A 72,089-nucleotide genomic window follows, 5' to 3' on the forward strand; every position below is an offset into this window, starting at 1 on the left:
TAATTTTTACAAAAGACAGTGTTTTAAAGAAATTGGAACGTGGTAGTGACATAAGAAAATGCAGGGAGTCGGTAGTTTTATATATATAGTTTTCTAAAAATTAAAAATCAAAAAATTATTTTAATTATTTTGTTTTTAAAAACATAAAGACATGTCTCAGATTTTTGTTGGCCTAGTGATTTCTGCTTTGATATACATAAAGGATTATCTGATTTTTTTTTTTTTGACAGCAAAAAGATTACAGACTCATATAGACCCTGTAAACCAAAGTGGTAACTCTGAATCCATGTGTACGACGAAAGACGGTTGTTGCCGAGCACTACGTGCCAAACTATCCGCCCTTGTATTCTCCGTCCTAGGTACATGAACAATATCTGAGTTGACGAAACTTCTTCTCAACAGCTTAATATCTTCCAGGTAGCTTTCAAATGCTGGCCATTCTTCTGGTTCTGAAACCATCTTCACCAATTGAGAACAATCCGTTGCAAACGTAACCTGAAACTGTCTTAAGTTTCTCATGCATTCCATTGCCCAAATTAATGCCTCCATCTCCGAATGAAGCGGTGAAAGACAAGCCCTTACATTCCTTGCTCCTAGTAAACCATCAAACCCTGATAATGTACTGAGCCAACCTTGTCCTGAAAATAGGTCGTTATCTTTCCAAGAACCATCTGTGAAACACCATCTTCCTGTGGTTCCTACGTTAGGCCTAACTTGTACTTCTTGTGCACACCTGTTGTTACTAACCTGTGCCTCAGCCCAAAGTGTTGATTCTAGTTCTGCTAATCGAAGTGTTTCCCTGGGATCAATATCAAGATTACTGAATACTTTATTGTTTCGACCCTTCCAAATGTACCATAGTATCCATGCAAACTGATGATCCTCCATCTTTGGATTAACTCTCCAAAATAGATGGTCCATATTAGCAAAAAGAGAGCCAATAGGAAAAATATTCGGATTTGATGGAATTTTAGATAGTGCCCAGACTTGACGAGCTGGGGGACATTCAAAAAACACATGGTTTATTGATTCTTCAGGATCACCACACCGTGCACAGCACGTATCTCCTTGTATTCCTCTTGCCCTTAGATTTTTCGTTACCGCCATACATCCTGATATCAACTGCCATAAAAAATGCTTTAACTTTGGAGGACACCTCACTTTCCAGCAGAAAGCTTTAAGTATATCAACATTGGGTCCATAAAATTCTGGTGGCTTTTCCTTATCAGGATAAATCCTTTCCACTTGGTACCCTGATTGTACTGTATATTTCCCATTCTTGGTGAAATGCCATCCATTCCTATCTTCCATCCGATTTCTACACAATGGTATACTTTCGATTATTTTTGCATCGTGTGGATCCACCAAATCCCTAATTGCCTGTAAATTCCATGTGCGGGATTCCGAATTAATGAGAGAATCCACTGTGAGCTCCGGGTAACTATTATGAAGGTTTTTGTTAGCTGGTCTCGGGCGAGTGGATGGGAGCCATGGATCATTCCATACTGAAATAGATGATCCTGTTCCCACCCTTTTAATTAGTCCTTTACAAACCAGAGATCTAGCAGAAGTAATACTCCTCCAGCCATATGACGGGGAATATGAGCGAATCGGATCCAGGGGTGAAGCATTCCTGTAATACCGTCCTTTAAAAACTCGAGAAAAAAGAGAATTTGGCTTCTCGAGCAGCCGCCACAGTTGCTTCCCAAGCATGGCCGTATTAAAATCAGTCAAGTCCTTAAAACCTAACCCACCATTATCTTTATGGACACACAATTTATCCCATGATTTCCAATGCATACCTCTTGTACTACCTCCTGGACTCCACCAAAACTGCGCAACAGCACCCGTTAGCTTCTTCACAGTCGTTTTCGGTAACCGATATACAGACATCACATGGTTTGGCAGAGCCGTAATCACCGATTTAATAATCACCTCCTTGCCGCCCTTAGTAAAAAATCTTAAACTCCATCCATTAACCCTATTATTTAACCGTTCTTGTACGAATCCAAACACTTGTACCTTAGAACCTCCTAGGCTTTCGGGCAGGCCTAAATAAGATCCCATTCCACCTAAATTCTGAATTCCTAAGATATCCCTCAATTCTTGACGACTATCTTCATCAATCTTATGTCCAAATTGAATTGAGGATTTCTGGAAATTAATTTGTTGTCCAGAGACGGTCTCATATTCCTTTAGAATCCTGAGTATAGTTTGACACTCTTCCTTGTTTGCCTTACAAAAGAACAAACTATCATCTGCGAATAACAAATGAGAGATTGCAGGGCAAGCTCTTGCCACTTTCATACCGGTTAATTGTTTCATCCGCTCCGCCTTTTTAATATTTGAAATTAACGCCTCCGTACACATAATAAATAAGTAAGGGGATAAAGGATCTCCTTGACGTAATCCACGCTGGGGAATAATTACACCTCGTGGCTGCCCATTGAGAAGCACCCTATATTGAACCGAAGAGACACACTCTCGCATTAATTTAATCCAATGAGGATCAAAACCCATTTTTTGAAGGAGAGCCGCAATAAAATTCCACTCTATCCGATCATATGCCTTACTCATATCTGTTTTTATTGCCATAAACTTATTTTGACAAGACTTATTGGCTCTCAAACCATGAAACATTTCCTGCGCGATAAGAATATTATCTGAAATTAACCTTCCTGTCACAAAAGCCGATTGTGTCTCTGAGATTAGTCTGGGAAGACAACTTTTCAGCCTTTGACACAAAACCTTCGAAATTATTTTATAGCCCACATTACAAAGACTTATTGGTCTCAGTTCCGTCATCCTTGTCGGTCTCTCCACTTTTGGTATCATACAAATATTAGTTATATTCAGCCTTGGATCCAAATCACCTGATCTCAAAAAATTATTCACCAGCTCGACCACATCCTTTTTAATAACATGCCAGGAATGCTGAAAAAAAAGAGCTGTCATTCCATCCGGACCTGGCGCTTTCTCCGGATGCATCATAAATAAAGCTTGTCTCACTTCTTCCTCTGTTGCTAACTTCAATAGCCTTTGATTCATCTGAGGAGAAATTGATGGTCCTATCTCCTCCAAGAAACTATCAAACTCCGTAGGATTAGTAGAATTAAACAAACCATCAAAATAATCTACCGCCACCTTCTCAACACCGTTCTCATCTGTGATCCAATTACCCGCATCATCATAGAGGCCCACTATTTTATTTCGGATCCGCCGTTGTTTTGTTAAAGCATGATAAAACTTAGTATTCAAATCCCCGGATGAGTACCACATATTTCGACTTTTCTGATGCCAATACTCCTCCTCATCCTTATAGGCCTCCTGTAATTTCCTGGAAATCTCAATAATATCCTCTTGGGATCTATTGTTATCTGTTTGTATTCAAGAAAAATCAGCCAGAAGATATTTTATGGGTTCTTACGTTGAATATTCCATTGATTTTTAATGCAGTTCATTGTTTGTGGAAGACAATTAGTCCGCGACGACTTGGATTTGATTATTATTCACCAAAGACAAAATGAACTTGTTTTCTTCTCAATTTTCCTGCCTTAATTGTGTCTAAGTGTCTTTCTAGTCAGATTCCAAAATTTTGTCTGAGTGAAACCTTTTCATAGTTATTTCTTATGTGCAATTCCATCTTCAGTTTTTCACGCTTAGCTAAATGTTTTTCTGCACCATGTCCAGAAATAAAAGTTTTAAAATTGAAATTATACTTTAAAATAAAATTTGTTAAATTTTAATTTTAGTTTAATTATAGAGAAATTCTCTAAGTTAGCACTTTTAAAATTTTTGTCACAAAAATAGTCATCAATGAGATAAACAACCAAAAGAAGTTTTATTAAAAAGTAAAAATACATTTATAGGATTAACTAATCTAGACTTAGGGTTTAGAGTTAAGGGGTGGGATTTTGAGGATAGAGTTTCAAATTTAAATTTTTTTAAAAACATTAAAATTTTCAAAATAAAAATTGGTTATTTTGGTCATTTTTCTTAATGAAATGTATTTTGTGAGAAAAACTTAAAATGAGCTATTTGAGAGAATTGCCCTTAATTATATGTAAAAATTAAGATAAAATAAATATTTTTATTTAAATTTTTATTTAATAATATATATGTAGATATTTAAAATTATAATCTTGGAAATATTTTTAACCTATTTACTTTGGTTAAAATATATTAAATATTTTTTGTTGTCAACAATATAAACAAACTCAACTAAAACTCTGCAAACTAAGATGGTAACTCTGCATCCATGTAAATGACAAATGACGTTTGTTTCCTGGCACTGGGTGCCAAACTATCAGCCTTTTTGTTATGCATCCGTTGTAGTTAAAACTTTCCTTCAGTGTCTGAATATCTTCCAAGTATGTTGCAAAGGTAGGTCATTCTTTTGATTCTGAAATCAGCTTCACCAATTGAGAACACTCTCTTGCGAATGTTACATGGAATTGTCTAAGATTCCTCATACTTTCCATTGCTCATATGAGTGCTTCTATTTCCGAATGGAGGGGAAAAAGGCTGGCTCTTGTATTTTTTGCCCCCATTAGTCCATTGAAACCTTCTAGTGTATTGTACCAACCTTATCTCAAAAATGTATTCTTTTCTTTCCAAGAGTCATTTGTGAAACACCATCTACCTAAAATTTGAGGTAAACTTTCCTGATTTGCCTCCCTACTATGATTAACCCTTCGAATATGTTCATCCTGAGTCTCATTCCAAATTGTGCATTCAGTTACCGCCACCTGCAGAGTATTTATGGGATAAATATTAATATTACTAAAAGCCATATTGTTCCTCATTTCCAGATACCATAATATCCTAGCGAACTGATGATTTTCTATATTTTATCTCCAAAATAGATAATCCATATTTCCAAAGATCCATTGCATAGAAGAATTGTTTGGATTGGATGGGATCTGTGAAAGGGTCCATACTTGAACTGCTGGCGGACATTAAAACAACCATGATTTGTTGATTCCTTCGCTACTCCACATCTTGCACACTAGGTATCACATTGAATACCTTTTGCACATAAATTTGTCTTCACCGCAATGTAACCTGAGACTATTTGCCATATAAAGTGCTTGATCTTAGGAAGGAATCTAATCTTCCATGAGAAAGCATTTAGAATGTTTGACATCTGGCCCGTACACCGGTGGTGTCCACCCTGAATCAGGATACATCCATTCCGCTTGATAATTATTATCAAAATATATTAAATAAAATTCTTTAAAATAAACAGACAATTTGTTTAGGTATATAACTACCAAAACGTAAAACAAATAATATTATTAAAATTTCTAGATATTAAAAAAGAAATTAATAGTATTAGGATTAGGAAACTATAATTAAAAAAAACTTCATAAAATTTGGAAGAATTGTTTTAATAATAAAATTATATAATTATAAAAAATATATTTAAATAATATTTCATAGTTTTTAAAATATAATCATATTTCTATTTCTACTATTTTATTATTTATTGTTATATTAATAATGATTTATGATTTATTACCATATTCTAAAAATTTACAAAAATTATAAATCAACATTACTTCTCAAGTACTAGGATAATAATCTTCTCATTTTTATTTTTATCATAAACTTGATAGTATGTTAATTTTATATTTGACAACAAAACAACATAAAAAGTAATTGGGTTATTATTGAAATAAAAAAAATCTCAATAACCATTTATTTATAAATATAAAATTTATTTTTCCGAAACAGAATATCTAATTTTAATTAACAATAAATAAGAATCAACAGATTCAAATAAAATGAATGGATTTGGTGTGGAATTGCGAGGAAATATAGTAGCAAAGGAGTTAGGATATTATTTCGGAAATGTTTTAACAAAAGTGAGAACATAAAATAACAATTAAATGTACCACATGATCCATTCATAAATTAGAGATGAACTCTAATCTAAAGTATCAAGTAAGTAAATGAAAGATGTTAAAGTATTTATTATTGATATTCCAAGTTGATATAATGAAGATAAACATAGAGTATGTGAGTACAAGTGAAATAAAATGTAAACTGAATATAATTTTAATGCATGAAGCTTAGATCCGATCCTTTTTTTTATTTATAATCTTATAGCTATTTGGAAGAAAACCATAACAGAAGCTTGACTATCAGCTTTCATCCCTAATAGGCTCATTACGGATAACATCCTCATTGCTCATGAACTCCTCCATTCACTAAATACAAAAAAAACTCGCTCAACCCTTTATGGCCCTTAAGCTAGACCTAAGTAAAGCCTTTGACAAGGTCAAATGGAATTATATTAACGCTATGATGAAAGGTCTACGCTTCAGTGAGAAATGGTGTAGATGGGTCATGAAGTGTATAAGCTCAGCATCCTATTCAATTCTAATAAACGGAAACCCTGTAGGAAGGATAATACCTAATAGGGGAATAAGATAAAGAGATCCCATATCTCCTTACATCTATTTGCTTTGCACTGAGGGATTGTCATCTATTATTCAAAATAGTATTAAAGCAGGAAAAATTCATGGCTTTAAAGCAAGTAGAACAGGACCTGCAATCTCTTACTTGCTTTTTGCAGATGATTCTCTTCTATTCTGTAAAGCTGAGGAGGAGGAATGCAGAGAGCTAATGCAGATACTGCAAATATATGAAAAAGCCTCAGGTCAGGCCATAAATCTCAATAAATCAGCTATAATGTTTGGTAAAGGCTTAGCTAAAGATGATAGACAAAAGCTATGTAAGCTAATAATATGGACCCAAAAGTAAATATACCTTGTGCAAAGGCACACTTTGCACGTGCATAGAACCAGTACTATTAGTGATATAGCCGAGGGATTAAGGCGATTTGCATCACCGAGGGAGACTCGGATTTGGGGTTTCTCTTCAGCAATGGATAGTGGCTACCGGAAATTACTAGTGATAACAAGGCTTCACACAAATCAAGGTGTTGGTGATGAATCGTATAAACCCTAAATTATGTTTTCTTCTTCTGAAAAAAAAATTGTTTTTCATTCGAGATGTATACGAGAAATAATTTTATTTTTAGAGAAATTAGGTCATATATACACAAATTGAAGAAATTAAGAAACTGCCATATCATTATGCAGAGGGCAGGAACGGGAGAGATGTTGGGGTCAAAAACGGTTACTACGAAGTTAACGTCCAAATCCCCGAAGAAGAAAAACGTAGAAAACTTCTTCGACAAATACTTTTTCGAAATAGATTCTTCTCTACGAGAAGCTTTACGGAGGAAATGCGAGTCATCGGATAAAAACCCGAAAAGGATCGTTACGCAGTGACCGAACACGAGCTACACTCGGTCGCTACGTAGCGTCCGAGTTCGAGCCAAGGCCCAGTCGCTACATAGCGACCGAACGTCCATTCCGCTCGGTCGCTACGTAGCGACCGAGCTCGAGCTCTTCCGAAACATCGGTACAACATTAGTCCATGCGTTCTCGTCTACCCTTCGATGCTATCTCCCGAAGACCGTAGCGAACCCATTTCACGATTCCCCGCCATTCTAAGTTATCGATCAAACTTTACCGTAAAAACCGCGGAAAGTTCGTTCTTTATCGAAAGAAGCCGTAACAAACGCTTCGAGTCGAAAGACGGCCCAAAGGGACCTAAGACATGACTCGAAGCCCAACTTACGATTTCTTAACCAACATCCCGTAAGCCGCATGATGGTTTACGCTTGGTTCACAAAGAAAGGTAAATGTCAAGTTTCCGCGGATAAATACGAAATTTTGAAGATAATTACGAAGATCGGAAAAAATGGAATATCTCCATTTTTATGCTATGACGGCTTAAGGGCAGAAGGAGAAAAGCGTAAACCGACCTTGGAGCCAGTATATAAGGAGTCCTAGGCGAGAGGCATGGAGGGGGAACTTTTTCAGAGAAAACTTAGCACTTAGAGCAATTAGGCAACTTTCCGTTTTTGTTATTTCGAGTTGCGACTCAATTAGGTTTAGCCGTCTTAGGGTTGCTAGAACTAGGAATCTCACCGACAGCTCTCGAGCCCAGGCTTATACCTTAGTGTAAACGCTCATACGCAAATTCGGAATAAGACTTCTCTTTGCTCTCTTCTTACGATTTTTATACTTTATCGTTGCCATTATTGTGTTCTGATTTGCTTGGCGTGTGGTATTAGCAGATATCCGGGGCCTCTGGGAAATTAGGGTTTTCCTAGTTTCCTTATTTAAACGGAAATCGACAGTGCGAATTTCGGTTCCCACAGTTTGGCCTAGAAGGAGGGGGGTACGGATCAATCTAACTCTCAACCACATCACGCTCAACCAGACATGTCAACTGACGATGCGGATAACGTGCAGACTCCTCTTAACGGAGGCAGCGGCACTGATCTCCACACTCCCGCAGCGGACGTATCCGCGGCCAACGCACCAGCCAACGACGCGGCGCTCGAGGAGTTTAAAAAGATGTTCGCCACCTACGAAAAAAGGTCGGAAGAACAGGATAAGCTCGTGAGCACCTTGACCAAACAAGTTGAAACTTTAACGGCAAGGACTCGAGCAATCCGCCCCCGCGGAACCACTAAAGTCTGCGGGAAAAGACTCGACTTCGCAACCCGACTCAACAGGCCTGGAGTCGCGCAGGAACGACCTTCGGGTCAAAACCCTAGCGAGAGATCTCCCGTCGAAAAGGGAAACTCCGAAAGCCCTCCGCCTCCCGCGAAGGTTTCGGAGGACAACGGAGTCAAGCAAGTCGACCTGGATCCTAGCGATGTCTCCAACAATACTGATGAGGACGTCGACAGACATCCAAGGAGGACCAGAAGCCGATTCACTCGGGAAAGCTCTCCGTTCGATAAACCAATGACAGAAGAGGAGGAAATCCTCTATTGGAACGAACAAGAAGTGCTGGCAGAAAAACAAACCGAGCTCACTCGCAGTAAACGCCGACAAGCGCGGAAATCAGCTAACGAGACGTCGGATATACGCGATCTTCGCGACTATATCACCAAGACTGCGGCAGAAGTAAGAGCCGTAAAATCCCTAATCCATCACGCTACTAGCGCGGCCCCCGAGATCGACAGGCTGCTGGAAGAGGCTCGGAAGACCCCTTTCACCGCTCGCATCTCAGATACGAGGGTATCCGATCCAGAAAAAATCAAAGTACCGAAGTATGATGGTACGACCGATCCGAGAACGCACCTTCAGGCTTTCCACATCACGATGGGAAGAGCGAGGCTGAAGGACGGCGAGAGAGACGCCGGCTACTGCCGCCTGTTCGTCGAGAATCTAGAAGGAGCAGCCCTCGAATGGTTTGCGCGCCTTAAGCGAAACTCTATCGGGAGTTTCCAACAGCTCGCATCGGAATTTCTCAAGCAATACTCTATGTTCATAGATAGAGAAACTTCCGATGTCGATCTCTGGAGTCTGTCACAGAGGGAAGAGGAACCCCTCCGCGAGTTCATCAGCCGATTCAAGTTGGTAATGTCCAGGGTGAGCGGGATAAGCGACAAAGTTGCCATCGATGCGCTCAGAAAGGCGCTCTAGTACAAGTCAAAATTCAGAAAATGGATATCCCTCGAAAAACCGCGGACGATTCAAGACGCTCTCCACAAGGCGACGGACTACATCATGATCGAGGAAGAAACGAAAATCTTATCGCAAAAACATAAGTCGGCGAGATCGTCCTCAAAAGATGTAGACCCAAAAACGAGGAAGAAGAACCCTCGTAACGACAAGTTTGTCCATCACGAGGGGGAAGAACTCCGAGTAGCACACAATTACGCGATCAGCTCAGACCAGGGCCGAACCACGAGGAATACGTGGACTCGCAGTCAAGGATATGATGAAAACACCTTCTGCGAGTTCCACCAGTCCCGAGGACACTCCACGACTAACTGCAAGATCTTGGGAGCAAGGCTGGCCGCGAAGCTACTAGCCGGAGAACTCTCGGAAGTGACCAGCGTGAAAGATCTCATCCTCGAGATCGATCGCCCCCCGAAGCCAGACAGAAATCTTCCCGCGGAGAGATCTCCCCAAAGAAATCAATCTGGGGATAGACGCGGCAGGAGGCCATATGACAAAGGAAACGATAACAATCGTCGTAGAGTCAACATGATCATCGGAGGATCGCAATTCTGCAACGATACGGTTTCCGCCATCAAGGCTTACCAGTGGAAGGCGGAGTCGAGCGCAAACTGGCCTACATGGTCTCCTACCAAAGATGATCAGAACTGCTCAATCACCTTCACAAAGGAGGAAGCCAGCGGGATTGATCAGCCTCACTGCGATCTGCTCGTCATAGACCTCGTCATACGAGATCTGGAAGTCGGAAGAGTACTCATTGACCCGGGAAGCACGGTCAATGTAATCTTCCGCGACACTCTCAATCGGATGAGCATCAAACTCGGAGAAGTAACTCCAATTCCGAAACCGCTCACAGGCTTTTCGGGTGAAGTATCGATGACCCTCAGATAGATTCAGCTACCAGTCATGGCCAAGGAGATCACAAAAATCGTCGAGTTCGCGGTAGTCGATCATCCTGCCATCTATAACGTGATCATGGGAACCCCATGGCTCAACGCTATGCAAGCCGTTCCGTCGACGTACCACCTGGGCGTCAAATTCCCGACCCCAAACGGAGTCGCAGCTATCTAGGGATGTCAGAAACAGTCGCGACTGTGCTTCCTCGCGGAACACAAGTTAAGACAGATGACGACCTCTGCAATGGCAAATCGCAAACGCATGAAGATTGATAAATCTTCGACCAACAACGTTCCAAGAAAAAACGATTTAATATCGTCTGCCGATGCAGGCGCTTCAGGTGTCGAAACTCAACTTGAATCCGAAGCCGACACTACAACTCAACCGGAACATCCGGAAGAGAACACTGACCCAGCCACGATCATTAAGATCAAGGCGGTCAGCACGGCAACAACCGCCGAGTGAAAACACTCGCGGCATAAAACAGAACTACAAGATGGCTTGATCCTCGAAAGGGGTACGTAGGCAGCTCGTCGAAGGACGAGTTCAGCTATCCCCCTCTCTAAAAAAGGGGGGGGAGTGGGTGCGTATACTCGTATACTCCCACATAGGAAAAGATGCGTTATTGTAATCGAATTCTATCGAGATTTCGAAAATTTTTACGAAATATGCGTCGCTCTTTTTAAGACAAAATCGCAAAACAATTTCACTTCAGCAATATACGTATAGTTTTCGAAATAACTGCGAGACGTCGCTAAGTTAAAAATCAAGATGATACGAACAAATTGTCCGAACGCGACCACTACAAATCTTACATTCCGTTCGTCGATTGGCCCCGACGAACACATCAGCTGTCTTAAACAAACGCAACTTGATCACTCTTTTGATCTTCAAACGTCCAACACAAGGACGAAAGCGCGCTACAAAAAAAATCCAAAATTTTGGTCTAGCACTTCCAGTTGGCTTAAAAAGTGTCTCTGGAAAGATGCTCGATTCGTACCATACAAGTCATATAAGCCGAGAACCTATCGCGGACTTTAAATCGGTACGAATCAGGTAGAAATTGCAACAGGAAAACCGATAGCCGGCTAGTCACCGCACAAACCTTAAAACTGAGAGTAAACCTAGGTCTTGCCCTAAACTCATTGCATTGGTCTCAGACATCTCAAAGACATGATATCTAAACGATACGAGATCCTAAAACATGTCTCTTCGTTCATATCTCATCGTTCCCGGAAGATCGTAAATAATTTTTACGAAAACTCACGTCTCGAACAAACTAACAGATTGAACGCCTCAACGAAGATAAATATGAGACGACAACTCATGTTTACTTCAAAACCCACTCTAAAACAAAGTAACTCAAACAAACATCCATTATAAACCGCATAGCGGTAGGGGTTCAAAGCCACCAACGGCCAGTCCCGGATAAAGCGGCCAAAAAACGCCCGTACAAAGTTCGAAGGCCACACTCGGCCAGACATATATGAACAAAGGCCACACTCGGCCGCTAAATACTAGATAAAGGGAAAAACTCCTTCCCGTCAAAACGCTCACAGATCAAAGTTAAAACTCTCGGACAAGGAAGCTCCGAATGCATCCGCGGGAAAGTTCACTTCCTCATCGTCACCGGCAAAATCAGTCGTAGTTTCTACGGTATCAGGGGAAACCGGGATGGGATCCCATAATCCCTGGATCTTCCCATCGATCGGAGGAATGGTCGCCTCAGCGTGAGCATGATCCTTCATGCCACCCTTCATTAACTCCATCTCCCTCTCGAAAACGTAGTCATCTTCCTGCGTCTTCCAAAGGCTCCCGACGTAGCCGCGACACTCACAGAAGTCGCCCAGCGAGTTGAAAGCACCCTTAATATTCCCGTACTCAACCTGGAATTGAGAAGCGCGAGTCTTCATCACCTCGACAATTTCCCTCTTGCCCTTCCGTTCCGCCCTGCGAACAGCCCTGGAATGATCACGAGCGAGTTGAGCGTCTCGCACCAACATCTCGTCTCGCATGCGAGCAAGATCCTTTTCCGCCTTCTCCGCTTTAAAGCGATAGATCATGGCCTCTCTATGGCTCGCCTCAATGGCCGATCCAAGCAAGTTTAAACCCTATAAAACCGATTGACACGTTATAAGCAAAAAATAATAATAACGATCGTCAGAATTCTTAAAATTTATACCCCGTTAATGATGCGAGATCCTTCCGCAACAACTTTCGGCCTCCCTGACTCGCTCGTGGCCTGAGGAACGTCAAAGCCCGATGGAAGACCAGCGAAGAAATCATCGAAGTCCGGAATAGGGACCTCGCTCGTACCATTTCCATCGCCAAAAGCAAGGTTTGGATCCCATCCTGGAAGCATGCAATCGTCCACCGAAAACTCCAGGTCGCCGAGATCAATATCTTTCCCCTTGAAGAATTCGGCCCCGTCACAATAGTGGGAGCCACGTTGGGACCGGCGTTGGGACCTTGGTCTTCAGGTTCGGAATCACTCCTTGTTTCTCCGCCCAAAGCAGGACCAGGATGCACAAACCTCAGCGCCTTTCGAACTCTCTACGGCGTAAAAGAAGTCCAGAAAAAAAGGACCATTCCTGAGCAGATCCCTCATCGCAATAATGTCCTCAGGAAACAGAGCAAGAGGGTTGATAAAGGGACGATCGTTCGGCAACCTCCGAAACAGTGGGATACAACTCTCCTCAACGGACGCTGCATCTACACGAACGAAGAAGAAAAACTTCCTCCACGAGTTGAAGTTAGAAGTGAACCCCTTTACCACTGACATGAAGTTCCGAGGAACCAGCCTGTACGTGTTCGTTTCCCTGATGATCTGTAATCGAAGAAGCGCTTCGAAGTGATCAACGGTGAGAGAAAGACCATACTCGTAGCTCAGGACCAGGATCTCTATGAGGTGTTGGATGCCAAGAGGATTCAGTTGGCTTATCGCCACCACAAAACGACCCAACACACGGACGATGATCTCGGGGATCGGAAACCATAAACGACAACGCACTACGAATGCCTCGTAACAAGTAAAGAAGCCCTCCGGGGGACTACTAGCGCATTCTCCTTGACGAGGAACCATGAATTCCACCGCGTCCGAAATATAGTAGAACGACCGCATGACCTCGAGGAATCCACTAGTACTCCTACTCGGCGCACCTGCCTCCACTGGGCGATGGTTCATGACCGGGAACGATTTTTCTATGGGAGGCGTGATCGAACCGTAACACGCCACCCACCATGCCTCGTTCTCGGCTGGGTCTACCGAATGAGGAACGAGTTCCATCTTCGGCACTCGAAGCTCTTCAGAAACGTTCGCGGGCAAGGACCCTTTCTTTGAACTCCTCTTCTTACTCGACATCTCGTGTTTTTTTTTTAAATCAAGAAGGAAATGACAGAGAGAAAGAGAAAGAACTTTTCAAGAAAAACTTCTCTCTGAGAATGAGTAAGTGTGAAGATTGTGAAGAAGTTACCTGCCTTCTTATAGGCATGAGAAATTACTATTTACTTGCGGATTTTTGGACACGAACTTCGCCCAAATACACCAATCTCGTCCAAACTCGCCATACCACGCATTGGGACCTTGCTAGAAATCCACATTCCCAACGAGCTGGGGGGCTCACTGTTGGGGTCAAAAACGGTTACGACGAAGTTAACGTCCAAATCCCCGAAGAAGAAAAACGTAGAAAACTTCTTCGACAAATACTTTTTTGAAATAGATTCTTCTCTACGAGAAGCTTTACGGAGGAAACGCGAGTCATCGGACAAAAACCCGAAAAGGATCGTTACGCAGTGACCGAACACGAGCTCCACTCGGTGACGTTCGAGCCAAGGCTCAGTCGCTACATAGCGACCGAACGTCCATTCTGCTCGGTCGCTATGTAGCGACCAAGCGCCGGCTCGAGCTCGGTCACTAGCTCGAGCCAAAGCTCGGTCGCTACGTAGCGAAGCCATTTCACGATTCCCCGCCATTCTAAGTTATCGATCAAACTTTACCGTAAAAACCACGGAAAGTTCGTTCTTTATCGAAAGAAGCCGTAACAAACGCTTCGAGTCGAAAGACGGCCCAAAGGGACCTAAGACATGACTCCAAGCCCAACTTATGATTTCTTAACCAACATCCCGTAAGCCGCATGACGGTTTACGCTTGGTTCACAAAGAAAGATAAATATCAAGTTTCCGCGGATAAATACGAAATTTTGAAGATAATTACGAAGATCGGAAAAAATGGAATATATCCATTTTCGGCTTAAGGGCAGAAGGGGAAAAGCGTAAACCGACCTTGGAGCCAGTATATAAGGAGTCCTAGGCGAGAGGCATGGAGGGGGAACTTTTTCAGAGAAAACTTAGCACTTAAAGCAATTAGACAATTTTTCGTTTTTGTTATTTAGAGCTGCGACTCAATTAGGTTTAGCCGTCTTAGGGTTGCTAGAACTAGGAATATCGCCGACAGCTCTCGAGCTCAGGCTTATACCTTGTTGTAAACGCTCATACGCAAATTCGGAATAAGACTTCTCTTTGCTCTCTTCTTACGATTTTTATACTTTATCGTTGTCATTATTGTGTTCTGATTTGCTTGGCGTGTGGTATTAGCAGATATCCGGGATCTCTGGGAAATTAAGGTTTTCCTAGTTTCCTTATTTAAACAGAAATCGACAGTGCGAATTTCGGTTCCCACAAGAGATGGTGACAATCAGAGAATGAGCAGGAGAGACGGAGACGTCAAGAGTAACAGTGGCAGTGGCAGTGGCGAAATCAAGATTGACATAAGCAAGACGATACGGAGAAAATGAGACAGAGAACCCGAGCAGAAGAGGCGAAACCATGAGACCAACGGATCGGTGCAACGCCGGAGAGCGGAAACGCCGCCGGCTTCAGGAAGATAAGTCATGCAGCTGTCTCGAAAGTCATGTCAGGGCCGGGAGAAAACACCCTAGGGCTAACTTTAAAACTTTCTACGCAACTAAAAAAATAATGCTGTTTTTTGAAAATGCTGGTCAAAATCTAGTATTTATTACAATTTATAATATGCATTTTAAGCATAATAAAAAGTCTAAAATGCTTGTAACATAATATATAAGAAATCCACAAAAACATATCATTCATAGTAGTTGGTACTTATTTGTATGATTAATTTGAAAAAAAAAACAACTATTAATCTTTTTTTTATTCATAAAGAATTACTACTTTTCTTAAGACAACCATTAATCTATAAGCAAATCGTCCGGTCCAATTTCGAGCTCTATGATTAAATAGAAAATTGTTATTTTTGAAGAGCTCTCCAATATCTGCCACAAGAGGATCATCTGGGTTTAGGTCTGCCAATAATGAAGTGATGGACAAAAGCACCTGTTTATTCATTTAATAACTCTAAATAACAAAGGTAGTATTTAAATACACAAAATAAATTATTTAATTTATAAATCAAATTTTAAACCTTTTAAATGTGAGAGGGGGATCCCACTTGTCTTTAAGAATGTCAAGGCATATTGATCTTTCAGAATTGATATTTGGATGATAAATCAGAGTTTTAAACGTAAACTAGAAAGGATAAAAAATGAAACAAAAAGTATTTGTTTTTAGTGCTTAACACATTACATATACAAGCTCTTAAATTTTAATTTATTTTATTTTAGTTTATATAACCTTGGGTGCTGAAAAAGGATAATTTTTATGAAATTTAATGTCGATGCTAAACATGCCACCGGCGTATGGAGTACCATCTAGACTATGAATCATCGCATTTCATTTGAACAAATCGTTCGAGTCTCTACCTAAATATGTGTCAACAAATAGCAATATTATAGTGGAGAAACATAAAATTGTAATTATCGTGGTTCTTAATATAGGAAAGACATATTAATGAAAGCGTATGCACTAGCAAAATAAATTATGCATATGTATTTGTAAGAAAAATATACAATTGTGGCGAACCTAATGTTAACTTCACGCGTATATTATGCAAATATCAAGATAGTGTATAATCCGATCGCAAACTATTTCACATGATCTATGCAGTTCAATTTTTATTATCTATTTATTTTCTCTGGCATGTGACATTTGTGAATCCCCTATATATTAATTGAGGATATTTTAAAAAGTTATAACCTGAATTTTGTAAAAATTAAAAAAAATTTATCTTATGTGGCACTTGTGTATGCTTTCTAAATCATATTTCAAAGAATTCTAGAGCACCTTATATAAACTATAGTCTAAAAATTATACTCTCTAACAAAATAATATTTCGCAGGGTATAGTTGGTCGCATATATCAAATCTTTATTGTTTCACAGGCTTTCCTTAAATAAAATCGACGGAATTATCTAATGTGATTAAAATATATATATATATATATATATATATAGCAATTAATGATTTTAAACAATAAAGATTTGATAACAATCTGTATAATTTTTTATCATTTTTTTATTTATTTATTATTAAAATAAATTACATAATTACATTAATCATATAATAAAAATCTAGATTTTTTTGTATATGTTGTATTTTGAATTTTTCAAAACGAGTATAAATTACTAAAACTGTTAAATGTCTCACATAAACTTTTACGATCAAGGTTTAAATTTTTTCTATATTAAGATACAATGATTATAAGACCATACGAAGAAATAATTTTATTTTAATAGGTTTTTATGTTAATATATGCACATATATATATATATATATATGTATATATATATAATTAAACTATACATCATATGAAAATGTATACTTATATTTTGATATTTGCATTGAACATATATTGAAAAGTTAATATTTTAATTTGAAAATATTCATTGTTTTTTAAATGATTATAAATTATTGAAATTATCCCAATTAAAAAAAAAAATCGTTGGTGTAAACTTTTGTTACATAAATATGCAAATAATCATAAAATCATATGAGTAGAAACTTCATTTAATAAACATTCATATTAAAAATGTACTATATATATATATATGTTAATATCATTTGAATTTAATTATATATCATATACGATAGATAAGATTAGTTATTTTGATTTATTTACCCTAAAATGATTGCGAATAAACAAGAGTGATAGTTTGATTTATATGCACACGCCAATTTATAACATAATAGTAACTGATTTCTTAGTTATTTAATATACATACTTATTATTTTGTTATTTCATAATATGCAGAAAAATATAAAATAAATAATAAATATAAAATATTTATTCTCCAAAAGGTGCAGATCTTAACCTTAGTATGTATCTATTTAATTATTTTAAATCATAAGCATTTTCTAAATCTCAGGTCAAAACAAACAAATGAAATGAGAATAAACTTCAAAATCAATATTTATATCAAACAATAACCAAAATGAAAAAGAGAAAAATATTGAAGATAGATAGGATTGGCACATGAACGTAAACTTCTCATAACCATAATTATTTTTTAAACTAGGAGTTAATCCGCGCTACGCGCGGGGCTATTTTGATTTTCAAATGTTAACTATATAGTTTTTTTTTTACATTTTATTACGAAGAACAACAAAATTCTGAATTGTATGTTTGTGTGAATATATATTTCCTTAGGAAAAAACTGAAAACTATACATTTTTCAGATAGATGTTTAATATAGTTTTTCATTTCTTATATTGTATATTTACTTATTATTTAGTTTTTCTTATATTGTAGGACATCTCTCTCAAATTTTCTTTTTAAGTTTTTGTCACAAAAATAACATTGAATAAGTAAAATGACCAAAATAGCCACTTTTTATTTTGAAAATTTTAATTTTAATTTTTTTTTTAATTTGAAATCCTATCCTCAAAACCCCACCCTTAACTCTAAACCCTAAATCTAGATTAGTTAACCCTACGGTATAAAAGTATTTTTACTCTTTAATAAAACTTCTTTTGGTCATTTTTCTTATTAAGGCTATTTTGTGACAAAAACTTAAACTGAACATCTTAAGGAATTTCTCTGTATTGTATATTTATTTATTCTAATTTTCTTGCTTTTATATCAAATGGTAAAATTACAATAGATATTTAATGTAAAATTTCTATGTCTTATATTGTATATTTGCTTATTATTTATTTAACTATACATTTTCCATTTAACTATACATTTTGAGATAGATGTATAATTTTTTTTATATTGTATATTTACTTACTATTTATCTTATATTATTTTGTATATTTACTTTTTCTAAATTTCTTGGTTTTATATCAATGATAATATTATGATATATATTTAATGTAATATTTTTATTTTTTATATACTATATTTAGTAATTATTTATTTTTTTCTTATATTTTTACTTATTATAATATGTAACATTTCTATCTCTTATATTGCATATTTACTTACTATTTATTTCTTCATATATTGTATATATATTTACTTATAAAAGTATTTGTAAATAATAAAAATGTAAAAAAATACATTTTCAGATAGATGTTTGATGTTAATTTTTATTTCTTATATTGTATATTTAGTTATTATTATTTTTTTTTATATTGTATACTTACTTTTTTTTTATTCTAATGTTATGATAGATGCTTAATGTAATATTTTTATTTCTTATACTTAATTATTTTTGTCAAAATACATATACTTAATTATTATTTATTTTACTATACATTTTTCAGATTGATTTTTAATTTAGTGTTTTCAGTTATAATAATGTATATTTACTTATTGTGTATTTTTTCTTATATTGTATATTTATTAATTCTAATATTACGATAGATGTTTAATATAATATTTCTATTTGTTAAATTGTATATTTACTTATTATTCATTTTACTAAACATTTTTTTCAGGGAGATGTTTAATTTAGTTTTTGAATTTCTTAATTGTATTTTACCTATTGTTTATTTTTTTATATTGTATATTTATTTATTTTAATTTTCTTCCTTTTATACCAAATAATAGTATTATGATAGAGGTTTAATGTGATATTTATATTTCTTATATTGTACGTTTCTTTTACATATATTGTATGCTTGTTTTACTCATATTGTATATTTACTTATAAAATATTTGGAAATAATAAAAATGTAAAACTATACATTTTTCAGATAGATGTTTAATGTAGTGTTTCTATTTCTTATATTGTATATTTACTTATCTAATTGTTTTTCTTTTATATCAAATTGTAATATTACGATAGATGTTTAAAGTAGTATTTCTATTTCTTATATTATATATTTACTTATTATTTATTTTATAATATATTTTTCAGATAGATGTTTAATGTATTTTTTGTATTTCTTATATAGTATATTTACTTATTATTTTTTTATGTTTTATATTTACTTATTGTAATATTATAATAAATGTTTAGTGTAATATTTTTATATTGTATATTCACTTATTATTTTTAACCATACATTTTCATATATATGTTTAATTTACTTTTTCCATTTTATATATTGTATATTTACTTATTCTAATTTTCTTGCTTTTATATCAAATGATAATATTATGATATATGTTTAATGTAATATTTTTATTTATTATATTGTATATTTACTTATTATTTATTTTTTCTTATATTGTATATTTAATTATTATTGTTTAATGTAATGTTTCTATTTTTTAAATGTAAAATGGTAATCTTACATATGTTTAATGTAGTATTTCCATTTTTATGTTGTATGTTTACATATTATTTATTATTTTCGAAATTATATATAATCTTTTTTTTTACAAAATAGTAATGTTACATTATGGAGATAAGCCGTCTTTTTTTTAGTGAAAAATGGTAATCTTACATATGTTTAATGTAGCTTTTTCATTTTTTATGTTGTATGTTTACATATTATTTTTTAAAATAAAACTGTAAAATAGTAATCTTACATATGTTTAATGTAGTATTTCCATTTTTTATGTTGTATGTTTACATATATTTATTATTTTCGAAATTATATATAATGTTTTTTGTTTTTTTTTATAAAATGGTAATGTTACATTATGGAGATAAACCGTCTTTTTTTTTAAGTGAAAAATGGTAATTTTACATATGTTTAATGTAGTTTTTCCATTTTTTAGGCTGTATGTTTACATATTATTTATAATTTTCAAAAATTAGTTATATTAAAATGTAAAACTATATTTTATGCCACGTGTCATTTTTCGGGAAAAGTTTTTTTGCTGATGTGGACGCTCTATGGAGCCTCAAAAGGTCCCTTTTATTAGTAAGGATTACTAAATCATGATATAATACCGAGCTGACATAGTTTCATTGTAATCAAATAGACCCGAGATTTTTCGACCTAAACGTTAGGTTCTTATGCGGTAAGTCATTTTTTGACCTAATTTTTTTTTTAATGAGATCAGCTCATCAGTAAACAAATTATGTAATCAACAAAAAGTTTAAAAAAATTGTTTAAAGACCAAAATATTAATTCAATCAAGAATATAAATTTATTTTTCCGTATAATATTTTTTAAATAATTTTTATATAAATTTATCCTGCGCAAGGCTCATGTCTTATTCTAGTTGTTATGAAAAAATACTAACCGATGATGTACAAGGAGTTTTTCAATGTCATATCCTTGAACTCCTCGATCCGCTGCGTCGCATTTTTCTCTATTGACATCGTTATGATTAATAACAAATGTATTTACTTTTTCATCAAATGAAAAAACAAAGACAATTGTTGTTAGTACTAGTAAATATTTTTTGTAATATATGTGAAGGACAATGTTCTAAAGATATTTGACAAAATTTGAACAAAAAATGGATTGATACCAATTGCTTACTTGGAAAATGTTAGTATGAATTAGGGGTGGGCGTTCGGGTACCCATTCGAGTTTGGTTCGGATCTATTCGGGTTTCGGGTTTTCGGGCTCAAAGATTTTAGCCCCATTCGGGTATTTCTAAATTTCGGTTTGGGTTCGGTTCGGGTCTTTGCGGGTTTGGTTCGGGTTCGGATAACCCATTTAAATGATTTTAAAAATTTTAAAATTCATTATATACTTTAAATTTCTCAAAATCTATTAATAAAATAGAATATCACATATAAATTTGAATGACATATGTTAAAATACCTAAACTTAACATATAAATTGGTTTGGTGTCAATATTTTAATAGAGAATCAATAGATATTTCAAGTATTTTTGGTGTTTTGAGTATATTTTAGCTATCTTACACATTTACTTTTGACTATTTGTATATATTTTCAAATATTTTAGACAACTTAAAAATATCTTATATATTTTGGATGTGTTTAGTATACATTAAATCTAAAAATAATTAATATATTTAGGTATATAAATCTATTTCGGATATATTCGGGTACCCGAAATACTTCGGTTCGGTTCGGGTTCGGATTCGATTCTTTAGATACCAAAATTTTGAACCCGTTCGGATATTTAATCAATTTTGGTTCGGGTTCTGTACTACTTTTTCGGATCGGGTTCGGTTCGGTTCTTCGGATACTATGAATAGTTTTGGATCAAATGAAGGAGCCTTGGGCTTTATAGTTGTTACTTTCAGCCTACGTTACATGGAATTGGAAACGGGTACGCGGAAGCAAAAGCGGAGAAGCGAGTTTTTAAAAATATTTAGGAAGCGGGTACGTGTTGGAAGCATATTACACATATATTATTGGGTTATTATATATTAAAATAATATTATATTAACTAAATATTTTATTAAGTAGTAAAAACAAGTCCACAATTCAAAAAAAAAAAATGTATAACTACAAAAATTAAAACAGTATCTATTTACGTTATATGCAGTACATATATAACTTAAGTATTAAAAAGAGAATAGAGCACCTCAATTAATCAATTCAGTCACAACCAAAACCAAACAGAATAATACAAAGAACATCAAATAAAAAGAACAAGTGAACAATAGAGTATAATTGGATTAATATTCACAAAACGGAATAAGATGAAGTTAACTTTGCTTTAAAGTTTAATATATAAGACTTTTGTTCTCAGCTATTGAATTTAAGTTTTACTTGTTAGGTTTATAGAAAAAAAATTGTTATGTTTGTGGAGGGACCAACGTAAAAGCAGCTGATGTTTATAGTATCATCTTCTTCAAACGCCATCTTTTGTACTCACCATTATGTTTACGATACGACCACACTAACGCTTCCGATCTACACCATCAACGCTTCCATCTTAGAGTCGTGAGATTCCATCACGCTTCCAGAAACTTTAATCTCGGAATCACGATTCCAAGTCGATTCCATGCGATTCTGAGTGCTTCCGTTTCCAACTCCGATTCCGGAGCGAGAAGCGCACCACCACTGACGATTCCATGCTTCCTAGCTTTCAGAAAATTGACCTAATAAATGCGTTCATAATTTATAAATCTCATGCCAACTTAAAAACTATTGATATCATTACTATTAATAAATTAGTCTAGTAATTACATAAGAAATAAGAGTTAATCTGAGTAATTTAGTTTAATCCTTACTTATCAATTTATTACTAGATTAACACTAATTTTATTTTAATTACTATTTTGTTTTTGATACCTATTTTGCTCTTACTTTATTTGTTACAAAACAGTATTTATGATTCTTCCTTTGAACAAACTTATTTTTTATATATTTTATGTAGTCACAAACTTATGTTTGACAGATCTATTTCTCTTTGGTCATGTATTTACTTCATTTCAACAGTTTTGCTTAAAACAATTTGTCACATTTTGAAAACAAAATTATTTAATAATAACAGATTTAGTGATGATTCGACTGATTTAATTTCTGGCCACATATTTATTTAATTTTGATAGATTTATTCATCATTCATCGATTTAATTTCTTTGTTCATATATTTTACTGCAGTTTGACATATTTAATTAAGTTTCTATAGATTTTTTTTGACACAGATATACGTCATGTTGACAGATTTAATTAAAACTTGATAGATTTATTTTTATTTTTGCCAAAAGTTTACTTTAGTTTAATAAATTTAATTAAGATCTGATAGATTTATTTGTACGTTGACCATAATTTTACATAATGTTGACAAATTGAATTTAGATTCAATAGATTAATTATTGAGCAATTGTGCTTGGTATGCAAGAAAAATAAAATAATTACCTAACTGGTATACGCTCCTTGTAGTCAATGTTCTATTTTCATAATTCCTCTGCTGCCCCTATATCCTAGCCACTCATAAAACCATTGTTTTTAAAATCGGACCGACCCGATGGTTGGACCAGGCTCGACCATGAAGCGGTTATATAGCCGATTGGTCTAGTAATTGGTTTGACCATGAACCGGCCACATAGCCGGATTATATTTCAAAATTATTAAACCAATAAAAACCACTAAAACTATAAAAAATCCATAAACCATCCATATAAACAAAAAAAACTAATTTATATTTATAATATTTTATGTTCAAAATTGATTTATATTTTAACTATGCATCATGTTTACTAATATTACTTTTATATTTACATACTAAAAAAATATTAAACCATATTATTGAATCAGATTTGATCCGGTCGAACCATATTGAACCGTGACCCAAAATATTTCTGGTTCAGCTTCCGGTCCGGTTTTAAAAACACTGCATAAAACCTATCACTATACCATAATTTATAGTACAATAATAGATCAAAAGAGAAAAAATAAAAATATATGACATTCTCTCTCTGTGTTCAACACGAAGATGTAGTTGCACTACCTCTCCCAAAATTTCATTTGCATAACCTATAGTTAGATATATAACATCATATTTTAAAAAAATAGATTTATTTTTCATGTTTCCTCTCTCTCTTCTTTGGGGTTAATTAAGTTGTTACAATGAAATGAATTATCTATATTATATAATTTAGTATTACATAATATTATATACTATTTTTAGATTTTGATATTTGGGTTCATAGTTTATATTTGGGTTTATGATTTAGTAATTAGGGTTTAAGGTTTAGTATTTTTAGATTTTGATATTTGGGTTCATGATTTATATTTGAGTTTATGATTTAGTAATTAGAGTTTAATATTTTTAGATTTTGATAGATTTAGAATTTATATTTAAGTTTACGATTTAATAATTGAGATTTAAGGTTTAGTATTTACAAAGTGTAGATGAGGTGGAAGTCAATATTAACTTCTTCCATACAATCATATACATTCGTAATTTCACCGATATGTATTATGTTTTCGTTCAAAAAAAGTACTATGCTATTTATTTTGTTGTATTCTATTTGGATTTTTGATTTATATTTGGGCTTTGGGTTTAGTGATTAATGTTTAGCGTTTAATAAGTGGGTTTAGAATTTAAAATTTTAGGTTTTAGGATTTAAAATTTAGGGTTTAGGTTTAAAATTTAAATAATGATTGAATCCAAGTAGTGTGCACCTTTAATCCCTTTATTTTGTTTTTTTGTTGCACTATTTGACAATCTCAGTCACTAACATGCAAAGTCTTAAAAATCTGTTTGTATATAACCCTAAGTTAGAGCTTTCAAATCATATAAATCTCTTATATATTAATTGAGAATCTTTTAAAAAGTTATACCTGAATTTTGTAAAAATTAAAAAATGACCACATCCTATGTGGCAGTTGTTTAAGCCTTCTAAAATCTGATGTGGCAGAATTATAGCACATTAAGAAATAGCATAGTTTATAAATTAACTCTCCAGTGAAATACAATTTTCTACAGTCACATATACATAGTCTAAAAATAAAATGTCATGTGCCCCTATGCTATGTCAAACCATAGTGTAATCAATCAGTATTATTTATTGTATATGTTTTTCTTATCATGTAAGCATAACTATTTAATAACGTCTACGAATCCCTTATATATTAATTGAGGAACATTTGAAAAGATGTAACCTCAATTTTGTATTAATTAAAAGAGACCCCAATGCATAGGTGGCACTCAATTAGGTAGTCAATTACATTCAATTGAAAAATAAGTAGGTCCACATTCGATTTTTATATGTTGTTAGATACATAAGTTGGTCAAACTATATGATATAATGATATGATATGATATTTTCTTTCCTTAAATAAAACCTACGGAATTACCATAAATGACTAATATATATATGACAATTAATGAGTTTAATAATAAAGATTTGATAACAATGTATATCTCCTCCATCATTTTTTGTTTAATTTTATATTATTAAAATAAATTAAACAATCAAATTAGCTATAAAAATAAAATTTAGATTTTTTCGTATATGTTATATTTTGAATTTTTAAAAACGACAATAAATGACTAAAACTATTAAAATTATTATGTTAAAAATTAATGATCAATTGGTTTAACATTTTTATTATAAGAAGATACACATGATTTTAAAACCATATGAGTAAAAAATATCATTTAATAATAAAATAAATAAATAAATATATATATATATATATATTAAACACTATATACCATAAGATTACATAAATATTTTAATATTAAAACTTTCAATGAATTTTCAAGAACATTTATAAATTATAAATTTATTAAAGATTTCAGATTGAAAATTGAAAATTTTGTTATCGATGATTTAAATATTTTGTTATAAAACGATATGAACGATCATAGAACTGTATGATTATAAATTCTTATTTAATAAATAACTATACAAAATATACTATTCCTAGAAAAATAGTTTGGTTCATCTTAACTTATATTACACTTTTTATTAAACTAACTATCGAATTAATAAATAACGTACTAAAAAATATTTTGCACTTTCCTTAAATAAAAGCTACGAAATTACCTAATATGATTAACGTATATGTGAAAATTAATTATAATGAATAATAAATATTTGATAACAATTTTTGTATCTTAGTTCTTTTTTTAATTTTATATTATTAAAATATATTTAAAAATCACATTAAATATATAATAAAAACATTTATAATTTTTCTTATATGTTATATTATGAATTTTTCAAAACGTCTATAAATTATTAGAAATTTGAATATCCCCACTCTGAAAATTTTGTGATCAATAGATTATTTTTTTGTCATAATAAGTTACAAATGATCATAAAATTGTATTAATATGAACTTTTATTTAATATTATAAGAAGATACACATTATTTTAAAACCATATGAGTAAAAAATATCATTTAATAATAAAACATATATATTTATATATATATATATATAGATTATACTATATACCATAAGATTACATAAATATTTTAATATTAAAACTTTCAATGAATTTTCAAAAACATTTATAAATTATAAACTTATTAAAGATTTCACATTGAAATTTTTGTTATCGATTATTTAAATATTCAGTTATAAAATGATATGAATGATCATAGAACTGTATGATTATAAATTCTCATTTAATAAATGACTATATAAAATATACTATTCTTAGAAAAATAGGTTGGTCCATCTTGACTTACATTATATTTTTTATTAAACTAACTATCTAATTGATAAATAATCTACCAAAATTTTTTTTGCACTTTCCTTAATTAGAAGCTACGAAATTACCTAATATGATTAACGTATATATGAAAATTAATTATTATGAATAATAAATATTTGATAACAATTTTTGTGTCTTAGTTCTTTTTTTTAATTTTATATTATTGAAAGATATTAAAAAATCACATTAAATATATAATAAAAACATTTATATTTTTTCTTATATGTTATATTTGAATTTTTCAAAATGTCTATATATTATTAGAAATTTGAATATTCCCACTCTGAAAATTTTGTGATCAATAGATTATTTTTTTGTTATAATAAGTTACAAATGATCATAAAATATAACGCATATGAATTTTTATTTAATAAATATTCAAACTAAATAATATATATATATAAACACTAATGATTTAAAGCAACAAGATTGGCTGATCAATTTAGTCGTCCAGTTGAAATCTTTAAAAAGTATGTGAAAGACTAAAGTCAAAGTAAATATTGATTTAGAATAGTAGTTATATTTTACTAACCTAATACCGAAAAAAACCGAACCGAACCGAAACTAACCCGATATCCGGGTTGAACACCCGTAATCCAAATGAAGCCAAACTATTGTTTCATTCTCCAAAATATAATAAAAATAATAACTTAATCCCGCGCAAGGCGCGGATCTTATCCTAGTACATTTTATAGGGGATAACTATCAAATGTTCTCATTTTACTTCAAGTTTGTAAAAAATAGAGCATGTAATTTTCTATGCATTATGTACGAAAATAAACAGGCCTACATCACTTACAAAAATTATTGACAGGAACATTATCGTCAGTTAATATTATCTACCTTGATTAATAAGAACATCCACCACTGTAATAGAACGATGCTACACAAGTTTCAGTTAATCTTCCTGATTTTCTCATATCAACTTTATTAATTATATTGTATATGTCGCAAACGTGGTTTAACTTGAAAAATTCAGTAACTTGATAAAAAAACTTTATAATTTGTACTATGATATTGTTTAAAGGGACATAACTATGTCTGTTTGCATGAGTGGTTGGGAGGTCCTTCTTCAGTTTGTTCTAGAGAATTTTTGTTCTAAAATCATGTAATTATTACTGTAAGTGAGAAGGGCCGTGCCTGACATTTGGCTGGCTAGAAGCGAGAAAAAAAAATTGACCCAGAACTGCACTACCCATATCTTGAACCCAGGCGCCCAATAAGAAAAACCAAATTAATAGCTTCTTGCACCATCTCTGCTACCTAATTTTTATGAAAATTGGCCCCAAAAATTATTTTATACCGATCGGCCCTCAAGCAAATGTTTGATGGGCTTGTATCCAGGCCCGACCCTGTAAGTGAGGTATATAAAAAAGACATATTACTTTCGAGTTTCATGTGTTTCAAAAAGTACCGCTTTACAATTTAACCGGTTCATATTACAAATTAATTTAGGGATATGTTAAATCAATCATTACCAGTTTTGGTATTTATGTTAAACGAATTTAATCAATTTTTTTATTTTTCATTTTTCTTGAAAGGAAAGCTGCCCATGGAAAGATTAATAATCGTGCGAGACAAGTCCATAAAAATATCTTTGTTAAGTCTTTGCGGCCAAGGCATTGTATTATTAATATATTTTATAAACTAACACATTAACCTATGGAAATTCATCGTAGTGGGAGACTTTGTAGCCAAGACTATTAATTAAGCCTAAGGAACTAATGGAAACTAAATAATATATAGAGCTTATATGCGAGGGCGTATCAATCGAGAATTTTCGGCCAAGGCTATTAAATATTGCTTATGCGAATCCCATCAAATATCTCCGTAGTTATATAACAAGCTCTTTTAGTTTCTCTGTATATTAATCGAAGATCATTTAAAAAGTTATAATTTTAAATTTGTACTAATTCAAAAAAGACCCTGATTGGATATCATTTAATTAGGATAATAATTTAACTTAAGTGGCAGGTTAAAAACCAATTGAAAAAATGTTAGTCCAAATCCAATTACGAGAAAACATTATATTAAACCAAAATATAAGAAGCGTATATTATTTTCTTAAATAAAAACCATGAAATTACCTAATATGATCAACATATATATGACAATTAATGACTATGAATAATAAAGATTTGATAACAATTTTTGCATCATTCTAAATTTTTGTTTAGTTTTATATTATTAAAAAACTATAAAAAGTTAGATTAACCATATAATAAAAAGTTAGATTTTTTTTCTCATATGTTATATTTTGAATTTTCTAAAATGACTTTAAATTACAAAAATGAGGAAACTTTATATGTTATATTTTAAATTCTTAAAACGACATTATATTACAAAAATGAGTTAACCTTATATGTTATACTTTTCTTATATGTTAGATTTTTTCTTATATGTTATATTTTGAATTTTTTAAAACGATTTTAAATTATAAAAATGTTAGTTTTCCTTAAGAATACGACTAAAAACATTAAAATGACATGTATCAATTCGATAGTTGATCTGAAACCTTTCAAAACAATATTTAAGATAAATTTCAAAATAATTCAACCGTAGAAACAATACTATTGAATTTTTTCAAGAATGTGTTCTGTGGAAAAAATAAAGTTTTTGTGTCATAATTTGTTTAATGTCCAGTTCGATCAACACATGATATATTAATTATAGTTTAGTTTCACAATTTTTAATAAAAATTGATCCGGTCATCAGAAAGAAATTATATAATAATAACAAAAAATATTATATATGTATAAATAAAATAATCAAATATATTAAAAAAATTATCGATAATATATACAAATAAATTAAACATGCGCGCATGTCTTATCCTAGTATTGAGTAAATCGTATCATGATAGCAACATATATATACATGTGTAACTCACGCGCACATCACTATGTCACATACACGAGAGGAAACGTAATTTACATTCTCTCTCCTTCTCTTTCTTTACCAGGTATGCAAAGCTAATAAGATAATACATTGTCACCTAATTAACTTATTTTCTATGAATATACAGCTAAATAGCCCATTATTATTCTTTTGAGAAAAAGATTACTATATTTGATCAAATTTCAATGGTTATACAAAACCGTAATAAACCATTTAAGTCCTAAATAATTGTAACCATAACCATCTAAACAAAAATCAATTTGTACCATGACCATCTAGATATACATAAATCGCGTAAACCAAAAAAATATTATACAAAAGTTACCTACATTCTCTTGGTTAGAACAATTCGAATATATCTGTCTAGTGTACTCTATAAGTGTTTGGTAGGGTGGCATCGCGTGGAAGCTCACATATATAGTTTTTTTATGTCTGTCATTACATATTTGATTGATCGATGATATTTTTCTCTAAATATGTTCAATTACTTATTTTTACGAACCAGCACTTACCATAAACACGTTTGAAAACTCAAACCACATCAGTTCAGTTATTAATAAGAAGCTTACATCAAATAAAAACATTAAAAGGAAAGAAAAAGCAATTACGCTAAGAAAGCTTCAAGTCCCAGCTCTCACATATCTCTTATGCAACTCTCTTAAGCGTATCGAGAATCCACTGCATCATCCTTTTAAGCCCATATAAGTAAATATAAGCTATATTGTTTTGAACCTAAAGTTCTCTTGATTGTCTTTTAAGTATTTCATGAACTCATCGTAACATATAAGGATATTCGTGTTGGCCATACCTAGGAAGATCCAAGCTAAGCCACCAAATCTGTAGATTGGGACTTTGAAGCAGAGACTCTGTTCTTTGAAACACTGCCACCCATATAGCACGAGGAATGTTATTGTTACTGCTAACCATCCTTTTCTCAACTAATCTCCATATCTGCCCTGTATTTAGGCCTAGGATTTTTATCCGAGATTCGATCCGGATCCGATCCGAAAATCCGGATATCCGGAGGGACCGAATCCGGATCCTGATAGTAAAATGTTGGATCCGTCAAAGCCGGATCCGGATCCGGATATCTTAATTTTTAAGTCCGGATATCCGGATCCGTAAGTTTTATTAATAAATATTTCAAAAATAGTAATATCTATATATAAAAATTAATTTTATTTAATATATTTTCATTTTTATAATAGTATATATAAATTTTATGTAAATTTTGTAATATTATACATAGAAATAATTAAAGACATTATATATATATTTTTTTAAATTATTGTTAATATTTTATATATATATATATATATATATATATATTAATATTATTTTTTATTTATTTTAAGGATCCAAATTTGGATCCGGATATCCGCCGGATATTACAATTTTTAGGAAGATATCCGACACCCGGATATCCGAGAACCCCGGATCCGGATAAAGATAGTAAAATAATGGATCCGCCGGATAAGGATCCGGATCCGGATACCTTAAAATTGCCCGGATACCCGATCCGTCTCAGGCCTACCTGTATTACCAGCCTTGCCAAGATATGGATGAAGCATACGCCAACCAATAGTAAACCTGATAAAAACAAATTTAAATTTAAATTAATACCTAATTAATACCATTGTCCATTATATAAATTAAACTTAAACCTAATAAAAACATGTATTTAAATTAAAATTTTGACATCAATTTTCTACATGTATGTACTGCTGGCACCAATACTCAATACACTTGAACTTATTTGCTCTTCAATGATCCGGCTAAACTAATAATCTGATTAACTTTCGACAATTGTTTATCAAAGTAACCAGGTGCATTTAATTAAGTCAATTTTTAAAAATGTACTCACTATATACTAATATTTTTGTTGCATAAAAGATTTACAACTAAAATTTTTTTTTTTTTAAAGCTGACAAAAAAAACTGGCATTCAGAGGAACACAATTAAGTCGAAGTAAAGACTGATGTTGAAGTACCTAATTGATAGGGTTTGAGAGCGGTTGATGACCGTCTATGAAGGTTCTAGGATTGCTGGAAGAAAAAGGTAATGTGTGATTCTCCATAAAAATTTCCTGGAAAAGAAGAGAAGGACCTTAAACTCCGGTAATTGAGAACTCCGCGGGAAAAGTAAGTTATGCCATATCCAACTCAGAGTCACTTCATGACAGTTCTAGACTCGATAATGTAAAGCGATAAAGGAGGAGATGGTTGCAAACCGTGGCATATAAAAGTAGAACCAAGAAATCTGGTTCTAAAGAACTTGTTGGGAAAAACAAAAGATGTCAAGTCCAGGACAATAAGGAGCCTCATCATGACAGTTCTAGACTGATAGGTCATGGTGTACCGCTGCATATTACACATATATTATTGGGTTATTATATATTAAAATAATATTATATTAACTAAATATTTTATCAAGTAGTAAAAACAAGTCCACAATTCAAAAAAAATAAATATGTATAACTACAAAAATTAAAACAGTATCTATTTACGTTATATGCAGTACATATAACGTGGATTAATATTCACAAAACTGAATAAGATGAAGTTAACTTTGCTTTAAAGTTTAATATATAAGACTTTTGTTCTCAGCTACTTTTTCTTGTTTCTTTATGAATTTAAGTTTTACTTGTTAGGTTTATAGAAAAAAATTTGTTATGTATGTGGAGGGACCACCGTAAAAGCAGCTGATGTTTATAGTATCATCTTCTTCAAACGCCATCTTTTGTAATCACCGTTGTGTTTACAATAAGACCACACTAACGCTTCCGATCTACACCATCAACGCTTCCATCTTAGAATCGTGAGATTCCATCACGCTTCCAGACACTTTAATCTCGGAATCACGATTCCAAGTCGATTCCATGCGATTCCGAGTGCTTCCGTTTCCAACTCTGCTTCTGGAGCGAGAAGTGCACCACCACTGACGATTCCATGCTTCCTAGCTTTCAGAAAATAGACCTAATAAATGCGTTCATAATTTATAAATCTCATACCAACTTAAAGACTATTGATATCATTACTATTAATAAATTAGTCTAGTAATTACATAAGAAATAAGAGTTAATCTGAGTAATTTAGTTTAATCCTTACTTATCAATTTATTACTAGATTAACACTAATTTTATTTTAATTACTATTTTGTTTTTGATACCTATTTTGCTCTTACTTTATTTGTTACAAAACAGTATTTATGATTCTTCCTTTGAACAAACTTATTTTTTATATATTTTATGTAGTCACAAACTTATGTTTGACAGATCTATTTCTCTTTGGTCATGTATTTACTTAATTTCAACAGTTTTGCTTAAAAAAATTTGTCACATTTTGAAAACAAAATTATTTAGTAATAACAGATTTAGTGATGATTCGACATATTTAATTTCTGGGCACATATTTATTTAATTTTGATAGATTTATTCATCATTCATCGATTTAATTTCTTTGTTCATATATTTTACTGCAGTTTGACATATTTAATTAAGTTTCTATAGATTTTTTTTGACACAGATATACGTCATGTTGACAGATTTAATTAAAACTTGATAGATTTATTTTTATTTTTGCCAAAAGTTTACTTTACTCTAATAGATTTAATTAAGATCTGATAGATTTATTTGTACGTTGACCATAATTTTACATAATGTTGACAAATTGAAGTTAGATTCAATAGATTAATTATTGAGCAATTGTGCTCGGTATGCAAGAAAAATAAAATAATTAGCTAACTGGTATACGCTTCTTGAAATATATGTTCTACTTTCATAATTCCTCTGATGCCCCTATATCCTAGCCACTCATAAAACCAGTGTTTTTAAAACCGGACTGACCCGATGGTTGGACCAGGTTCGACCATGAACCGGTTATATAGCCGATTGGTCTAGTAATTGGTTTGACCATGAACCGGCCACATTGCCGGATTATACTTCAAAATTATTAAACCAATAAAAACCATTAAAACTATCAAAAATCTATAAACCATCCATATAAACAAAAAAACTAATTTATATTTATAATATTTTATGTTCAAAATTGATTTATATTTTAACTATGAATCATGTTTACTAATATTACTTTTATATTTACATACTAAAAAAATATTAAACCATATTATTGAACCATGTTTGACCCGGTCGAACCATATTGAACTGTGACCCGAAATATTTCCGGTTCAGCTTCCGGTCCGGTTTTAAAAACACTGCATAAAACCTATCACTACACCATAATTTATAGTACAATAATAGATCAAAAGAGAAAAAATAAAAATATATGACATTCTCTCTCTGTGTTCAACACGAAGATGTAGTTGCACTACCTCTCCCAAAATTTCATTTGCATAACCTATAGTTAGATATATAACATCATATTTAAAAAAATAGATTTATTTTTCATGTTTCCTCTCTCTCTTCGTTGGGGTTAATTAAGATTGTTACAATGAAATGAATTATCTATATTATATAATTTAGTATTACATAATATTATATACTATTTTTAGATTTTGATATTTGGGTTCATAGTTTATATTTTATGATTTAGTAATTAGGGTTTAGAGTTTAGTATTTTTAGATTTTGATATTTGGGTTCATGATTTATATTTGAGTTTATGATTTAGTAATTAGAGTTTAATATTTTTAGATTTTGATATTTAGATTTAGAATTTATATTTAGGTTTACGATTTAATAATTGAGATTTAGGGTTTAGTATTTACAAAGTGTAGATGAGGTGGAAGTCAATATTAACTTCGTAATTTCACCAGTATGTATTATGTTTCCGTTCAAATAAAGTACTATGCTATTTATTTTGTTGTATTCTATTTGGATTTATGATTTATATTTGAGCTTTGGGTTTAGTGATTAATGTTTAGCGTTTAATAAGTGGGTTTAGAGTTTAAAATTTTAGGTTTTAGAATTTAAAATTTAGGGTTTAGGTTTAAAATTTAAATAATGATTGAATCCAAGTAGTGTGCACCTTTAATCCTTTTATTTTGTCTTTTTTGTTGCACTATTTGACAATCTCAGTCACTAACATGCAAAGTCTTAAAAATCTGTTTGTATATAACCCTAAGTTAGAGCTTTCAAATCATATAAATCCCTTATATATTAATTGAGAATTTTAAAAAAAATTATACCTGAATTTTGTAAAAATTAAAAAATGACCACATCCTATGTGGCAGTTGTTTAAGCCTTCTAAAATCTGATGTGGCAAAATTATAGCACATTAAGAAATAGCATAGTTTATAAATTAACTTCCTAGTGAAATACAATTTTCTACAGTCACATATACATAGTCTAAAAATAAAATGTCATGTGCGCCTATGCTATGTCAAACCATAGTGTAATCAATCAGTATTATTTATTGTATATGTTTTTCTTATCATGTAAGCATAACTATTTAATAACGTCTACGAATACATTTTATAGGGGATAACTATCAAATATTCTCATTTTACTTCAAGTTTGTAGAAAATAGAGCATGTAATTTTCTATGCATTATGTAAGAAAATAAACAGGCCTACATCACTTACAAAAATTATTGACAGAAACATTATCGTCAGTTAATATTATCTACCTTGATTAATAAGAACATTCACCACTGTAATAGAACGATGCTACACAAGTTTCAGTTAATCTTCCTGATTTTCTCATATCAACTTTATTAATTATATTGTATATGTAGCAAACGTGGTTTAACCAGAAAAATTCAGTCACTTGATAAAAAAACTTTATAATCTGTACTATGATATTGTTTAAAGGGACATAACTATGTCTGTTTGCTTGAGTGGTTGGGAGGTCCTTCTTCAGTTTGTTCTAGAGAATTTTTGTTCTAAAATCATGTAATTATTACTGTAAGTGAGGTATACAAAAAAGACGGATTACTTTCGAGTTTCATGTGTTTCAAAAAGTACCCCTTTACAATTTAACCCGTTCATATTAATTTGTGATATGTTAAATCAATCATTACCAGTTTTGGTATTTATGTTAAACGAATTTAATCAATTTTTTTATTTTTCATTTTTCTTGAAAGGAAAGCTGCCCATGGAAAGATTAATAATCGTGCGAGACAAGCCCATTCTTTGTGGCCAAGGCATTGTATTATTAATATATTTTATAAACTAACACATTAACCTATGGAAATTCATCGTAGTGGGAGACTTTGTAGCCAAGACTATTAATTAAGCCTAAGGAACTAATGGAAACTAAATAATATATAGAGCTTATATGTGAGGGCGTATCAATTGAGAATTTTCGGCCAAGGCTATTAAATATTGCTTATGCGAATCCGATCAAATATCTCCGTAGTTATATAACAAGCTCTTTTAGTTTCCCCTGTATATTAATCGAAGATCATTTAAAAAGTTATAATTTTAAGTTTGTACTAATTCAAAAAAGACCCTGATTGGATATCATTTAATTAGGATAATAATTTAACTTAAGTGGCAGGTTAAAAACCAATTGAAAAAATGTTAGTCCAAATTCAATTACGTGAAAACATTATATTAACCCAAAATATAAGAAGCGTATATTATTTCTTTAAATAAAAACCATGAAATTACCTAATATGATCAACATATATATGAAAATTAATGATTATGAATAATAAAGATTTGATAACAATTTTTGCATCCTTCTTAATTTTTGTTTAATTTTATATTATTAAAAAACTATAAAAAGTGACATTAACCATATAATAAAAAGTTAGATTTTTTTTCTCATATGTTATATTTTGAATTTTCTAAAATGACTTTAAATTACAAAAATGAGGAAACCTTATATGTTATATTTTAAATTCTTAAAACGACATTATATTACAAAAATGAGTTAACCTTATATGTTATATTTTAAATTCTTAAAACGACATTATATTACAAAAATGAGTTAACCTTATATGTTATACTTTTCTTATATGTTATTTTTTTTCTTATATGTTATATTTTGAATTTTTTAAAACGACTTTAAATTACAAAAATGTTAGTTTTCCTTAAGAATACGACTAAAAACATTAAAATGACATGTATCAATCGATAGTTGATCTGAAACCTTTCAAAACAATATGGAAGATAAATTTCAAAATAATTCAACTGTAGAAACAATACTGTTGAATTTTTTCAAGAATGTGTTCGGTGGAAAAAATAAAGTTTTTGTGTCATAATTTGTTTAATGTTTAATCCGATCAACACATGATATATTAATTATAGTTTAGTTTCACAATTTTTAATAAAAATTGATCCGGTCATCGGAAAGAAATTATATAATAGTAACAAAAAATATTATATATGTATAAATAAAATGATCAAATATATTAAAAAAATTATCGATAATATATACAAATAAACTCAACATGCGCACATGTATTATCCTAGTATTAGTAAATTGTATCATGATAGCAACATATATATACATGTGTAACTCACGCGCACATCACTATTTCTCAAACAGGCTGGACATACACGAGAGGAAACGTAATTTACATTCTTTCTCCTTCTCTTTCTTTACTATGCAAAGCTAATAAGATAATACATTGTCACCTAATCAACTTATTTTCTATGAATATACAGCTGAATAGCCCATTATTATTCTTTTGAGAAAAAGATTACTATATTTGATCAAATTTCAATGGTTATACAAAACCGTAATAAACCATTTAAGTCCAAAATAATTGTAACCATAACCATCTAAACAAAAATCAATTTGTACCATGACCATCTAGATATACATAAATCGCGTAAACCAAAAAAATATTATACAAAAGTTACCTACATTCTCTTGGTTAGAACAATTCGAATATATCTGTCTATTGTACTCTATAAGAGTTTGGTAGGGTGGCATCGCGTGGAAGCTCACATATATAGCTTTTTTATGTCTGTCATTACATATTTGATTGATCAATGATATTTTTCTCTAAATATGTTCAATTACTTATTTTTACGAACCAGCACTTACCATAAACACGTTTGAAAACTCAAACCACATCAGTTCAGTTATTAATAAGAAGCTTACATCAAATAAAAACATTAAAAGGAAAGAAAAAGCAATTACGCTAAGAAAGCTTCAAGTCCCAGCTCTCACATATCTCTTATGCAACTCTCTTAAGCGTATCGAGAATCCACTGCATCATCCTTTTAAGCCCATATAAGTAAATATAAGCTATATTGTTTTGAACCTAAAGTTCTCTTGATTGTCTTTTAAGTATTTCATGAACTCATCGTAACATATAAGGATATTCGTGTTGGCCATACCTAGGAAGATCCAAGCTAAGCCACCAAATCTGTAGATTGGGACTTTGAAGCAGAGACTCTGTTCTTTGAAACACTGCCACCGATATTGAAACACCCGCCCCTTCCCCATTTCCAACCGGGTTCCAGGGCGCGGGGTTTTAGGACACACATGTCTACTTTCCCGACATTTCTGTGTGTCCCGTTTCTGATCCCATGAATTTCAGGTGCATTTCCTCTCTTACCATTGACCTTTCCACTTATAGTTCTGCAAAAAGGAAAAGGGAAAAAGAGGGGTGAGTATGAATACTCAGTGAAGTGATTCTAGACCAGTCTCCCCCATGAGCTTTTATACTGCTCAATGCGAAACGAGAACCGACTAGTCACTACACTCATTTCTTAACTAGCTATTAAGGGTTCATTTCACGAGAAACAAGCAATGCAATGAACTCAGTCATCACTCAATTCACACAATTCAGTTTATTATTTAAGACTCCAGTCATCCTAGAACTCTAGGACCTACACAGCTCAAGCGGACCAACCCTCCCCTTTTCTTGCTGCGTTCCTGTGGAGCCGCCTGCCCTGGTACACTCGGCATCCGGTTCCCTTGGATGTAGTCTATACCCTTTGCAGTGTATTACGGCCCCTTCCCGCCAAGACTCGGCGTGACTCAATCTTACCGGCGCCTCTATTCTTAACCTGCCGTTTTTGAACGCTACGGCCGCCGCGTTTTCCCATACTCCCCACCAGTCCCTCGGTGGTTCGTATTCCATTTCTATTCATTTCCCATACTCCCCACCAGTTCCTCGGTGGTTCGTATTTCAATCATTTAACTTTTCCTTTTTCTTTTATTTCCTTTTTCCTTAAACCCTTAGACTCTTTCTTACTTTCCTTTTTAGACGCCACCCGTTCTCGGTGTCACACTCAATCCATTTAACAATCATTCATAGATATCCTATCATTCATCTAACCAGACCGGTTAACATTTCTCTTATGATCCTACGTTCATTTCTTTCTAACCATCCTAGCTCTCAATCACAAACCACAGATCTTCAACCAATCAAACAATCAGTCAATCATCAATCATCATTAAACCCGTTCGTGTAAAGTTCTTAATCAGTATGAGAGTCTTGATGCAATATGATCTATCATCCTAACAACAAACAAGATCTAATCAATCCTAGCAACCCATTCAACAATATAAAAGAGCATGAAAGAGATCTGGGTAGAACACCTCACCTTAGCCTATATCTGGATCTGGATCTGAAAATAGGGGGTAAGAGAAACGGGATCTGAGATCTACGACACCACGCGGCCACCACCACCACTCATGGCTGCTAACGGCAAGGAGAGAGAGAGAGTCGGTCGGGAGAGAGATCATGAGGAGAGAGAGGAGAGAGACGCGACGAGGAGGGAGAAAAGAAATAGAGGCAGCGCAGGGAGAGAGAAAGATCTTCGACGGCTAGGACTTCCGGTCTCCGGGATTTCTCTGCAGAGCTTCGCTTCAAAGTTTCTGATGGGAGACTAAGGGGTGGAGGCTTTGTATTTATAGGAGAAGGCAAGGAAACCCTAGGGTTTTAATCTTAATGGGCTGCAGAGCGGGCCTTTCTTTTTAAACCACAAAAACTTTTTGGGTTTGAGTTTTGGGGTGTTACAATTCTCCCCCTGTTAATCGGAATTCGCCCCAAATTCCAATCTTCAGGCTTTGAACACTAACATCCCAAAACCCGAGGTGAGTTCAAACACATTCAAGGGAAGCACACAATATTTTCTTAAGGATCTTCTTCCGAAAACTCCCAAGTAAATAAGGAAGAACATAATTCCTACTCGTACGGGATGTTCCCAAAATCTTATCTAATCTCTACAAAGTAGAGAGGCGTGTTTCTGCCTCGAGTAATAACCAAACACTCGGACACCTCTAGCTGACGGTTCCAGATAATCCTCCTATTGTTAATCTTCCGATGGATTCTCTTTCTGTTCAGTACTTGTGACATAAAAAACATGTTTAACAACCACGCCTTTGCTGCCAACGCCTTCCCTGCCATCCTCACCACTAAGGCAAATTCCATAGATTCCATGGCTCCATTCAGCTCTCCTCGAATGTCCCTACGGAGTCTCGCCTTATAACACCGGCACCACCCCTCCACAGGCTTCGACTTGCATTTCTCGGCCATGTCTAAGAACTCCTTAGTGTACTCTTGGACCAGGCGAGGCCTACACACTATCTCAACAAGGATCTCACACTTACACGGCTCGGTACATCCTCCAGAGGTTCTTTCATCCATAATCGATGTCTTCCGCAATCCTCTTCCACTTCCACTTATCCCTTAGATCTCTAGATAGCGACGACCTGACAGTAATTGCTCGCTCTGCCTCCATCGCTTGACCGACCATCCGGTTCTCCAGAGCGAATTCCCATGGTTCTAACACACCCATCACCTTGCCCTGAATTTTCCCACAGAGCCCTGCCTTATACCATTGGTACCAATCCTTCACTGCCTTTGGCTTGCATCTTTTGGCTGTCTTCCGGAATTCCTCAGTGTACTCCCGGACTGAGCGTGGTTCTTGCTTGGCATGCATCAGTGTCCCACACTGGCATACTCCGGTTATGCTCCTCAGACGGTCCGCATCAATGCTAGGAATTTTCCTTGGTCGTCCATGCTTCCTCGTTGGCACACTAACCTCCATCCTAAACAGTCCAAGACCTTCCCCGGTCAATCCTGACTTCCTTGGGTGCCCACGGCCCATCTTGGCTGGTGTCATTTCGATTTCAGGCGCGAACTGGATAGTCCCATGGCCTTGGTACATCTGCCTATACTCTGCCGCCCTCTGGAAATGGGGCATCAGCACCTGACGCCTCATGGTTGTCTCCCAGATGTGGGCGTTCGGCTGCTCCACGAATTCTATTTCCTTCTCATCCGGGAAGAGGGCATGTACCATGTTACTCACTGCGTCGTAGTGGGGTTTACGGCTTTGTCACCTTTAGTCCATAGCGCATGTGTCTTTCTCGAACTCGTGGTGCACTAGTGAAGACCTCCTTACGAAGATCCACTATCCTTATTAGTATCCTTCGTTGCCCAAAAATTGATCATCCATCGTCCTTATCTCCATCAAAGATTTTGCCATAAGACGATACTTAGTTTACTCCCTGTAAACCGGAGTTGGTCATCCTCGTTGCGACTTCGAGAAGCTCCTTCCTCTATCTACTTCGTCTTTAGTCCTTGTGTAGTTTATTACCCAACAAAGCTCTCACCATGCTTATCCTAAAGGACTTGAATCCTTGACATTGAGTTGAGACCTTTTGTTTCCCCTTATATTTTTCATCTGCTTAGCCAATTACTCTAGGGTAATTTTTCCAAATCGAAGTGCTACTCCTTGTCGTGTCCGCTCCTTTTTCCCAGCCTCCATGTCGCCTTTGGTTTCGACCTTGCTGATGTTGGAAGAGTCCGTGCTAGCATTTCCCCTTGCTCAGTGCTTGGCACCTTTTTCCTTTTTTTTTATATAAAGGAAACGAGCTTGACTGTAATATCAGAACGATGCATCGCTATTTCCTGTAGAGATGTCTCTTCCGTGAAGCGGCGCATGCCTCGACCTTGTGTCTGATCCTCGTCCCCTAACCTTCACGGGCCGGCGTGGGGTGGTGATATCGGCGAGACGTATCATCTCAAGCTAGTATGTCCGATCTTCCGTTTCTCCTTAGCCTGTCGTGCTAGGCAACTGATCCCTCTGTACACTTGTCTTAGAACTCCTTGTTAATCCCTTCCTGGGCCTCTAAAATTCCTCCACACCGCAGTTCGAGGACCTTTTGTTGTTCTGATCTCGGCCGAAGACTCTGAGCTGTTCGAATTCTCTTTCAACACTGACTACAACGGGTCCAACAGAACCATAAGGGAAGAATGAAAGATGGCGGAAACGCTGATCCCTTAAGTTAATATTAAGGGACCTTAACCTGGCTCTGATACCAATTGAAACACCCGCCCCTTCCCCATTTCCAACCGGGTTCCAGGGCGCGGGGTTTTAGGACACACATGTCTACTTTCCCGACATCTCTGTGTGTCCCGTTTCTGGTCCCATGAATTTCAAGTGCATTTCCTCTCTTACCATTGACCTTTCCACTTATAGTTCTGCAAAAAGGGAGAGGGAAAAAGAGGGGTGAGTATGAATACTCAGTGAAGTGATTATAGACCAGTCTCCCCCATGAGCTTTTATACTGCTCAATGCGAAACGAGAACCGACTAGTCACTACACCCATTTCTTAACTAGCTATTAAGGGTTCATTTCACGAGAAACAAGCAATGCAATGAACTCAGTCATCACTCAATTCACACAATTCGGTTTATTATTTAAGACTCTAGTCATCCTAAAACTCTAGGACCTACACAGCTCAAGCGGACCAACCCTCCCCTTTTCTTGCTGCGTTCCTGTGGAGCCGCCTGCCCTGGTACACTCGGCATCCGGTTCCCTTGGATGTAGTGTATACCCTTTGCAGTGTATTACAGCCCCTTCCCGCCAAGACTCGGCGTGACTCAATCTTACCGGCGCCTCTATTCTTAACCTGCCGTTTTTGAACGCTACGGCTGCCGCGTTTTCCCATACTCCCCACCAGTCCCTCGGTGGTTCGTATTCCATTTCTATTCATTTCCCATACTCCCCACCAGTTCCTCGGTGGTTCGTATTTCAATCATTTAACTTTTCTTTGTTCTTTTATTTTCTTTTTCCTTAAACCCTTAGACTCTTTCTTACTTTCCTTTTTAGACGCCACCCGTTCTCGGTGTCACACTCAATCCATTTAACAATCATTCATAGATATCCTATCATTCATCTAACCAGACCGGTTAACATTTCTCTTATGATCCTACGTTCATTTCTTTCTAACCATCCTAGCTCTCAATCACAAACCACAGATCTTCAACCAATCAAACAATCAGTCAATCATCAATCATCATTAAACCTGTTCGTGTAAAGTTCTTAATCAGTATGAGAGTCCTGATGCAATATGATCTATCATCCTAACAACAAACAGGATCTAATCAATCCTAGCAACCCATTCAACAATATAAAAGAGAATGAAAGAGATCTGGGTAGAACACCTCACCTTAGCGTAGATCTGGATCTGAAAATAGGGGGTAAGAGAAACGGGATCTGAGATCTACGACACCACGCGGCCACCACCACCACTCGTGGCTGCTAACGGCAAGGAGAGAGAGAGAGAGTCGGTCGGGAGAGAGATCATGAGGAGAGAGAGAGGAGAGAGACTCGACGAGGAGGGAGAAAAGAAATAGAGGCAGCGCAGGGAGAGAGAAAGATCTTCGACGGCTAGGGCTTCCGGTCTCCGGGATTTCTCTGCAGAGCTTCGCTTCAAAGTTTCTGATGGGAGACTAAGGGGTGGAGGCTTTGTATTTATAGGAGAAGGCAAGGAAACCCTAGGGTTTTAATCTTAATGGGCTGCAGAGCGGGCCTTTCCTTTTAAACCACAAAAACTTTTTGGGTTTGAGTTTTGGGGTGTTACACATATAGCACGAGGAATGTTATTGTTACTGCTAACCATCCTTTTCTCAACTAATCTCCATATCTGCCCTGTATTACCAGCCTTGCCAAGATATGGATGAAGCATACGCCAACCAATAGTAAACCTGATAAAAATAAATTTAAATTTAAATTAATACCTAATTAATACCATTGTCCGTTATATAAATTAAACTTAAACCTACTAAAAAACATGTATTTAAATTAAAATTTTGACATCAATTTTCTACATGTATGTACTGCTGGCATCAATACTCAATACACTTGAACTTATTTGGTCTTCAATGATCCGGCTAAACTAATAATCTGATTAATTTTCAACAATTGTTTATCAAAGTAACCAGGTGCATTTAATTAAGTCAATTTTTAAAAATGTACTCACTATATACTAATATTTTTTTTGCATAAAAGATTTACAACTAAAAATTAATTTTTTTTTTAAAGCTGACAAAAAAAAACTGGCATTCAGAGGAATGTTTGATCGGGAAACGGTAAGGAACGAGAGAACGTTCGGTTTTAGAGGTGGGTTTAAGCAAATACGTCTTATTAATGGTCGGAAGAGCGTTTCGTCGGTTACAAGGAAAGGAAATGCATGAAAGGAAAGGTACCAGAGCCTCGAAGGTTTTGCCGGAGAGATACAACAAGGCGAGATAACAAAGGAAAAACCCTAATCTAGCCGCCCAGTGAGTATCAGTGATTTTTTGGATCCCCTTTACGTTATCTTTCCTTCCCCTTTTATAGCTGACCTCACGCTATTCCGTGACCTAGTTTGCGTCGTCTCTGTGGGCTTTAACTCGCTGGGCCGAGAAGCCCACGTGGTCTCGTGAAGTCGTTTCCTCGGGGTATTTAGTTAGCTCGAAGAATTCGAAATCTTGTGTGAGATCTTTGACGAGGTTCATGTAAGCATCCATTCTATCGTTCCTGACGTCGTAGTCTCCGAGGAATTGACTTACCACGAGTTGGGAGTCACAGTATGCATTGACTCGTTTAGCTTTTACTGGTTTGGCGAGACGAAGGCCTGCGATGAGAGACTCGTATTCGGCTTCGTTGTTGGATGCCGGAAAATCAAAACTGAACGACTGTCGGATTAGTTCGCCTGTTGGTGACTGGAGTTGTACGCCTGCCCCTAAACCTTTGTTCGTAGATGAACCATCTACGTGCAGTATCCAGGTCAGACTTGGCAGCACAAGATCTTGTTCTAACTCCGGCGTTAGCTCGATCAGGAAATCAGCAAGAACTTGAGACTTAGCTGCTGTGCGGTTCTTGTACACGATGTCGTGTTCGCTAAGCTCGACTGCCCACTTTGTTAGCCTTCCTGATTGGTTGGTATTTTGCATTACCGTCCTAAGGGGCTGGTTGGAGAGCACCTCGATAGTGTGCGATTGGAAATAAGGTCTGAGTTTTCTTGCCGAAGTGATGATAGCGAGGGCCATCTTTTCCAAGGTTGGGTATCTCGTTTCCGGTTCCGTCATCCGCTTGCTGGTGTAGAAAATAGGTTTCTGTTCGCCACGGTCTTCTCGTATTAGGACGCTGCTAACGGCCGAGGAGGTGACGGCAATGTATAAGGATAGAGTGTCCCCGACTTCGGGCTTCGACAGAACGGGAGGTGTCGTTAGGTAATGCTTGAGTTGATTGAGGGCTTCCTCGCATTTTTCGTCCCAGATGAATCTCTTATTTCCTCGCACGAGTTCATAGAACGGGAGGCACTTGTCTGTGGATCTTGAGATGAATCTGTTTAGTGCCGCAATCCTTCCGGTTAAACGCTGAACCTCGCGGGTGTTCTTTGGGCTAGGGAGATCGAGGATTGCCGTTATTTGTTTTGGGTTTGCTTCGATGCCTCGCTGGGTGACAATGTAACCTAGGAACTCTCCAGACGTGACGCCGAAGGTGCATTTCGCCGGGTTGAGCTTCATCCCGTACTCGTTCAGCATTTTGAAGCAGTCTCGTAAATGGTTGAGATGGTCCTTGGCGCGAAGTGACTTGACCAGCATATCATCAATGTAAACTTCCATAGTGTTGTCGAGTTTGTCGGCAAACATTCTATTGACCAAACGCTAGTAAGTCGCTCCTGCGTTCTTTAGGCCGAAAGGCATGACCTTGTAGCAATACGTCCCTCTGTCTGTTATGAACGCCGTTTTCTTGCGATCGTCCGTATGCATCATGATTTGATTGTATCCAGAAAAAGCATCCATAAATGTTGGAGCTCGTTGCCGGCAATCGACTCCACCAAACGGTCGATATGCGGGAGAGGGTAACTGTCTTTTGGACATGCTTTGTTCAAATCCGTGAAGTCAACACAAATGCGCCATTTCCCGTTTTTCTTTTTAACGACGACGGGGTTTGCTAGCCACTCTGGGTAACGTACTTCGGCGATGAAACCTGCATCGGGCAACCTGTCAATTTCTTCATTTACTGATTTGGACCGTTCGGGTCCGAGCTTCTGTCTCTTCTGTCGAATAGGCTTGAACATCGGATCGACGTTTAATTCATGAGATGTTATTGCGGGGTCTATACCCTTCATATCAGAAGTTACCCATGCAAAGGATGAGGCATTCTTTTGAGGAAAGAAATGATTAATGACTGCAGATCGTCGGGGAGATAAGCGCCAATGCGCACGACCTTCGATGGGTCAGCTTCATCGATGGGAACCTCGTGGACTTCTTCCTTCTGAGGGTAGATCTTATGTATTGGTTTGGTGACTGCGTTGACGAGAGAAGGTGATTGTTGTAGCTTGACTGCGGCGATAAGTAGCTCTCTCGCGGCCCGTTGGTCCCCGCGAATGGTCTGCGTCGTTCCATCTTTCCCAGGGAACTTAACGCATTGGTGATAGGTGAAGGGATTGGCTTTCATGGAGTGTAACCATGGCGTTCCGAGGATTGCGTTGTAGGGCGCCCTAGCCCGGATAACAGAGAACTTAACAGTGCGGGTTACATCATCTGCGTAAACTGGGAGACGAATTGTCCCAATCATCTGTTCCGAGGAACCATTGAATCCCGTGAGAGTGCATGAGGAGGGCTTCATGTCTAGCAGGTCGACTCCCATCTTGTCGAGCGTGTCCCGAAAGGCGCGCCATGATAGTTTCTATTGAAGCGGGTTGGAGTTGTGTCGGAGTTACGGGGAAAGACGCCAGCGTTACTTCAGCGGCTTCACGATCTTCCCCAGAGGAAGAGCCGTCGTTACTCGTCGCCATCTTGTCGACGTTACTTTGCTAATGCCCCACGGTAGGCGCCAACTGTTTGATTGGGAAACGGTACGGAACGAGAGAACGTTCGGTTTTAGAGGTGGGTTTAAGCAAAGACGTCTTATTAATGGTCGGAAGAGCGTTTCGTCGGCTACAAGGAAAGGAAGTGTGTGAAAGGAAAGGTACCGGAGCCTCGAAGGTTTTTCCGGAGAGATACAACAAGGCGAGATAACAAAGGTAAAACCCTAATCTAGCCGCCCAGTGAGTATCAGTGATTTTTTGGATCCCCTTTACGTTGTCTTTCCTTCCCCTTTTATAGCTGACCACACGCTCTTCCGTGACCTAGTTTGCGTCGTCTCTGTGGGCTTTAACTCGCTGGGCCGAGAAGCCCATGTGGTCTCGTGAAGTCGTTTCCTCGGGGAATTTAGTCAAGAAGCCCATCGAAAGCTCTCTCGTATTACGCCGAGAGATCGACCCTTCAAGCCGCCGCGTCGAGCTGATGCTCCGCTTCATGTGGGCCGGGCCATCTGTTCTTCGGGCCTTGAGGGATGGTCGAATTTACCATCTACAAGGAACACAATTAAGTCGAAGTAAAGACTGATGTTGAAGTACCCAATTGATAGGGTTTGAGAGCGGTTGATGACCGTCTATGAAGGTTCTAGGATTGCTGGAGGAAAAAGGTAATGTGTGATTCTCCATAAAAATTCTCTGGAAAAGAAGAGAAGGACCTTAAACTCCGGTAATTGAGAACTCCGCGGGAAAAGTAAGTTATGCCATATCCAACTCAGAGTCACTTCATGACAGTTCTAGACTCGGTAATGTAAAGCGATAAAGGAGGAGATGGTTGCAAACCGTGGCATATAAAAGTAGAACCAAGAAATCTGGTTCTAAAGAACTTGTTAGGAAAAACAAAAGATGTCAAGTCCAGGACAATAAGGAGCCTCATCATGACAGTTCTAGACTGATAGGTCATGGTGTACCGCTGCGAAGAAGACAGTGAAACTGTAAGGTTTGGGGTTGGCAGAGCCGGGAGAGAATCAGAAGAGGGTGAACACAAATTTGGCTCTTTCAAAATAAAATTGATCTTAATGGGCCTTGATGTGTGTGCAAGATTTGATGCTGTGCCTTTCGAGACAAGATCAAAAGCAAGGCCCAACCACATCTGTACAGAAAATATTGGAGATGTGTCAGGACGGTAGGATGTGACTCTCTAAGGAAGAGAAGTATCACCGGTGGAGGAGTTACAGGATGGGGAGGGACATTGCAGAGGGGATGGAGACCCAAGAGGAGAGCCTGAGACGAGATTTCGGTGCTCGTACGGTAATGACGACACTGCAGTGAAAGGCGTGCCTCCATTGGAGGAGCCATTGAGATTTAGAAGTAGCAGCTAAAGGGATAGTTGATGTGAGAAGCTGTGACAGAGTGGAGGTAGGAAAAGAGGTGGAGAAGTACATGATGGGGTGAAAGCAGAACATCAATCTGCGATTCGTCTAATATACTCCGAGTAATGACTACACCAACGATTTTTTTTTTTGAACACAGATATATTAAGAAACCAAACTCATACCCATTCTATGGGATAGAGGAAGTAGCAGTACAAAGTGCAGATTTAGCCAGTTTATCTGCTGCAGAATTGAAATTTCTAGCTAGGAATTTGAAAGATACAGAAACAAAGAGTGAAGATAGATGGTCGATGTCCTGGATGATCCCGTAGAGATCCGCCGGAGGAACAGTCGAGGTGAGCGCTGTAATGAGCGTCTGGCAATCTGTTTTGAAACAGATTTTTGAAAAGTCTAGGGAGATGGCAGTGAGGAGGGCGCATCGTAGTGCCAAAGCTTCAGCTACCAATGGTGATGGCACGTTTTTTTCCACGCAGGAGGTCTCGGATACTGTCGATCCCCGCTTGTCCTTGAAAATACACCCGAAGGCAGCTATGTTGGACTCCTTTTTCCAGGCTGCATCTGAGTAACATACGATTAGATCATCCAGATCGGGAGTGATCATGCGGCTGTTAGTGCGCTGGGGTTGAGCTTTTGGTGGGGGCTGGGCCAAGTTCCATTCACGTGCGGCTCCTATGGCTTTGGCTAGTGATTCCTCTGGTTTGATGAATCTTTAATCAAAGATCAGTTGGTTTCTTGCTAGCCATATAAACCAGCATATCCATGGAAACACATCCGAAACCACCCCCACAGGTGGGAGACAAGTTGCTATCTTTCCAAGCTTGAGAGCTTCTAAGAATTCAGAGCAGGTAGAGGGGGTAACCTGGTCTTTAAACAAGGAGGCAGACCAATTTTTTTCCGCATACTCACAGTGGAGGAATAAATGGGACTCGGTTTCTACTTCTCCGCATCTCACGCATGTAGTATGTTGCAGAAGTCCCCGTCGCTGTAGATTGGCTCCTGTCGGGAGTGCTCCTTGAGTTATCTTCCACAGAAAGAGTTTAATCTTGGGTGACGTACGTCCCGTCCAAATGAGCTTCTTCCAGTCCGGAGTTTGCGCCGTTGTCGTATGCTGTTGTTCCAGTTCAGCTGCTGCAAAGTAGCCTGATCGTGTTGTATATATCCCTGCTCGTGAACCCAACCAAGCTACACCGTCTGATCTCCCAGTCATGCTTGGTTTTAGTAACGTAATGGTATCAACCAACAGAGGGAAAACCTCCTTTAGTGCCGCAATGTTCCATTGTTTAGTCTCCCGTGTCAAAAAATCGGACACAACCAAATCCTGGTGCTTTTCTAGGACCGGCCCATAAGGAGTCATAGGTGTAACCGTGCTCAGCCAGTGGTCTTTCCACACTTTAAGCGACTCTCCATTCCCGATGACTGCACTCAGTTTCAATGTAAGAAGGTCTCTTCCAGCCAGTATGCTCCTCCAACCATGGGAGCATTCTTTGGGGGGGCTGCACTGATAAGAAAGGGGAAGCCTTACAGTATTTCCCTAGGAGCACACGAGCCAGCAGACCTTCTGGTTTTGGAACTATGCGCCAAGCTTGCTTTGCTAGGAGTGCCGTGTTGAACAACTGGATATCTCGGATTCCTAACCCTCCCAAATCCTTGGGTTTAGTGATACGCTCCCACGAAACCCAACACATTTTTCTCTTCCCTTCGCATGAGTCCCACCAGAATCTCGTAAGGGCTGACTGTATTCGCTGACAAAGACTAACCGGAAGGAGGAAACAAGTCATTGCATAGGTGGGAATAGCCGAGAGAATCGATTTTAGCATGACTAACTTCCCTGCACTTGTTAACCGTCGAGTCGACCAACTGTTTGCTCGCTGCCAGATGCGTTCCACAATGCTAGTGAAGAGGTCACGCTTGCGTCGTCCAAAGTGCTCCGGTAAGCCTAGATATTTCCCCACTCCACCTTCTTTCTCGATCCCAAGGTAATTATGGACACGTTGACGTGTCTCCTGTGGGGTTTGCGAGGAAAAGGAGATGGAAGATTTGTCTGTGTTTATCATCTGGCCAGACGCAGTTTCATACTTGCGTAGGATGTTGCTACGTGTCGCGCAGCTGCCCACGTCGGTGTTTAGAAAAAACATCGTGTCGTCGGCAAAGAGAAGATGGTTGATTCAAGGTGCTTTCGTTGACACTCTCAGTCCTGTCATGTGTCCACTCGAATGTGCTTTCCGGCAAAGTCCCGACAGAACTTCTCCGGAAAGAATGAACAAGTAAGGAGAGAGCGGATCACCCTGTCGGATGCCTCGTGACGGTATAACAGACCCGTGAGCTGAGTCGTCTAGCAGATAGGAGTATGAGAGTGAGGACACACACGTCATGATCCAGCTAGTCCATATCGTATCGAAGCCTAGACGCTCTAGGACAATCCGAATGAAGTCCCATTCTAGTCGATCATACGCCTTACTCATATCCGTTTTAACCGCCATTGAGCAGTTAAACTTTGCTTCCGAGTTTTTGAGATAGTACAAGAGCTCGTGTGTGATGAGGACGTTGTCCGAGATAGCTCGATCTTTGACGAAGGCGGATTGATTCTCTTCAATGATGCTCTGGAGGATAGGTCGGAGTCGAAGTGAGAGTATCTTGGATATAAGCTTGTACGTCACATTGCATAAAGCTATCAGCCTGTAGTCGGATACAAGCTTTGGCCCTGATCCCTTCGGAATAAGTCTGACGAACGTACGGTTTGTGGTCTCCCTCATTATCCCTGAAGTGAAGAACCCTTGTACTTCCTTACATATAGCCTCCCCAATAATGACCCAGTTGGATTGGAAAAAGCAAGCCAAGAAACCATCCGGGCCGGGGGCCTTGTCAGGGTGGATAGAAAAGAGAGCTTCCCAGATCTCTTGGAAAGATGGAACACTCGTTAGAGATTGGTTCATTTCCGCTGTGATACAAGGAGAGATGGCTTCCGTAACAATCACTACTGTCTCTTCTCTAGATGAGGGGAGTGAGGAAGATTTGAAAAGTTTGTCATAGTACTCAGCTATCTGAGCTGCAATATGTTCCTTTTCATGGAAAATCTTCCCTTCTGCATCCTCTATGACAGAGATGCGGTTGCGCGCTTTCTTTCCTGTCGGAACTGCGTGAAAGAACTGAGTGTTTTTATCACCAGAAGCTAGCCAGATAATTCTGCTTCGTTGTCGCCAAAAATCCTCTTCTGCTTTGTATGCTGCGATCAGTTCATTATTCAACCTATAAATCAGGTCCTCATCCCCGACACGACTACTCAGAGCTTCATCTAGCTCTTTCTTAATTCGCTCGATTGTTTCTCGGCTATTAAGGTGCTTCTCTTTTCTCCATTGCACTAAGGCTTGCCTGACTTTAGCTAGTCGCACCTCCGAGTGTAAGTTCTCTGCAACGAGCCAGGTTGTGGTAATGAGGTCTTTAACCTCTTGATTATCTTTAAGCCGACGATCATATCTAAAGATGCGGTTGGACTTCCTTTTTGCTGAGTCGAAAATGGATACTAAAGGCCGATGGTCTGAGCCATTGAATTCCATGTAGTGACTCCTTGCCGTGGGAAACATGTCTGACCAGTGGCTATTGACCATAGCTCTGTCGACTCTGCAAAAAACTAGGTGTGTGCGTCTCTTACCTCGCCATGAGAGTGGGTTGCCGGAATATTTCAGATCAAAGAGATCGCATTGAGCCAGAAGGTTACGGAAGGCAGCAAAGAACCCTTCAGAACGTAAGGGTCCACCATCCTTCTCCGAGTTATTAATAATTTCGTTGAAATCTCCGGTAAGGAACCAGGGCTGATCTCTATTTGCTGAAATATATAGGATTTGGTCCCACACATATCCTCTTTTCGACACATCTGGTTCACCATAGATGAATGAACCAAAGAAGAAGTTGCCTTTATGAGTAACTTCAGTATCAATTACATTCTTATTAGAGCTGAGAACTGTGAGATTTAGATCATTCTTCCAAAAGAGAGCCAAGCCACCACTATTTGGTCTGTCGGGGGGAACACGAATGCGCTTATACTGGTCTAGGAAGTCTAATTCTTTCAGCACGAAATCATCTGGGTTCTTGGTTTCCATCAAGAAGAAAACATCAGGAGATATTTGTTTGTGAATCTCCCTGATGCGCTGGACTGTTTCGGTGTTCCCCAGTCCGAAACAGTTCCAGCTGAACGTCACTAAGGTAGATGGGGAGGTTCCTCGGGAAAATCCAACCGAGGACGTTTATTTGCATCCGCATTTGTATTGCTTGATGGCCCTGCAATTGACTTTCCGGTTTGCCTTTGTTGTGATTGTGCTCGCGACGCTTGCCCTGTAGTTCTTGGAGTGTTCCGAGCATGGGTACTAGGAGATGATCTTACAACATTCAGAGTCCGCCTCCTGGAAGATAGACTTGTAAATACTCGACGACTGTTCTGAATAGCTTGCGTGGATCGGGGTTTTGGTGGTCGTCCTCTCTTTTTTGGTACATTGGTTCTTTGTGTAGTCGGACCCTTGTCTTGATCCTCCGAGGGGGCTAGCACAGACGGAACAGATAGACTTGGCATGAGATTCACAGTATCCACTGAGTGTTTGATGATGCCAGCGACTGTAGCTTCAACTGATCCATCTATTTCACTTTGAAGGACGCGCTGTTGTCTTGCTGCTCTTTCAATAGGATCATCCACATTTAAGTAGCGTAGAGTTGCTTCATTTATGTCACCTAAAACCTCTGCAGCTGTAGGGACTTGTCTTACCGGAAAGTCCACGTCGTCAAGGTTGCACTCAAGAGGTCTTTGTGTAGGTGTTATCTGCGACGATGGGCCTATAACTTGGTCTTCCACCTGATTAACCATATTTTGTTCTTGTAGTTTTGAAGTAGCTTCGTCGTTTGCATACGGGTGGTCACTAATGCGGGAACCTCTACGGCCTGAATGGGGAGAGTTGGTGTTCTGTGGTAGAGTCATTTTTGGACGATATTCCATGTTCCCATACTTTACGTATTGGGGGTTCGAGTGTGCCGCAATCTTGTTCTTGGGACCTTGAGCTCTATTTGTGTGAGAAACTCTGTTACCGAAAGGATTGCCATATCTGTCCCTCCTGTCATTAAAGTTTGTTTGCTTTCCAGCGATATCCTCTCGGTCTCTTGTAGTTCTCATATCGTCGTGGCGGGTGGGGGGCGTGCCGTGGCGGGTGGGGGGCGTGCCGGCGCGGGTTATACTCCTAGCATTTTCTTCTTTTGGCTTCTCGGAACATTGAGACTGGAGGTGTGTCAGGCGATAGTAGTAGGAGCAGTGATTACCTAGCTTCTCATATTCTAGGGTTATCAAGCTCTCCTCGCCAGAGTCAAACTCAAGAATTGATTCCATTATCAGCGGTTTGAGACCATCGACAACACAACGTATACGTGCACTAGACTTTGTGACTTCATATGTCTCCAGTTCACCAAACTCGAGACCAATGTTGCTAACCACCTTTTCCTGCCAGTAGTGAAGGGGAATTCCTCTTAGGGAGATCCATAATGGTATTTGTGACGGAAATGATGCAGAGATTATCGGCTCCCATCTCTGGATGAGCACCATCCACCGTCCATAGTTGTATGGTCGATTGTGAAGTACCGTTTGGAGGTCACCTTCCTCCTGGAAACGGAAGTGGAAAACATCGTTTCCAAGGTCTGCACCGACTGTTTTTCCCACGAGGTTCCATACTTTAGGTAACGCCGTTAGAACTGCTGACATCCTATGTTCTTTGGGGTTCGTTAGTCGTCCTACCAATGTGAGCAGGTTATCTTTGATGAGCTCTGAGGGATCAAAGTCTGGGGCTCTTATGCGGATTCGGGGTTTGCTTGGGTCTCTAGTAGTCAATCCTTTCCCCTTTTCTTCGGCTGTAAATCTCCTCATCTGGAAGACTTGAGGGCGAAGTAATTGATAATAATAGATAGCGGGTAAACTTTTGAGTTGGAGAAGAGCACTTAGATCAAAAGTAACTGTTGCAGGCGTAACAAGCGTGTACCTAGAGGAGTACTGTCGACTCTAGGTTCTCTGTTCAGCGGAGGGTGTCTGATCTCAGACTACGGGGAAGGAGGAGGTGTATCTGAACCAAGGCAACGACACCCATGGTGGTATACCGACCGGAGTCGCAGAGGACCGACGATGCTCGCCAATCGAGGTAGTTTGAGATTTGAAAATTGACTAAAAAAGAAAAGTGAGACAAGGTTGGTGAGATGTTCAGAACGGGAGCAGAAGGTCAACCATCATAAAAACGGAAATAACCGATGGTTCAAAGGAAACCAGGGGCCACTACCGAAAAGATCAGAAAACTCTCTTGAGAAACGTGTCTGGGAGAGAATATCACACTGACTACACCAACGATTATATAACCCAAAAAGGGAAATAATATGATAAAGTCTTCACAACAAAAAATCAGTCCTAACAAACAAACGGTTAACAGAAAATACAAATTTATTGTCAATTGACCAAGTTCTATATTCTCCACAACTAACTTTAAGCCCACTACGTTTTACCCATGAAACACGGCATATGAGGAGACATTCACAAAAAAGCTCCTAGAGCTATACGAAAAATCCTCACTAAAAATACACGAAATAAATCTCGGAAGGACAACTCTTCACAAAGCACAGTGAAGGAAACCGCTTATTCCCAGGGACAAATTTACACTACCCCTTGGTCCTAGTTCATCGATCACGAATCAAACAATTTAATATCAAAATAGAAACAACAGTTTTGGCTGAGAAACACCCGCAAACAAACAAAAACGTTTCTTTGTCGCAAAGTTAAAACAAAACCCTTTGCCACTGCAAAACATCTCTGAGCCCGGAAACGTTTCAAACAAGAAACACGGCATACAAAAGAGATCTTCTAAAGAAGGATGCTTTCAATTAATTTGCTACACAAACAAACTTCGTCTGCGAAGCCTCCGCAAACAAACCAAAGTATTTCTTGGTTACAAGGTCAAACGAGACCTTCACGCCAAACGCGAAAAATTTCTCCAACATGTTCTCATAACTTACAATTTTACTCGAAATAAAAATTCAGTGTTTGGTGCCGCGAGACACTTGAAGAACTGTATTTCAACGTAAAATATCTTTCTAGATGGAAGTTCCATCTCGAAAACTCAAACATTCATATGCACTAACATCTTCTCAAACACACATCCTTAGCGAAGGCTCAAACTCAAACAGGAACACTTACCATTCAGTTTGTTGCTGAACAAAAAAGACAAACTCTAACGTACTAGACAAAGTAAGACATCCCCCCCCCCCCCCCACAAAGATAGGCTCTCAGACATTCGACACAAGGATAATAGCGCGCTATAAACGGAATCCGAAATTTTTGGTCAGTACTTCTAGACGACTTAGAAATTGTCTCTAGAGAGATACTCGGTTCCCGATCGATGCATATCACATAAGCCAAAAACTTTTCACAGACTTCTATATCGAGACAAAATCAGGTTGAAACCGCAACGGGTGATTTAAGTCGAAACAGTCATCGCAAACCCTAAACTGATAGTAAGCCTAGGTCTTGCCCTAAACCCAACACACTGGTCTTACACATCCCAAGGCATAGTATCAACAGACCGATACGAGATTCCAAAATTTTTCTCTCCGCTTATATTTGTTCGTTTTTGAGTCTCCATGAGCTAAAAAACCTTCAAGTATTCTCATCTTACACAACGACAAGTATAACAATCCGCTGAGCGTCAAAAATGAGATGACAACTCACACTCATTCTCTCATCTCCGCGTATGGATGCTCTATACGTTTTAAAAAAAGAGATAACCCATGATTTTATAAATCCAAAGAAAAACAGACTACAAGGCTAGTCTCAAGGCCGACAAAAGTCTAATATAAAATACCATCGGCAGCAACATGCTCAAATCTCCACACAATACATAACTAGACCGTAAAGATCCCACTAGAAAGAAAAGGTCGTAAGTATTTTATCTCCAGAACAAACTAAAAAATGCTTGATCCCTTCAAAAGGGTACGTAGGCATCTTTTATAAGGCGCAGCCCCAAACTTGCCATATCCCGTTATTATGAGGAAAGAAGAGCACGCCAACAACTTCAACTTTCGGGAAAGCTGGATTCGTCAATGGACCTTTTATCCATTGATTCCACCTAATACGCCAATCAAAACCTCGCAAGAATCACACGTAAAATCTTACAAGCTGGGGGGCTAACTGTTGGGGTCAAAATCGGTCATGGAAAAATCAACGGCTAAAATCTTCCGAGAAATATGCCATAGGTAGATATGAGCTGGAAATGTCGAAGAAACTACACTGCATAAGCCAAGCCTACTTATATAAGGATACGAGAACAAAACTCTGTGTATTTCATCCCGTACAAAAAATGAAAAAGTTTATATACAAACATGAAAAGATCGAAAAAACGTTCTTGCTGAAGGTTTTTGCGATAAAACAATGTTCCGCAAGAAAAAATTTGGAAAGTTTCCGTGGAAAACCTTATAGGAAAATTTGTAAGATAATCTTCCGCTATACAACTTCCGGAGATCTATACGGAAAAACTTACGTACACAAACCAAGTAGTTCCAAAAGTTCACGTAAGCAACCAACAGAGGCATTAGGAGCAAGAAAAAGGATCTAACAATCTTCAAATCTCCCACATAGCCTTCTAGCTTCTCCAAATCACCCACATAGCCTCTCTCTCCTCACTCCTTGGCTCCAAATCGCCCACATAGCCTCTCTCTCCTCAATCATTGGCTCAAATCGCCCTCATAGCCTCTCTTTCCTCAGTCCTTGGCTCAAATCGCCCTCATAGCCTCTCTATCCTCACTTCGTGACTTCTCAAATAGCCCACATAATTCACATGAGTTCTCAAATCACCCACACAGCTCACATAAGTTCTCAAATCACCCACATAGCTCGCATGTGTTCTCAAATCGCCCACATAGGTCACATGAGTTCTCAAATCGCCCACAAAGCTCTCATAGATCTCTATGGAGCTTATTGAGACTCTCATTGTGTTCTCCTTTGAATCTAGATCAAAATATTTCTCATTTTGTGTCAATCGGAGTTTCCGTTGAGATTTTACGATAAAAACAACAAGGACTTGTTTTCTCGTAAAAGTTCGAATCGATTGTATAAGGCAATAATGGTTAACTTAAACACCATTTCTGTCTCGATTAAATGATTGGTTTCCAACATTCCATAGGACCAATGATGTAGGAACCAACATCGTATAAGTCCATGATTTCTCCAATAATAATCGTAAAAACTTTTAGGTCGAAAACGGCCCGAGAAGGTCTAAAATGCGACGAAAGCCAACTTATGATTCCAGACAGGAATAGGCCCAGAGAATAATGGAAAAATTATTAGATTTTGAAGGTTTATTAGATTTTGGTAGGAAAAATTAATGGAAAAGAAGATAAATGCAAAACTTCCAAGATAAACATGAAGGCTGAGAAGATAAGGAAAACTCCCGCAAAAGAGATAAACTCGAATCAGGGGCAGAAAGGGAAATATGGTCGACTTTGAAGGCATATATAAAGAGAGGCAAGGCAAGGAGCACAAGGACGATTTTTAAGACTCTTAGAACTCTCTACACTTAGAACTCTTAGGCATTCTTTTCGACATGCTTAATATTCTATGTCTTGCACTTGATTACTAGACGAACTAGCAAAGGCAGTTCGATCGTTTGTTCAAACTTTGTAAACTGAACTATGTTCGGCTTGATCCTCGAAAGTAGGCAGCCTTTAATAAGGTCCATTCAAAAATCAGTAAAACCTTTTTCGCATCTCTTTCGTGTTTTGTTATCGAGTTGTGACTCAAAAAATGGTTAGGGTTTTAATGGCTAGAATTAAAGAGCTCGCTGACAGCTCTTGCGGCCGTAGCTCTTATAACCTATTATAAATTCGCTACGCTCTTACGCGGATTTGAAATAAAGATATATCTTTTCTAGATTCCTTTTATTGTCTTTATAAATTTTCCGTATTTATTTTATAATTTGTAGTTAGCCCTCGCAGAGAATTCGTATCCTCAAGGAAAATCAAGAATCTCTATTTTCCTTAATTTACTAAAATCGACATTTCGAATTTTGGTTCCCCCACCGAGAAAACGAGTAGACAACCAGAGAAGAAGAGGCAAACCATGAGAGCAACGGATTGGGGCAACGCCGGCAAGCGGAAACGCTGCCGGCGTCAATGAAGATAAGTCATGCAGCTGTCTCGCAAGTCGTGTCTTGGAGAGTCTTGGAGAAAACATGCTAGGGTGAACTCTAAAAGTTTCTACACAACTAAAAAAATAATCATACATTTTGAAAACATGGATCAAAATCTAGTTTTAATTAAAATTTATATTATGTACTTTGAGCATAATAAAAAATCTAAAATGCTTATAACTTTTGATAATATATAAGAAGTCCCCAATAACATATCATTCAAAGCTGTTGGTAACTATTTGTATGATTAATTTGAAAAAAGAAAACAGCTATTAGTCTTCTTATTTTTTATTCATAAAAACTACTACTTTTCTTAAAACAGCTATTAATATTTAAGCATGTCGTTCAGTCCATTCTCGAGCTCTCTGGTTAAATAGAAAGTTGTTACTTTTGAAGAGCTCTCCAATTTCTCCCACCAGAGGATCATCTGGGTTTGGGTCCGCCAATAATGAAGTGATGGATAAAAGCACCTGTTTATTCATTTATTTACTCTAAATAACAAAGGCAGTACTTAAATACACGAAATAAATTATTTAATTTATGAATCAAATTTTAAACCTTTTCAACCGTAAGAGGGGGAGACCACTTGTCTTTAAGAATGTCAAGGCATATGGATCCTTCGGAATTGATATTTGGATGATAAATCCGAGTTTTGAACGCAAACTGGAAAAGATAAAAAATGAAACACATAAAACAATTTTGTTTTAGTACTTAACATACTACATACAAGAACCACTTGAATTTCAATTTAATTGTATTTTAGTTGATATAACCTTGGGTGCTGTAAAAGGATAATTTTTAGGAAATTTAATATCGATGCTAAACATGCCACCGGCGTATGGAGTACCCTCTGGACCTTGAATCATCGCATTCCATTTGAACAAATTGTTCGAGTCTCTACCTAAATATGTATCAACAAAGAGCACTATTATAGTGGATAAACATAAAACTGTAATTATTGTGGTTCTTAATATAAAGAAGACATATTAATGACGCTATAGGCACTAGCAACACAAATTATGCATATTTATTTGTAAAAAAAAAAATACAGTTGTGGTGAATCTAATGTTAACTTCCGGTTTATATTATGCAAATATCAAGAAATTGTATGATCCGATGGCAAACTATTACACGTGATGTATGCAGTTTAAGTTTTTTAATATATATATATATTTTTTATGGCATGTGACCTTTGTAAATTGTTATGAAAAAATACTAACCGATGCTGTACAAGGAGTCTTTCGAAGTCATATCCTTGAACTCCTTCTCGATCCGCTGCATCGCCTTTTTCTCTATCGACATCGTTATGATTAGTCACAAATGTCTTTCCTTTTTTCATAAATGAAAAACAAAGACAACTGTTGTTAGTCTTGTACATTTTTGTTGTGATGTATGTGAAAGGACAATGTTCTAAAGATATTTAAACAATTTGAACAAAAAATGGATTGCTAATTGCTTACTTGGAAGATGTTAGTATGAATTTTGTTGGAATCTAATGAAGGAGCCTCAGGCTTTATAGTTTTCACTTTCAAAAAATTTACCTAATAAATGTCTTCATAATTTAGAAATCTCATGCCAACTTAAAGCATGTTGATATCATCACTATTAATAAATTAGTCTAGTTATTACATAAGAAATAAGAGTTAATCTGAGTAATTTAGTATAATCCTTATTTATCAATTTATTACTAGATTAACACTAATTTTAGTTTAATTACTAGTTTGTTTTGATACTTATTTCTCTTTGGTTACAAATTTACTTAAATTTGACAATTTTTCTTAAAACATTTTGTCACGTTTTTAACAACAATTTTTTTTTAATAATAACAGATTTAATGATGATTCGACAGATTTAGTTTCTGGCCACATATTTATTTAATTTTAATAGATATATTTTCTTTGTTCATACATTTACTTTAATTATGTTTCGATAGATTTTTTTTCTTTTTGACACAGATTTACTTCATCTTGACAGATTTAATTAAGACTAGATTTTGATATGCGCTTCAAAAGTGCGGGTTTTATGAGTTATATATGAAGTTGGATATGAGATGGTATTTTGAGTATATTGTGTATTATTATGTTATAAAGTCGTATTATATCGAATACATAAATTTGTTTAAAATTATATAACTTATGAATAAGTTTATTCGAGAATTTTTATATACACTCTTATGTAACTCTTTCTTAAAGATGGAAATTTTACCCAAATTTGATAAACGAACCAAACCAATACGAAATATAGGTTGAGGTTCGGGATTGAGAAAAAGTACCTATTAGATTTTTTTGGACCTGCGGGTCTCTGTTAGACTCCGGGTACCCAAATTACCCAGAATATTTTGTTCATATTATGTATATTTGAGTAATTCATATATGTTCTCAGTATAAAAATATTATTGTAAATTTTGGATTCGCGTTTTCTGTTATAGTTTCAGGTTTTGGGTAAAATTTCAAATTTTAAAAAATATATTTAAAATATTGGATATTTTTGGTTCTCGGGTAAGATTTTGGTCTTTTAGATATTTAGTTATTTCTGGTATTTGTTTGATTTTGGGTATTTCTGTGTTTTGATTTTTTGGCTTTTCGGATTCTTTAGATATTTTTGTCCTAAATACTCGAACCGAGCTAGACTCATTACGTAGCCAAATTACATAGTAAATTTTACAGATATTTGAATTATTGACTCAAACTAACCAGGAACTAAAATGAACCGATGTGAACAACAAAAACAAAATTCAAATACCTAGTTGAATATAAATGCCCAAGACCCAAAGAACTTGGACCTGAAAGAAACCGATTTATATTTGATCCGAAGACCCGAATGCCAAATCTAACCTTTCATTATATTTTTGTGCATTTTATAAAAGTTACATTTGTTCATTTGGTGAAAGAGAAAGATGGTCAACTTTGAAGGCTTATAAAGAGAGCCAAGGCAAGGAGCACAAGGACGATTTTTTAGACTCTTAGAACTCTCTACACTTAGAACTCTTAGGCATTATTTTCGACATGCTTAATTTTCTAAGTTTTGCACTTGATTACTAGAAGAACTAGCAAAGGCAGTTCGATCGTTTCTTCAAACTTTGTAAACTGAATTATGTTCGGCTTGATCCTCGGAAGGGGTACATAGGCAGCTTTTAATAAGGTCCATTCAAAAATCAGTAAAACCTTTTTCGCATCTCTTTCGTGTTTTGTTATTGAGTTGTGACTCAAAATATGGTTAGGGTTTTAATGGCTAGAATTAAAGAGCTCGCTGACAGATCTTGCGGCCGTAGCTCTTATAACCTATTGTAAATTCGCTACGCTCTTACGCAAATTCGAAATAAAGATATATATTTTCTAGATTCCTTTTACTGTCTTTATGAATTTTCCATATTTATTTTATAATTTGTCGTTAGCCCTCGCAGAGAATTCGTATCCTCAAGGAAAATCAAGAATCTCCATTTTCCTTAATTTACTAAAATCGACAGTTCGAATTTTGGTTCACCCACCGAGAAAACGAGTAGACAACCAGAGAAGAAGAGGCAAACCATGAGAGCAACGGATTGGGGCAACGCCGGCAAGCGGAAACGCTGCCGGCGTCAATGAAGATAAGTCATCCAGCTGTCTCGCAAGTCGTGTCTTGGAGAATCTTGGAGAAAACATGCTAGGGTGAACTCTAAAACTTTCTACACAACTAAAAAATAATCATACATTTTGAAAACATGGATCAAAATCTAGTCTTAATTAAAATTTATATTATGTACTTTGAGCATAATAAAAAATCTAAAATGCTTATAACTTTTTATAATATATAAGAAATCCACAATAACATATCATTCAAAGCTGTTGGTAACTATTTGTATGAATTTTTTGAAAAAAGAAAACAGCTATTAGTCTTCTTATTTTTTATTCATAAAAACTACTACTTTTCTTAAAACAGCTATTAATAATTAAGCATATCGTTCAGTCCATTCTCGAGTTCTCTGGTTAAATAGAAAGTTGTTACTTTTGAAGAGCTCTCCAATTTCTCCCACCAGAGGACCATCTGGGTTTGGGTCCGCCAATAATGAAGTGATGGATAAAAGCACCTGTTTATTCATTTATTTACTCTAAATAACAAAGGCAGTACTTATATACACGAAATAAATTATTTAATTTATGAATCAAATTTTAAAGCTTTTCAACAGTAAGAGGGGGAGACCACTTGTCTTTAAGAATGTCAAGGCATATGGATCCTTCTGAATTGATATTTGGATGATAAATCTGAGTTTTGAACGTAAACTGGAAAAGATAAAAAATTAAACACATAAAACATTTTTGTTTTATTACTTAACACACTAGAGACAAGAACCACTTGAATTTCAATTTAATTGTATTTTAGTTGATATAACCTTGGGTGCTGTAAAAGGATAATTTTTAGGAAATTTAATGTCGATACTAAACATGCCACCGGCGTATGGAGTACCCTATGGACCTTGAATCATCGCATTCCATTTAAACAAGTTGTTCGAATCTCTACCTAAATATGTATCAACAAAGAGCATTCTTATAGTGGAGAAACATAAAACTGTAATTATTGTGGTTTTTAATATAAAGAAGACATATTAATGACGCTATAGGCACTAGCAACACAAATTATGCATATTTATTTGTAAGAAAAAAATACGGTTGTGGTGAACCTAATGTTAACTTCCGGTTTATATGATGCAAATATCAAGAAATTGTATGATCCGATGGGAAACTATTACACGTGATGTATGCAGTTTAAGTTTTTTATTATATATATATATTTTATGGCATGTGACCTTTGTGAATTGTTATGAAAAAATACTAACCGATGCTGTATAAGGAGTCTTTCGAAGTCATAACCTTGAACTCCTTCTCGATCCGCTGCATCGCCTTTTTCTCTATCGACATCGTTATGATTAGTCACAAATGTCTCTCCTTTTTTCATAAATGAAAAAACATAGACAACTGTTGTTAGTACTTGTACATTTTTGTTTTAATGTATGTGAAGGACAATTTTCTAAAGATATTTGAACAATTTGAACAAAAAAATGGATTGCTAATTGCTTACTTGGAAGATGTTAGTATGAATTTTGTTGGAATCAAATGAAGGAGCCTCAGGCTTTATAGTTTTCACTTTCAAAAAATTTACCTAATAAATGTCTTCATAATTTAGAAATCTCATGCCAACTTAAAGCATGTTGATATCATCACTATTAATAAACTAGTCTAGTAATTACATAAGAAATAAAAGTTAATATGAGTAATTTAGTATAATCCTTATTTATCAATTATTTTCTTTGTTCATACATTTTCTTTAATTTATGTTTCGATAGATTTTTTTTCTTTTTGACACAGATTTACTTCATGTTGACAGATTTAATTAAGATTAGATTTTGATCCGCGCTTCGAAAGCGCGGGTTTTATGAGTTATATATGATGTTGGATATGAGATGGTATTTTGAGTATATTGTGTATTATTATGTTATAAAGTCGTATTATATCGAATACATAAATTTGTTTAAAATTATATAACTTATGAATAAGTTTATTCGAGATTTTTTATATACACTCTTATGTAACTTTTTCTTAAAGATCCAAATTTTACCCAAATTTGATACGAGCCAAACCAATACGAAATATAGGTTGAGGTTCGGGATTGGGAAAAAATACCTATTAAATTTTTTGGACCTGCGGGTCTCTGTTAGACTCCGGGTACCCAAAGTACCCAGAATGTTTTGTTCATATTATGTATATTTGAGTAATTCATATATGTTCTCAGTATAAAAATATTATTGTAAATTTTGGATTCGCGTTTTCTGTTATAGTTTCAGGTTTTGGGTAAAATTTCAAATTTTAAAAAATATATTTAAAATATTGGATATTTTTGGTTTACCCAAGGTTTATGGTTTACCCAAGGGATTAAGGTTTAGGATTTAGGGATTATGATTTTTTTTTAACGCTAATTTATTAAGACATTACATTTATGAGAAAGATTACATAGACGATTCGACAACCGACAATACTACCTGCCTTATGAAGATCCACGCGTAACTGCATCATCTGAGCCGTCCTATGAAGATTTATTCCTGACCAGGATTAAAATTTAGTGTTTTGCTGACGACGTTAAAAATATTATTTTTAAAATATTTTTTTCTGTATTGACTAGTTTTATTTTATTTTAAACATAATATAACTTGACAATATATATATATATTTTTTAATAGAATTTGAAATAATAAAATCCTAGGGAATGAACCCAAGAATAAATCTTTTTGGAGAAAGTCGCACCCTTTTTGTCGTCTCTCTTCATAGATCAGAGAATCACATATTTCTCTTCGTTTCACAGACCAAAAAATCCTAACAATCGGTGATATGCAACTGTCTAAACGCTTTTTTGCACCAGGTGAAGAACCTGTAGGCGAAGGGTTAATATGTATCACAGACCGAAAAGGATTGAATCCTTAGTCGACTCTCTAGATCCAAAAGAGGTTGAGATCCTGGGGAAGACAGCAATTGAGAAGATCATATCCAAGCCGAAATCCTTCATTATCTGTCAGTTTTGGCCAGTTCGTCATCGTCTGCATGCTCATAGTGAAAAACAATACGAGATTTGGTTCCTCTTTGTCGGCAAGCCTGTTAGGATGTCTTTCGAAGAGTTTTCTTATGTAACTAGTCTTAATTGCAAGAAGATTTTCAAAAAAAAAAAAAACACCAAGAGGAAAAGGAAGAACCCAACCACAGAAAAGTTGTATTGGGGTGGACTATTTGGAACTCTCAAGTTTCTACCTTATAGATCTAGCTATCAAAATGTTGAAGAAAATTAAGGAGGGTCATAGACCGGGATATGCGTTTGAAGTACACATGCCTAGCTTTTACATCTAGTGTTCTACTTCTAACATCACATTTTCCCCCGGATCATTTTAGAGCATGTTGAAATGATCCGTGATTTGGATGAATTTCTTGCATACCCTTAGGGGAGGTTTACGTTCGAAATGTTGGTTATATGAAACAAAAAGAAATATAAAATTCTACTTTAGCAAGCGAGTGTTGTTGCCAGGATTTGTGGATGTGATTCAGCTTGTATACATGGCTATTGTCCCTCAGATTAAAGAAGTTGTCCCCCATACAGAGCCAGTTGTGCTAATTGAGTCAGACATCGATTCATAGTCAGGGTGTCATGGCTCTCTAGCATCCCTTTATTATTAAAACAGAAGCAAATATTAAAACTAACCTTGCATTGGTAGATTAATATCAATTTTGCTATTTTAACTGATGTGACAAGCTCATAGCCTTTCCCAACCATCTTAACTGTTAGAACTTTAATTACTAGAGAATTTACAATAATTGCCATTAGTACTATTTTAATAGTATTTTCCTATTTTAAAAGTTTTTCTATTTTAATTAAGATTAAAGTTTTCTAGATCTAAAGATTAATTATAAATAAGCATTCAAGTCTAAAGTTGTATTCAATTTTGATTTAATTAATAAAAGAGCTTTGGCTTTTGGGAGAATAGTATTATACTAGGTTAATATCCGCGCAATTGCGCGGGATAAACGTTATATATAAAAATAATTTTATATATTATTATTTATTTGTGTTCATTAACGTATTATGTATATAATTAAATTAGAGTAAACACATAAATCAAAACAATATATCTTGTCTATTTACGATATTTTTTTGGTAAATAAATCAAAACAATCATATTATTTATTTTATATGGTATATAACTAAATTTCAATGACATGGATATAAATATGTAATATATTTTAATATAAATATTTATTATTGAGAATTCATACTCATATGATAAATATAAAATTTATAATGTGCGAATTTTTCAATACAAATTTCAAATTAAAATATTAAGGTTTCAATTTTTTTTAATACAAATTTAGAAATTAACATATTAATGTATTTTATATGTTATATAGTTTAATTTTAAACTATATTAATATATATTATGAATGTCTATTAAATGAGACTCATATTCATACGATTTATGATCATTTGTATATTGTTATTACAAAAAAAATTAAACCATTGATCACAAAATTTTAGTGTGAGACATTTAACGTTTTTAGTAATTTATAGTCGTTTTAAAATTCAAAATATAACATATGAGAAAAAATATTTTTTATTATATGGTTAATGTGAGTGTTTAGTATCTTTTAATAATATAAGATTAAACAAAAATAGCTAAGATACAAAAATGGTTATCAAATATTTATTATTTATAATGATTAATTGTCATATATACGTTAATCATATTAGGTAATTCCATACCTTTTATTTAAGGAAAGTGCGAGAATATTATTTTGTACATTATTTATCAATTTGATAGTTAGCTTAAAAAGTATAATATAAATTAAGATGGACCAATCTATTTTCCTAAGAATTCTGAATTTCATTATCATGCTGACACGTGGCTACAAAACAATGTTGTAATGTTTCTCAATTAATATATAAGGGATATCCCTTATATTGATTTGGTTAGATTCATCAATCAAGAAGCATGTCTCAAGCGAGGATTCCCTAGAATCCATTGGTTGAGCTGGTAGGTCTCAAGCGTGGTTCCATAACCCCTTGGTTAAGCTGTTTGATATACCATAGATTTTATCCACTTTTAGCCATGGTATATAGGTGTTTTAGGAATTATCCACTATGTTTTTGTGTCTTTTTAGCACTTTTACAAGTTCAGAGAGGATTTGGAGAAAATGATGATTTGGGTGCATTTTGGAGATAAAATGAGAGGAAGCTCGAAGCTGACCATCGAACAAGTTCGAGGTCGACATTCAAAGTCAACCATCGATCGATGCACACCCTGTGCCATCGACCGCCGCGAAGCGCGCAAAGCCCAACCGGCTTAAAACCCAAGTCAAGACATATTTACAGAGATACCCCTGGAAACTTTTAACCTAATATTTATGTGCTACGCCATTGTTCTAGGAAACACACGCTTTCTACGCTTTTTACTCTTTTCTAGTTTCACACAACAAATGTTTTAAGTAGATTGGGAGAGAAGATCCAAGACTCATTCAGAGATTTGTATTGGAACTCTAGTATTTCTAACCTTAATCTATTTATGAATTCTTTTATGTTATTTGTTATGAATTGCTTTGCTATGTCTGAGTAGTTCATCTTGTTGGGTTTAGTGTTCAAATAGGATTATGAAGGATTAGGCCCAAATATAGATGCTGAGTTGTTTGTGATATCTATCAGTTGAATTGCTCTTATTGCTTGTGTTCTAGAGTAGCTAACTAGAACTCTGATATTAGGATAATTAGGCGCAAGCGGAAGCCTGGTATGTTACCTGAAATAATTCATATTGTGCTAGGATTGATAGAAACAAACGAAATTTGATTTAGGAAACCTAGTGAACATAGTCAAACCCGCTCGGTAAAGCTTGCTGGAATGAACATTGATCGACAACCCTATAAGTGTATCGATCGACGTTCTATAAGGTGTATCGATCGACGTTTTGAAAGGTGTATCGATCGACTATCCATTGATAGCATCCATCGTCACTTTCTCCACATCAACAAACGACAGTTGAGATCTGAGATCCAGACAATAGATATTCTAAACAAACAAAAGTTGATAGTTTATTACTTTGTTTGAGTTCTAGAATATCCAATAAACTACTCTAGCTTCTATACTATTATAATCATGATTACCTGAATAGAAACCCTAAGTCTAACGCTTTCTCATATTAATTAAAAAACCTCAAAACCAATCAATCGAACAAGTTCCTCGTTCACCACTGCAATTTAGTATTTCCATAATTAACCTAGCTTAATTATAAATTGTTTAAGATCTTTTGTGTGTCCCAGCTCCTTGTGGATCCGATCCCTAAGTACTACAACTCGACCTCTTATTTGAGAGAGTACAAATCACTTAGGGTAATTTGAGTAATATCAAATTTGGCGCCGTTGCCAGGGAGCTTTGATCGCCATTAGATCTTGTTTATGCATTTTTAAGTCTAGGTTTTTCTGTTACTCAAAAACTGATAAATTTTTTTTTTAACTTCTTTCAGATGCATGCCCAGCAGTACGAGAAGCAACATGGAAAAATCAATGTTTTTCTAAGACCCTGCACTCTTGGAACACACGATCCGCAAAGAAAAGAAAAACAACATCCTTTCGTCGACCAACACTTCTCAGCACACGTCGACCAATACTCCTAATCCGTCGACCGATAGTTGTGAGCTACCGCCGATCGACACTTCAAACAAAATATCGATCGACATCCGTCCACGAGACTTCGTTGCGACACTAATCCAAGAGAGGGATGAGAATGGGTGTGATAACTCACCCTTCGGGATAAGATGGTCAAGAGAGCAAAAGTCAGAATCTGGAGCCGAGCGTTTGGGAGTATAAGTATCAGAAGGAATGTTGAGTTTTGATCACATAAAACTTGACATGATTCGAAGAAAAAAGAAGACTGGTCGAACATCAACTTGGTGGTCGAATCGCGGGCGGTAAAGATCGATCGGGAAATTTCGAAGAACGAGGTGGTCGAACAATTGATCGTGAGTGAACTATGGGTCGAATAAGGTGCTCGACCATAGTTAGAAGATGTCTTAGATTGATCAGACGGACGTTTTGGAAGCATCACATTTTTGGAAGCACGACGTTTTAGAAGCACGACGTTTCTGACGCACAACGTTTCTTAACCACAAAGTAATCCGCAAAACTTCGTATCAGCGGAATATTAATTCAGAGACATCATAAGTCAGTAGAAGGATGGGATTTAAGCAGGACGGGAAGTAAGCACGACGGGATCGAAGCATGAAAATAAAACCTGAAATTGGGCAAAAACATGAATTTCGGTATTATGAAATTTTTCGAGGAAGCTGGAGGCTCGAAAAATATTTTTCATCAAGGTCAGAAATATTTTGGAGTCTATTAAGAATATTTAGCTCATCAGAATTGGAGCGGAAAAATATTCGGGATTGATCGCGGGTAGAAAATATGCCGGAAGGGTCAAAAATCGCGTAAACCCACCAAGAAGCTCGAGGTGTCTCTACTCATATGGCCAGGACGTGATATCTAGAAACTAAGCAGCTGAGTGTCAACACAAGGACGAGGTGTAGACGTGCATGGGTGCTGAACATGCAGCTTGACAAGTCGTAGCTTGAGGTGTCGCAGTATCTGCGAACTACGCATGCAGACTGACATGCTGAGGGCGATGTGTTGCAACGCATGAAGGCTGTGCATTCTGAGGGACATGTGGACGTGGGTTTGTCTTCCTGCATTTGTCTGGGACATGCCTCATGATATGGGTGTGCCCGTGTGTCACCGCACATGTAACCGGAAGCATGCGGGCTGACACACGAGCGCTCGTGTGGCTCGATGTTACTCGCTGAGGATATCTATAAATACCCACGACCCCCACTTCATCTCTCCACATCCAGACCTGTCCAAAACAACATAAAAACGTGAGAGAAAGAGTAGAAAAAGAAAGCAAGAGATTCCGAGCTGTTACAAGAGTTTTGGAGAGTTTCCGAGGACCGAAATTCTGCCAGGAAGTTCCGAAGTAATATCCAGAAGCTAGAGGAGGCTCTGTCCGACTTATGATCAGTCCAGTCCAGTCCAATCAAGACATTGACGTTGTGTTTTGGCTAAGCACTCTACGATCAACCAGCTGCTAACCGGCCTAGAACACTGTGAGTTGGTTTGTTTGAGTTCCACTTAGAACTTAGGGAAGATCGAGTATTCATATAGAGTAGAATGCTCACACTGTTGCATGATAGTGTCCTTAGGGTTATTTAATAAACCGGACTCAGTTTAGCATGGGCTAAGCTGAGATGAATGGAATTAAGACCGAGTTAATAACCGGACTAGGACTAAAATGATCGATTATAGTTATTCATGAATCGGTATATTATGATTAATTATGACCTAGTTGAATTGGGTTAAGGATGATATGCATGTCTTGATTATTTATTACTTGGTTGATTAGTTATGATTTAGACATGCCTTAGGGATGTTAGGATGATTGCTGGTTGAGATTGTTGTTTGTGCAGGGATTATGTTTGGAGATTTTCGGCCATATCGGCCGATATGCTAGTTTGTATTGTTTAGTACTACGGGTCCTATGACACATAGGGCTACTAGTACTGGTGGTTAATGTCGTAGACTCTTTAAAGTGTTGTTTAGTTTTGGAAAATAGTCTTGTCTCTTAGGTCTTTCCTAGAGATAGTGTGTGTTGCCGACAGCAGGTGTGAAACCCGCCCATGCTAGGCATGTTGAGGCGTGATTAGTGTTTACTCAACCTCGTACCCATCGGGTTCAAGAAAACCCTTTATTCGCTGGATCGGGAAGACTCAGACGACCGGGGTCATGTCCTATGGCTGAGTATTACACGATGGTGTAATGTGGCAGTGACCCGAAGGACTGTGGACTGTCGCGCGGTGACCCGAAGGACTGTGGGCCGCGGTCGGTTGAAAGTTCCTTCTTCTGGCCTCTGTGGTAGGAGGATAGGAAATTGCCGATAGAGAGGATGAACACGAAGTCACCAGGGCCCAAGTTAGAGTGTTGTGTCGTCTTAGTTTATTGTGTCGAGTTAGTCTTATTGTGTTGTGTTGGGGGTTATGGAACCCTCGAGTCAGTATTAGCACCGAGATACGGTGTTATCTCTGATCGAGTCATGATTGTTAGAATGGTTAGGGATCCGTTTTAGTAGTTGGTCGTGTGGCCAATGTTATTATTATTAGATTAAGGATGAGCATACCTTAGTCAGTGTTGTTTTGGGGATTAGCCTTAAGCTTTGTTTATTGCACTTAGCCTAAGTTGATTGTTATTTTGTGTTGTCGGGGCTAGCTATTAGGTTTTGGGTAGAGGTAGCCAGCTCACTGAGTGACCTTACGTTACTCACCCAACTCTCGTTGTCCTTTTTTCAGGAAACCAGGTTGTAGAGGATTGGACGCATAGGCCACCGGAGTAGATTTGCAGTGCATTTGGGTAAGGGTTGATTCTTAAAACATTTTATGTTTCCGTTTCGTTTTATTTGGATTTGGGATCCCTAAAATATTTAAATGTTCTTAAAAGAATTAGAATTGAACTCAAAAATTAACGGGTCCAATATGATATTGGTTTAGTCAGAACCAACACAACGTTAGGTCTTCGTACGGGTTGACAAGCCTTAGGCTTCGATCTAACGGAACCGTTAACTTCGGGTGTAGGTTGCAAAGCCTTAAGCCTTGAGTTAGCGGGATGTGTTAGTGGACGAACTGGTCTAGGTTGTAGAGTAAATTTTAGGACTCTGACCGGATCGTCCCTAGCCCGTCATGTAGCGCTTCCGGACCATGGTGTTGGGTTGGACGGTCAGTCATCTTCTTGTTTGATTGTTGGCTGGCCGGTTGGCCTTTCATCCCAAACCCTTGGTGTGGGTCATCCGTCGGTCATGTTCTTGTTTGATTGTTGGCCGGTGGGTCGACCTATGCCTAGGACGGTTCGGGGATGTTACAGAGGTGGTATCAGAGCATGGTTACGATTATGCTCACTGGTTCCCGTGTTTTCAAACGTTTTCATTATTTTTCGAGTCAAAAAGGAGTCGCCAATGCACTCTCTAGGAATCCGGTTGTGTCCAATCGTTGGGAACATATTTGTTAGATTATAGTATTAGGGGGGTGTATTCAATTTGGAGTTTGAGCTGATTTGTATTAAAATGACAAATCCACTGTTATTCAAACATGGATTTAAAAAAAATACTTTGAAATCTAGTGTTATTGAACTTGTCATTTTATAAAACACTCTGAAATCCACTGTTATTGAACAAAATTTAAGTTAGAAATTTTAAAGTGCTTTAAGTGTTTCTAGAGTGTTTGAGAGGAATTCTTTAGTTATAAAAATAAAAATCCA

The 72,089-nt window shown here is 36.1% G+C and overlaps 3 protein-coding genes and 1 long non-coding RNA gene across 4 annotated transcripts; all 4 read right to left on the reverse strand.

Moving 5' to 3' along the window:
* Positions 1 to 4,225: 4,225 nt before the first annotated feature.
* On the reverse strand, positions 4,226 to 6,735 carry LOC125587716. Its single transcript, XR_007324015.1, has 2 exons — positions 4,941 to 6,735; positions 4,226 to 4,748 (listed from the first exon to the last, which is right to left on the reverse strand). It is a non-coding gene; the product is annotated as an uncharacterized LOC125587716 (long non-coding RNA).
* Positions 6,736 to 45,617: 38,882 nt separating this feature from the next.
* Positions 45,618 to 46,501, reverse strand: LOC106413369. Its single transcript, XM_013854159.1, has 2 exons — positions 46,079 to 46,501; positions 45,618 to 45,974 (listed from the first exon to the last, which is right to left on the reverse strand). Exons 1-2 carry the CDS (start codon positions 46,499 to 46,501, stop codon positions 45,618 to 45,620), a joined length of 780 nt encoding a protein of 259 aa, XP_013709613.1.
* A 1,711-nt stretch (positions 46,502 to 48,212) lies between these two features.
* LOC106413370 lies at positions 48,213 to 50,178 on the reverse strand. The gene is made up of 3 exons (XM_013854160.2): positions 49,566 to 50,178; positions 48,811 to 49,459; positions 48,213 to 48,750 (listed from the first exon to the last, which is right to left on the reverse strand). Exons 1-3 carry the CDS (start codon positions 50,176 to 50,178, stop codon positions 48,213 to 48,215), a joined length of 1,800 nt encoding a protein of 599 aa, XP_013709614.2.
* An 8,220-nt stretch (positions 50,179 to 58,398) lies between these two features.
* Positions 58,399 to 59,828, reverse strand: LOC106414764 (probable ubiquitin-conjugating enzyme E2 31). The gene is made up of 5 exons (XM_013855351.3): positions 59,697 to 59,828; positions 59,457 to 59,565; positions 59,010 to 59,137; positions 58,795 to 58,899; positions 58,399 to 58,706 (listed from the first exon to the last, which is right to left on the reverse strand). The coding sequence occupies exons 2-5, from the start codon at positions 59,536 to 59,538 to the stop codon at positions 58,569 to 58,571; spliced, it is 453 nt and encodes a 150-aa protein (XP_013710805.1). The 5' UTR covers positions 59,539 to 59,565; positions 59,697 to 59,828; the 3' UTR covers positions 58,399 to 58,568.
* Between the last annotated feature and the right edge of the window lie 12,261 nt (positions 59,829 to 72,089).

Source organism: Brassica napus, chromosome C5 (assembly GCF_020379485.1).
Source record: "Brassica napus cultivar Da-Ae chromosome C5, Da-Ae, whole genome shotgun sequence".
NCBI classification, from domain to species: Eukaryota; Viridiplantae; Streptophyta; class Magnoliopsida; order Brassicales; family Brassicaceae; genus Brassica; species Brassica napus.

What these genes read in the sequence shown, in the direction of transcription:
- LOC106413369 (XM_013854159.1), bottom strand. Translation starts at nt 46,501, where the DNA reads ATGGGAGTCGACCTGCTAGACATGAAGCCCTCCTCATGCACTCTCACG. An exon ending in ATGAAGCTGACCCATCGAAG is followed by an intron (nt 45,975 to 46,078) that starts GTCGTGCGCATT and finishes TCTGATATGAAG; the next exon opens with GGTATAGACCCCGCAATAAC.
- LOC106413370 (XM_013854160.2), bottom strand. Translation starts at nt 50,178, where the DNA reads ATGTTTTTTCTAAACACCGACGTGGGCAGCTGCGCGACACGTAGCAAC. An exon ending in TGTGCTCCTAGGGAAATACT is followed by an intron (nt 49,460 to 49,565) that starts GTAAGGCTTCCC and finishes AACTGAGTGCAG; the next exon opens with TCATCGGGAATGGAGAGTCG. An exon ending in GTGGGGGTGGTTTCGGATGT is followed by an intron (nt 48,751 to 48,810) that starts GTTTCCATGGAT and finishes CTTTGATTAAAG; the next exon opens with ATTCATCAAACCAGAGGAAT.
- LOC106414764 (XM_013855351.3), bottom strand. Translation starts at nt 59,538, where the DNA reads ATGTCGATAGAGAAAAAGGCGATGCAGCGGATCGAGAAGGAGTTCAAG. An exon ending in ATCCTTTTACAGCACCCAAG is followed by an intron (nt 58,900 to 59,009) that starts GTTATATCAACT and finishes TATCTTTTCCAG; the next exon opens with TTTGCGTTCAAAACTCGGAT. An exon ending in CCCCTCTTACGGTTGAAAAG is followed by an intron (nt 58,707 to 58,794) that starts GTTTAAAATTTG and finishes ATGAATAAACAG; the next exon opens with GTGCTTTTATCCATCACTTC.